The 72,089-nt window shown below is 43.9% G+C and overlaps 1 protein-coding gene and 2 long non-coding RNA genes across 3 annotated transcripts; 1 reads left to right on the top strand and 2 right to left on the bottom strand.

The window, feature by feature from the left end:
- The first annotated feature begins 20,404 nt into the window (after positions 1–20,404).
- Positions 20,405–22,862, top strand: LOC125519764. The gene is made up of 2 exons (XR_007288311.1): positions 20,405–21,063; positions 22,540–22,862. It is a non-coding gene; the product is annotated as an uncharacterized LOC125519764 (long non-coding RNA).
- Positions 22,863–23,165: 303 nt separating this feature from the next.
- LOC125519763 lies at positions 23,166–25,959 on the bottom strand. Its single transcript, XR_007288310.1, has 2 exons — positions 24,753–25,959; positions 23,166–24,017 (listed from the first exon to the last, which is right to left on the bottom strand). It is a non-coding gene; the product is annotated as an uncharacterized LOC125519763 (long non-coding RNA).
- Positions 25,960–42,098: 16,139 nt separating this feature from the next.
- LOC125524551 (WAT1-related protein At5g47470-like) lies at positions 42,099–44,907 on the bottom strand. The gene is made up of 6 exons (XM_048689585.1): positions 44,424–44,907; positions 43,409–43,525; positions 43,071–43,308; positions 42,829–42,990; positions 42,529–42,680; positions 42,099–42,413 (listed from the first exon to the last, which is right to left on the bottom strand). The coding sequence occupies exons 1-6, from the start codon at positions 44,687–44,689 to the stop codon at positions 42,269–42,271; spliced, it is 1,080 nt and encodes a 359-aa protein (XP_048545542.1). The 5' UTR covers positions 44,690–44,907; the 3' UTR covers positions 42,099–42,268.
- Positions 44,908–72,089: the final 27,182 nt, after the last annotated feature.

The following is a 72,089-nucleotide window of genomic DNA, read 5'->3' as shown; positions in this document are numbered from 1 at the left end:
GCTACTCAGAGCATCAGATAGGTGTTAAAGCTTGCATCGACGTAACCTTTACGCTGAACTCTTTATCACCTTCCATAATCGAGAAACATCTTTATTTTCCAAGGAATTTTTGACTATCTATCTAGATCACCTTTGTACCCTCTTGCCAGACAATGTGGCAAGGCACACATCAGGTGCGGTAACTCAGCATGGCATATACCGTATAGAGCCTATTGACAAAAGCATAGGGGACGACCTTCGTCCTTCCTCTTTCTTCTGCCGTGGTTCGATTGTTAAGTCTTAACTTCATACCCTTACAACTCAGGCAAGAACTCCTTCTTTGACTGATCCATCTTGAACACCTTCAAGATCAATGTCAAGGTATGTGCTCATTTGAAAAGTACCATTAAAAGCGATTTTGATCTATCTTATAGATTCTTGATGCTCAATGTTCAAGTAGCTTAATCCAGGCCTTTCCATTGAAAAAACACCTTTCAAATAACCCTGTATGCTTTCTAGAAATTCTATGTCATTTCTAATCACATATGTCAACACAACATCATACTCATCATCAGAATTCTAAGTGCTCCCACTCAACACTTCTTTGGAAATACAAGTTTCCATAAACTTTGTATACAACCCAAAATCTTTTGATCATCTCATCAAAGACAATTCCAACTCCGAGATGCTTACTCCAATCCTTAGAAGGATTGCTGGAGCTTTGCATACTTATTAACATTTTTCAGGATTGAAAAAACCTTCCGGTTGTATCACATACAACCTTTCCTCAAGAAAAACGTCGAGGAAACAATGGTTTTTGACATCCTATCTGCAAGATTTCATAAATAATGCAGTAATCACTAATATAATTCCAACAGACTCTTAGCATCGCTACGAGTGAGAAATTCTCATCGTAGTCAACTCCTTGAACTTGTCGGAAAACATCTTAACGACAAGTCGAGCTTTCTTAATGGTGATACTTACCATCATTGTCCGTCTTTCTTTTAAAATCCATATGTACCTAACAGCCTTACAACCATCAAGTAGTTCTTCCAAAGTCTACACTTTGTTTTCGTATATGGATCCTCTCTCAGATTATATGGCCTTGAGCCATTTTGGAATCCAGGCCCACCATCGCTTCTCCATAGCTCGTAGGTTCATTATTGTCTAGCAACATGACTTCCAAGACAGGATTACGTACCACTCTGAAGTAGTACGCATCCTTGTCATCCCACGAGGTTTGGTAGTGACTTGATCTGAAGTTTCATGATCACTATCATAAGCTTCCACTTCAATTGGTGTAGGTGCCACAGGAACAACTTCCTGTGCCCTGCCACACACTAGTTGAAGAGACGGTTCAACAACCTTATCAAGTCTCCACCATCCTCCCACTCAATTCTTTCGAGAGAAACTTTTCCTCGAGAAAGGACCCGATTCTAGAAACAATCCCTTATTGCTTTCGGATCTGAGACAGGAGGTATACCCAACTGTTTTGGGTGTCCTATGAAGATGCATTTATCCGCTTTGGGTTCGAGCTTATCAGCCTGAAACTTTTTCACATAAGCGTCGCAGCCCCAAACTTTTAAGAAATGACAGCTTAGGTTTCTCTAAACCATAGTTCATACGGTGTCATCTCATCGGAATTACGTGGTGCCCTATTTAAAGTGAATGCGGTTGTCTCTAATGCCTAACCCATAAACTATCGTGGTAATTCGATAAGAGACATCATGGTATGCATCATATCCAATAGGGTGCAGTTATGATGTTCGGACACACCATCACACTATGGTGTTCCAGACTGTATTAGTTGTGAAACAATTTCCACAATGTCTTAATTCTGTGCCAAACTCGTAATTCAGATATTCATCTCTATGATCATATCATAGATATTTTATCCTCTTGTCACGACGATCTTTCAACTTCACCCTGAAATTACTTGAACCTTTCAATAATTCAGACTCGTCATTCATCAAGTAAATATACTCAACATCTACTCAAATCATCTGTGAAGTAAGAACATAACGATATCCACTACATGCCTCGGCACTCATTGGACTGCACACATCAAAATGTATTACTTCCAACAAGTTGCTTTCTAGTTCCATTTTACTGAAAACGAGGCTTTCAGTCATCTTGCCCATGTGGTATGATTTGCATGTCTCAAGTGATTCAAAATCAAGTGAGTCCAAACGGTCCATTTGCATGGAGTTTCTTCATGCATATACACCAATAGACATGGTCCGCATGTCTCAAACTTTTCAAAAACGAGTGAGCCCAAAGATCCATCAACATGGAGCTTCTTCATGCGTTTTATACTGATATGACTTACGTGGCAGTGCCACAAGTAGGTGGTACTATCATTACTATCTTTTGGCATGAACGTGTGTATCACTACGATCGAGATTCAATAAACCATTCATTTTAGGTGTAAGACCGTTGAAGGTATTATTCAAATAAATAGAGTAACCATTATTCTCCTTAAATGAATAACCGTATTGCGATAGACATAATCCAATCATGTCTATGTTCAACGCAAACACCAATCTCGATGGTAGAGGGAGCGTACGATATTTGATCAACCTTGGAAATACTTCCAACACATATCGTCATCTCACCTTTAGCTAGTCTCCGTTTACTCCGTAGCTTTTATTTCGAGTTACTAACACTTAGCAACCAAACCGGTATCTAATACCCTGGTGCTACTAGGAGTACTAGTAAAGTACACATTAACACAATGTATATCCAATATACTTCTATCGACTTTGCCAGCCTTCTCATCTACCAAGTATCTAGGGTAATTCTGCTCCAGTGGTTGTTCCCTTTATTACAGAAGCACTTAGTCTCGGGCTTGGGTTCAACTTTGGGTTTCTTCACTAGAACAGCAACTGATTTGTTGTTCCATGAAGTATCCCTTTCTTGCCCTTGCCCTTCTTGAAACTAGTGGTTTCACCAACCATCAACAATTGATTCTCCTTCTTGATTTCTACAAACATCGCGAATATCTCAAGGATCATCATATATGTCCCTGATATATTATAGTTCATCACGAAGCTCTAGCACCTTGGTGGTAATGACTTTGGAGAAACATCACTATCTCATCTGGAAGATCAACTCCCACTCGATTCAAATGATTGTTGTACTCAGACAATCTGAGCACAAGCTCAACAATTGAGCTTTTCTCCCTTAGTTTGTGGGCTAAGAAAATCGTCGGAGGTCTTATACCTCTTGACGTGGGCACGAGCCTGAAATCCCAATTTCAGCCCTCGAAACATCTCATATGTTTCGCGACGTTTCAAAAACGTCTTCGGTGCCTCAATTCTAAACCGTTTAACTGAACTATCACGTAGTTATCAAAATGTGTATGTCAGATGTTCGCAACATCCACAGACGACGTTCGAGGTTCAGCACACTGAGCGGTGCATTAAGGACATAAGCCTTCTATGAAGCAATGAGGACAATCCTCAGTTTACGGACCTAGTCCGCATAATTGCTACTATCAACTTTCAACTAAATTTTCTCTAGGAACATATCTAAACAGTAGAACTAAAGCGCGAGCTTCGACATAATTTGCGAAGACCTTTTGACTATGTTCAGGATAATTAAGTTCATCTTATGAACTCCCACTCAGATAGACATCCCTCTAGTCATCTAAGTGATTACATGATCCGAGTCAACTAGGCCATGTCTGATCATCACGTGAGATGGACTAGTCATCATCGGTGAACATCTTCATGTTGATCGTATCTACCATACGACTCATGCTCGACCTTTCGGTCTCTTGTGTTCCGACGCCATGTCTGTACATGCTAGGCTCGTCAAGTCAACCTAAGTGTTTCGCGTGTGTAAATCTGTCTTACACCCGTTGTATGTGAACGTTAGAATCTATCACACTCGATCATCACGTGGTGCTTTGAAACAACGAACTGTCGCAACGGTGCATAGTTAGGGGGAACACCTTCTTGAAATTATTATGAGGGATCATCTTATTTACTACCGTCGTTCTAAGTAAACAAGATGCAAAAACATGATAAACATCGCATGCAATCAAATAATAGTGACATGATATGGCCAATATCATATAGCTCCTTTGATCTCCATCTTGGGGCTCCATGATCATCTTGTCACCGGCATGACACCATGATCTCCATGATCATGATCTCCATCATCGTGTCTCCATGAAGTTGCTCGCCAACTATTACTTCTACTACTATGGCTACCGGTTAGCAATAAAGTAAAGTAATTACATGGCGTTGTGACATGCAGGTCATACAATTAATAAAGACAACTCCTGTGGCTCCTGCCGGTTGTCATACTCATCGACATGCAAGTCGTGATTCCTATTACAAGAACATGATCAATCTCATACATCACATATCATTCATCACATTCTTCTTGGCCATATCACATCACATAGCATACCCTGCAAAAACAAGTTAGACGTCCTCTAATTGTTGTTTGCATGTTTTACGTGGCTGCTATGGGTTTCTAGCAAGAACGTTTCTTACCTACGCAAAACCACAACGTGATATGCCAATTGCTATTTACCCTTCATAAGGACCCTTTTTATCGAATCCGTTCCGACTAAAGTGGGAGAGACAGAGACCCGCTAGCCACCTTATGCAACTAGTGCATGTCAGTCGGTGGAACCAGTCTCACGTAAGAGTACGTGTAAGGTCGGTCCGGTCCGCTTCATCCCACAATACCGTCGAAACAAGATTGGACTAGTAACGGTAAGCATATTGAACAAAATCAACGCCCACAACTACTTTGTGTTCTACTCGTGCATAGAATCTACGCAATAGACCTAGCTCATGATGCCACTGTTGGGGAACGTAGCAGAAATTCAAAATTTTCTTACGTGTCACCAAGATCTATCTATGGAGAAACCAGCAACGAGGGGAAGGAGAGTGCATCTACATACCCTTGTAGATTGCTAAGCGAAAGCGTTCAAGAGAACAGGGTTGAAGGAGTCGTACTCGTCGTGATCCAAATCACCGGAGATCCTAGTGCCGAACGGACGGCACCTCCGCGTTCAACACACGTACAGCCCGACGACGTCTCCCATGCCTTGATCCAGCAAGGAGAGAGGGAGAGGTTGAGGAAGACTCCATCCAGCAGCAGCACAACGGCGTGGTGATGGTGGAGGAGCGTGGTACTCCAGCAGGGCTTCGCCAAGCACCGCAAGAGACGAGGAGGAAGAGGGGTAGGGCTGCGCCAAGAAGGAGAGGAACTCGTGTGTCTTGCAGCCTCCAATACCTCAAGTATATATAGGGGAAGGGGAGGGGCTGCGCCCCCACCTAGGGTTCCCTCCCTAGGGGTGGCGGCAGCCCCCCAGATCCCATCTGGGTGGCGGCCACAAGGGGGAGAGGGGGAGGCGCACCTGGGGTGGGCCTTAGGGCCCATCTGCCCTAGGGTTTGCCCCCCTTCCCTCTTGGAGGCGGCTTGGGCCTTGGTGGGGGGGCGCACCAGCCCACCTGGGGCTGGTCCCCTCCCACACTTGGCCCATGCAGCCCTCCGGGGCTGGTGGCCCCACTTGGTGGACCCCCGGACCCCTCCGGTGGTCCTGGTACACTACCGGTAAAACCCGAAACTTTTCCTGTGACCAAAACAGGACTTCCCATATATAAATCTTTACCTCCGGACCATTCCGGAACTCCTCGTGACGTTCAGGATCTCATCCGGGACTCCTAACAACATTCGGTAACCACGTATATCTATTCCCTATAACCCTAGCGTCATCGAACCTTAAGTGTGTAGACCCTACGGGTTCGGGAACCATGCAGACATGACCGAGACGTTGTCCGGTCAATAACCAACAGCGGGATCTGGATACCCATGTTGGTTCCTACATGTTCCACGATGATCTCATCAGATGAACCACGATGTCGAGGATTCGATCAATCCCGTATACAATTCCCTTTGTCTATCGGTATTGTACTTGCCCGAGATTCGATCGTCGGTATCCCGATACCTTGTTCAATCTCGTTACACGCAAGTCTCTTTTACTCGTTCCGTAACACATCATCCCGTGATCAACTCCTTGATCACATTGTGCACATTATGATGATGTCCTACCGAGTGGGCCCAGAGATACCTCTCCGTTTACACGGAGTGACAAATCCCAGTCTCGATTCGTGCCAACCCAACAGACACTTTCGGAGATACCTGTAGTGTACCTTTATAGCCACCCAGTTACGTTGTGACGTTTGGCACACCCAAAGCACTCCTACGGTATCCGGGAGTTGCACAATCTCATGGTCTAAGGAAATGATACTTGACATTAGAAAAGCTTTAGCATACGAACTACACGATCTTTGTGCTAGGCTTAGGATTGGGTCTTGTCCATCACATCATTCTCCCAATGATGTGATCCCGTTATCAACGACATCCAATGTCCATGGTCAGGAAACCGTAACCATCTATTGATCAACGAGCTAGTCAACTAGAGGCTTACTAGGGACATGGTGTTGTCTATGTATCCACACATGTATCTGAGTTTCCTATCAATAAAATTCTAGCATGGATAATAAACGATTATCATGAACAAGGAAATATAATAATAACTAATTTATTATTGCCTCTAGGGCATATTTCCAACAACAGTTCCTGTCATCTCTCTAAATAGATATAAGTGAAGCAAGAGAGTTTAATTATTACTACAAAAGATATGCCCACGCTCTAACAAATCTAAGTCAAGCAAAAGAGCATTCTACAAATGGCGGTTGTCTAAGTGAAGAGAAACAGGCAATCCAAACTTCAAATGATATAAGTGAAGCACATGAAGCATTCTATAAAGCCATACTCAAAAGATATAAGTGAAGTGCATAGAGCATTCTATAAATCAACCAAGGACTACCTCATACCAGCATGGTGCATAAAAGATAAATGAAAACTAAATTCAAAAGACGCTCCAAGATTGCACATATCACATGAACGAAACGAATCCGAAAACATACCGATACTTGTTGAAGAAAGAGGGGATGCCTTCCGGGGCATCCCCAAGCTTAGACGCTTGAGTCTCCTTGAATATTTACTTGGGGTGCCTCGGGCATCCCCAAGCTTGAGCTCTTGCCTCTCTTCCTTCTTCTCAAATCGAGACCTTCTCGATCATCGAACACTTCATCCACACAAAACTTCAACAGAAAACTCGGTAAGATCCGTTAGTATAATAAAGCAAATCACTACTCTAAGTACTGTTACAAACCAATTAATATTTTTTTTGCATTGTGTATACTGTAATATAACTTTTTCATGGCTTAATCCACATATATGAATTGATAGTTTCATCAAAACGAGCAAACTATGCATCAAAAATAGAATCTGTCTAAAACAGAACAGTCTGTAATAATATAAACATTCACCATAATTCTAATACTTGAAAAATTCCACAAAATTAGGAAAAATAAAAAATTGTATAGAAAGACAGTGCAAAAAGAATCAGAACCATTTGACGTTCCAGCTAAAAATGTAAAATCGCGCACTACAGACAAAGTTTCTGTCCTGCACCGTACAGACCATCAAGCAAATGTAAACATCCTAAAGGCAAACCTTGGCACATTATTTTTATAATACAATGGAATTGTACAAGGGGATCATTATTTTTGTTGAAAAGTTTCTGTAATCAAGATTCACAAAGTTGTCGAGCATGAACAAACTTCAAGGAGCTCTCCCACTTCAACAATGATTGTCTTTCTCACTTTCACTTTCCTTTTTGAAAAAGTTTTGGGTTCCCCTCTTTATTTTTGTTGTTTTTAAACTATATGAAAGCACTCAACAGAAATAAATGACTCTCTAAAACTTCCGGGTTGTCTCCCTGACAGCGCTTTCTTTAAAGTCATTAAGCTAGGCATATAGTGCTCAAGTAGTGAATCCATCCGGATCCCAAGGTATATCAAGCCAATTTTAATTAACAATGATTTGTAATTTAATAGTGAGCACAGCAGCATATATCATGTAACAACGAAGTCTAATTCTCTTCCTATGCATCGGCATGTCATAAAAGAACAATTCATGCACACATAGTAAAGGCCAATACATAGTATAAACAGTTTCTTGCAATTTTGTTGTATTGGAAACATAAAGAGGCGGAGATGTAGTTCCTCTCTCATAATAATTGCAAATAGGAGCATCAAGCACATGCATATTATATCTATCAAAATCATCATGTGTAATAGTAAAACGCAACCCATCCATATAATCCTTAATAAGGGTAAACTTCTCCGATATAGTGTAGTTTGGAGAATTCAAAAAGATAACAGGACTATCATGCATGGGTGAAATAGCAACAATTTCATGTTTAACATAAGGAACTATAGCAAGTTCATCTCCATAAGCATAATTCATATTGGCATCTTGGCCACAAGCATAGCAAGCTGTTGGAGAACGTTGCAGAAAACAAAAAATTTCCTACTCGTTTCACCAAGATCCATCTAGGAGTTCATCTAGCAACGAGACATCGGATGCATCTACATACCTTTGTAGATCGCGCACGGAAGCGTTCAAAGAACGGTGATGATGTAGTCGAACACGACGTGATCCAAATCACCGATGACCAAGCGCCGAACGGACGGCACCTCCGCGTTCAACACACGTACGGGACGGGAGACGTCTCCTCCTTCTTGATCCAGCAAGGGGGAAGGAGAGGTTGATGAAGATCCAGCAGCACGACGGCGTGGTGGTGGATGCAGGGCGTCACAGTAGCAGGGCTTCGCCTAACTACGAGGGAGAGACGTAACGGGGAGAGAGGGAGGCGCCAAGGCTCAGGTATGAAGTCCTCCCCTCTCCTCAACTATATATAGGGGTGCCAAGGGGGGGGCGCGGCCCTAGTAGATGGATCTACTAGGGGGGGCGGCGGCCAAGGGTGGGGGGCTTGCCCCCCAAGCAAGGGGGCGCCCCCTTGGGTTCCCCAAACCCCTAGCCGCATGGGCCCTTGGGGGGGTGGCGCCCCAGCCCCTATGGGCTGGGTTCCCTCCCACATCAGCCCATGGGGCCCCCCGGGATAGGTGGTCCCACCCGGTGGACCCCCGGGACCCTTCCGGTGGTCCCGGTACAATTACCGATAACCCCGAAACTTGTCCGATGGCCGAAACAGCATTTCCTATATATAATTCTTTACCTTCGGACCATTCCGCAACTCCTCGTGACGTCCGGGATCTCATCCGGGACCCCTTTGGTTTACTACATATTCATATCTCTACAACCCTAGCGTCACCGAACCTTAAGTGTGTAGACCCTACGGGTTCGGGAGACAGCAGACATGACCGAGACGACTCTCCGGTCAATAACCAACAGCGGGATCTGGATATCCATGTTGGCTCCCACATGCTCCACGATGATCTCATCGGATGAACCACGATGTCGAGGATTCAATCAACCCCGTATATAATTCCCTTTGTCAATCGGTACGTTATTTGCCCGAGATTCGATCGTCGGTACCCCAATACATCGTTCAATCTTGTTACCGGCAAGTCACTTTACTCCTACCATAATGCATGATCCCGTGACTAGACACTTGGTCGCTTTGAGCTCATTATGATGATGCATTACCGAGTGGGCCCAGAGATACCTCTCCGTCATACGGAGTGACAAATCCCAGTCTTGATCCGTGTCAACCCAACAGACACTTTCGGAGATACCCGTAGTATACCTTTATAGTCACCCAGTTACGTTGTGACGTTTGGTACACCCAAAGAACTCCTACGGTATCCGGGAGTTACATGATCTCATGGTCTAAGGAAAAGATATTTGACATTGGAAAAACTCTGGCAAACAAACTATACGATCTTGTGCTATGTTTAGGATTGGGTCTTGTCCATCACGTCGTTCTCCTAATGATGTGATCTCGTTATCAATGACATCCAATGTCCATAGTCAGGAAACCATGACTATCTGTTGATCAACGAGCTAGTCAACTAGAGGCTTACTAGGGACACGTTGGTGTCTATGTATTCACACATGTATTACGATTTCCGGATAACACAATTATAGCATGAATAAAAGACAATTATCATGAACAAGGAAATATAATAATAATCCTTTTATTATTGCCTCTAGGGCATATTTCCAACAGTCTCCCACTTGCACTAGAGTCAATAATCTAGTTACATTGTGATGAATCGAACACCCATGGAATTCTGGTGTTGATCATGTTTTGCTCTAGGGAGAGGTTTAGTCAACGGATCTGCTACATTCAGGTCCGTATGTACTTTACAAATATCTATGTCTCCATCTTGAACATTTTCACGAATGGAGTTGAAGCGACGCTTGATGTGCCTGGTCTTCTTGTGAAACCTGGGCTCCTTGCAAGTGCAATAGCTCCAGTGTTGTCACGGAAGAGCTTGATCGGCCCCGACGCATTGGGTATGACTCCTAGGTCGGTGATGAACTCCTTCACCCAAATTGCTTCATGCGCTGCCTCCGAGGCTGCCATGTACTCCGCTTCACATGTAGACCCCGCCACGACGCTTTGCTTGCAACTGCACCAGCATACTGCCCCACCATTCAAAATATACACGTATCCGGTCTGTGACTTAGAGTCATCCAGACCTGTGTCGAAGCTAGCGTCGACATAACCCTTTACGACGAGCTCTTCGTCACCTCCATAAACGAGAAACATTTCCTTAGTCCTTTTCAGGTACTTCAGGATATTCTTGACCGCTGTCCAGTGTTCCTTGCCGGGATTACTTTGGTACCTTCCTACCAAACTTACGGCAAGGTTTACATCAGGTCTGGTACACAGCATAGCATACATGATAGACCCTATGGCCGAGGCATAGGGGACGACACTCATCTCTTCTATATCTTCTGCCGTGGTCGGACATTGAGCTGAGCTCAATTTCACACCTTAACACAGGCAAGAACCCCTTCTTAGACTGTCCATATTGAACTTCTTCAATATCTTATCAAGGTATGTGCTTTGTGAAAGACCTATGAGGCGTCTTGATCTATCTCTATAGATCTTGATGCCTAATATATAAGCAGCTTCTCCAAGGTCCTTCATTGAAAAACTCTTATTCAAGTAGGCCTTGATGCTGTCCAAGAGTTCTATATCATTTCCCATCAAAAGTATGTCATCTACATATAATATGAGAAATGCTACAGAGCTCCCACTCACTTTCTTGTAAACGCAGTCTTCTCCATAAGTCTGCATAAACCCAAACGCTTTAATCATTTCATTAAAGCGAATGTTCCAACTCCGAGATGCTTGCACCAGCCCATAAATCGAGCGTTGGAGCTTGCACACCTTGTCAGCATTCTTAGGATCGACAAAACCTCCGGCTGCATCATATACAATTCTTCTTAAAGGAAACCAATTAAGGAATGCCGATTTTGACGTCCATTTGCCCATATCTCATAAATCAGAATGCGGCAATTGCTAACATGATTCGGAACGGACTTTAGCTTCGCTACGGTGAGAAAGTCTCATCGTAGTCAACCCATTGAACTTGTCGATAACCCTTAGCGACAAGCCGAGCTTTATAGATGGTCACATATTACCATCCGCGTCTGTCTTCTCTTAGATCCATTTAATCTATGGCTCGCCGCTTCAACGGGCAGTTAGTCAGTCCATACTTGTTTTCATACATGGATCCTATCTTGGATTTCATGGCTTTCTAGCCATTTGTCGGAAAATCCGGGCCCGCCATCGCTTCTTCAATAGTTCGCAAGGTTCACGTTGTCTAACAACATGATTTCCAAGACAGGGTTGCCGTACCACTCTGGTGCGGAACGTGTCTTGTGGACCTTCGAATTTCCAGTAGGAGCTTGATCTGAAGTATCTTGATTCATCATTAACTTCCTCTCTAGTCGGTGCAGGCACCTCAGGAACATTTCTGAGCTGCGCCACTTTTCCGGTTCAAGAGTAATACTTCATTCAAGTTCTACTTCTCCACTTACTTCTTTTCGAGAGAAACTCTTTCTCTAGGAAGGACCCATTTCTGGCACAAAGATCTTGCCTTCGGATCTGAGGTAGAAGGTATACCCAAAGTTTCTTTAGGTATCCTATGAAGACGCATTTTTCCGACTTGGGTTCGAGCTTTTCAGGTTGAAGTTTCTTGACATAAGCATCGCATCCCCAAACTTTTTAGAAGCTTAGGTTTCTCCAACCATAATTCATACGGTGTCATCTCAACGGATTTCGACGGAGCCCTATTTAAAGTGAATGCGGCAGTCTCTAAAGCATAGCCCCAAAATGATAGCGGTAAATCGGTAAGAGACATCATAGATCGCACCATATCTAATAGAGTGCGATTACGATGTTCGGACACACCATTACGCTGAGGTGTTACAGGCGGCGTGAGTTGTGAAACTATTCCACATTTTCTTAAGTGTGGTGCCAAATTCGTGACTCAAGTATCTCCTCCCACTGATCTGATCGTAAAACTTGATTTCCTGTCAACGTTGATTTTCAACCTCACTCTGAAATTCCTTGAACTTTCAAAAGTCTCAGACTTGTGTTTTCATAAGTAGACATACCCATATCTACTCAAGTCATCAGTGGGTGAAGAACAATAAACGATAAGCCACCGCGAGCCTCAACACTCATTGGACCGCACACATCAAGTAATGTATGATTTCCATAAGTTGTTGCTCGCTCCATTGTTCCTGAGAACGGAGTCTTGGTCATTTTAACCCATGAGGCATGTTCGCACGTGTCCAAATGATTCATAAATCAAGAGACTCTAAAAGTCCAATCTGCATGGAGCTCCTTCAATGCGTTGACACCTATGTGACCAAGGCGGCAGTGCCACAAAGTATGTGGGACTATCATATCAACCTTACATCTTTTGGATTCACACCTATGAATATGTGTAGCAATTACGCTCGGAGATTCATAAGAATAAAAACCATTCACCAATCGGAGCATGACCATAAACATATCTCTCATATAAATGGAACAACCATTATATTCTCGGAATTTAAATGAAGTAGCCATCTCCGAATTAAACGAGATCGATACAATGTTCATGCTCAAATTGCTGGCACTAAATAACAATTATGAGTTTAAAACTCCCGTAGGTTAAATGTAGAGTAGCGTGCCGACGGCGATCACATCGACCTGGAACCATTCCCGACGCGCATCGTCACCTCGTCCTTTGCCAGTCTCCGCTTATTCCGCAGCTCCTGCTTTGAGTTACAAATGTGAGCAACTGCACCGGTATCAAATACCCAGGAGCTACTACGAGTACTGGTAAGGTACACATCAATTACATGTATATCACATATACCTTTTGTTTTGCCGGCCTTCTTGTCTGCTAAGTATTTAGGGCAGTTCCGCTTCCAGTGACCGCTTCCCTTGCAATAAAAGCACTCAGTCTCGGGCTTGGGTCCATTCTTTGGCTTCTTCCCGGCAGCTTGCTTGCCGGGCGCGGCAACCTCCTTGCCGTCCTTCTTGAAGTTCTTTTTACCCTTGCCTTTCTTGAACTTAGTGGTTTTATTGACCATCAACACTTGATGTTCCTTCTTGACTTCTACCTCCGCTGATTTCAGCATTGAGAACAACTCAGGAATGGTCTTTTGCATCCCCTGCATGTTGAAGTTCATCACAAAGCTCTTGTAGCTTGGTGGAAGCGACTGGAGGATTCTGTCAATGACCGCATCATCGGGAGATTAACTCCCAGCTGAGTCAAGCGGTTATGCAACCCAGACATAGTGAGTATGTGCTCACTGACAGAACTATTTTCCTCCATCTTACAGCTGAAGAACTTATCGGAGACTTCATATCTCTCGATCCGGGCATGAGCTTGAAAAACCATTTTCAGCTCTTCGAACATCTCGTATGCTCCATGTCTCTCAAAACGTCTTTTGGAGCCCCGGCTCTAAGCTGTAAAGCATGCGCACTGAACGAGGGAGTAGTCGTCACACGTGTCTGCCAAGCGTTCATAACGTCTTGGTTCTGTGGGACGGGTGGATCACCTAGCGGTGCTTGTAGGACATAATCTTTCTTGGCAGCTATGAGGATGATCCTCAGGTTCCGGACCCAGTCCGTATAGTTGCTGCCATCGTCTTTCAGCTTGGTTTTCTCTAGGAACGCGTTGAAGTTGAGGACTACGTTGGCCATTTGATCTACAAGACATATTGCAAAGATTTTTAGACTAAGTTCATGATAATTAAGTTCATCTAATCAAATTATTAATGAACTCCCACTTAGATTAGACATCCCTCTAGTCATCTAAGTATTACATGATCCGAGTTAACTAGACCGTGTCCGATCATCACGTGAGACGGACTAGTCAACGTCGGTGAACATCTTCATGTTGATCGTATCTTCTATACGACTCATGCTCGACCTTTTCGTCTTCTGTGTTCGAGGCCATGTCTGTACATGCTAGGGCTCGTCAAGTCAACCTAAGTGTTTCCATGTGTAAATCTGTCTTACACCGTTGTATGTGACGTAAGGATCTATCCAGACACCCGATCAATCACGGGTGCTTCGAAACCACGAACTGTCCGCAACGGTGCACAGTTAGGGGGAACACTCTTGAATTATTATGAGGGATCATCTTATTTACTACCGTCGTTCTAAGTAAACAAGATGCAAAACATGATAAACATCACATGGCAATCAAATAATAATAGTGACATGATATGGCCAATATCACATAGCTCCTTTGATCTCCATCTTGGGGCTCCATGATCATCTTGTCACCGGCTTGACACCATGATCTCCATCATCATGATCTCCATCATCGTGTCTCCATGAAGTTGCTCGCCCAACTATTACTTCTACTACTATGGCTAACGCGTTTAGCAATAAAGTAAAGTAATTTACATGGCGATTCTCGATGACACGCAGGTCATATAAAAGAATAAAGACAACTCCTATGGCTCCTGCCGGTTGTCATACTCATCGACATGCAAGTCGTGATTCCTATTACAATAGCATGAACATCTCATACATCACATATAGATCATTCATCATTCATCACAACTTTGGCCATATCATATCACAAACCACTTGCTGCAAAAACAAGTTAGACGTCCTCTAATTGTTGTTGCAAGTTTTACGTGGCTGAATTAGGGTTCTAGCAAGAACGTCTTCTTACCTACGTTAAAGCCACAACGTGATTTGTCAACTTCTATTTACCCTTCATAAGGACCCTGTTCATCGAATCCGCTCCAACTAAAGTGGGAGAGACAGACACCCGCCAGCCACCTTATGCAACTAGTGCATGTTAGTCGGTGGAACCGGTCTCACGTAAGCGTACGTGTAAGGTTGGTCCGGGCCGCTTCATCCCACAATACCGCTGAAGCAAGATAAGACTAGTAGCGGCAAGAAAGTTGACAAATCTACGCCCACAACAAATTGTGTTCTACTCGCGCAAGAAGAACTACGCATAGACCTAGCTCATGATGCCACTGTTGGGGAACGTTGCAGAAAACAAAAAATTTCTACTCGTTTCACCAAGATCCATCTAGGAGTTCATCTAGCAACGAGACATCGGATGCATCTACATACCTTTGTAGATCGCGCACGGAAGCGTTCAAAGAACGGTGATGATGTAGTCGAACACGACGTGATCCAAATCACCGGAGATCCTAGCACCGAACGGACGGCACCTCCGCGTTCAACACACGTACGGGACGGGAGACGTCTCCTCCTTCTTGATCCAGCAAGGGGAGGAGGAGAGGTTGATGAAGATCCAGCAGCACGACGGCGTTGGTGGTGGATGCAGGGCGTCACAGTAGCAGGGCTTCGCCTATACTACGAGGGAGAGACGTAACGGGGAGAGAGGGAGGCGCCAGGGGCTGGGGTATGAAGTCCCCCCTCTCCCCCACTATATATAGGGTGCCAATGGGGGGGCGCCGGCCCTAGTAGATGGATCTACTAGGGGGGCGGCGGCCTAGGGTGGGGGGCTTGCCCCCCAAGCAAGGGGCGCCCCCTCTAGGGTTTCCCCCCCAACCCTAGCCGCATGGGCCCTTGGGGGGGTGGCGCCCCAGCCCACTATGGGCTGGGTTCCCTCCCCCTTCAGCCCATGGGCCCCCCGGGATAGGTGGCCCCACCCGGTGGACCCCCAGGACCCTTCCGGTGGTCCCGGTACAATACCGGTGACCCCGAAACTTGTCCCGATGGCCGAAACAGCACTTCCTATATATAATTCTTTACCTCCGGACCATTCCGGAACTCCTCGTGACGTCCGGGATCTCATCCGGGACTCCGAACAACATTCGGGTTACTGCATATACATATCTTCACAACCCTAGCGTCACCGAACCTTAAGTGTGTAGACCCTACGGGTTCGGGAGACAAGCAGACATGACCGAGACGACTCTCCGGTCAATAACCAACAGCGGGATCTGGATACCCATGTTGGCTCCCACATGCTCCACGATGATCTCATCGGATGAACCACGATGTCGAGGATTCAATCAACCCCGTATGCAATTCCCTTTGTCAATCGATATGTTACTTGCCCGAGATTCGATCGTCGGTATCCCAATACCTCGTTCAATCTCGTTACCGGCAAGTCACTTTACTCGTACCGTAATGCATGATCCCGTGACCAGACACTTGGTCACTTTGAGCTCATTATGATGATGCATTACCGAGTGGGCCCAGTGATACCTCTCCGTCATACGGAGTGACAAATCCCAGTCTTGATCCATGTCAACCCAACAGACACTTTCGGAGATACCCGTAGTACTACCTTTATAGTCACCCAGTTACGTTGTGACGTTTGGTATACCCAAAGCATTCTTACGGTATCCGGGAGTTACACGATCTCATGGTCTAAGGAAAAGATACTTGACATTGGAAAAACTCTAGCAAACGAACTATACGATCTCATGCTATGTTTAGGATTGGGTCTTGTCCATCACATCATTCTCCTAATGATGTGATCTCGTTATCAATGACATCCAATGTCCATAGTCAGGAAACCATGACTATCTGTTGATCAACGAGCTAGTCAACTAGATGCTTACTAGGGACATGTTGGTGTCTGTTATTCACACATGTATTACGATTTCCGGATAACACAATTATAGCATGAATAAAGACAATTATCATGAACAAGGAAATATAATAATAATGCTTTTATTATTGCCTCTAGGGCATATTTCCAACACAAGCATCATCAAAAAGGATCATAACAATCATCATAGCAATCATCCTTCTGTAAGCACGAAGGGAAATTAAACAATGTATGAGTTGGAGGGTTACTCTCATTAGAAGGTGGGCACGGGTAGCTAATCCGCTCTTCCTCCTTTTGTTCTTCGCTCTCCTCATCATCTTTTTCATCCAATGAGCTCACAGTTTCATCAACTTCTTCTTCCATAGATTCCTGCAAAATATTAGTCTCTTCTTGGACAGCGGAGACTTGCTCCATAAGTGCTTTAATATCGGAATTGTATTCATAATTCTCATAGCAATATTTGAGGATAGCTAAATTTTCAGGTCTATCAACAGCATCATCAAAATCTTCAAACTCTTTAAACATAGATTCAATTTCATAATCACCCATAAAAGCAACAAATTCTTCTATTTATTCCACATCATAGTAATCATATATACCATTAGCATAAGAAGCTAAGGTTTTATTATCATTAAATTTGCATGAAAAGGGAAGGTGTGGAACCTTCATCCCAGAGCAACAAGTATAATCATACCTCAAGCATAGTTGCCTAGTACCACTTTAATATATGAATTTGATCCCATAATAGTTTCCCTTTTTGAGTCAAGCGATAATCCCTAAAGTATTCACGTTGATCCAACGTTACTCCCATTACATAATTGAATGGGGTTTTCTCAGGATTATTAAAGTAGACATAATATCTTTCACATAACCAGCATCGAGGGTTTTAGGAGGTTCCTCATCTCCATGAGCAACAAGTACACCTAATTTTTTTGGTATTTCGTGTTCCATATCCATAAATAAAGATAAAGAACAATTAAGAACAGCAAATAAAAATTACTTAGTGATAAAGCAAACAAGCACACACGAGAATATTCACCCCACACTATTGCTCCCCGGCAACGGCGCTAGAAAAAGGTCTTGATAACCCACAAGTATAGGGGATCAAAATAGTTTTCGATAAGTAAGAGTGTCGAACCCAACGAGGAGCTAAAGGCAGAACAAATATTCCATCAAGTTCTATCGACCACCGATAAAACTCTACGCATGCTTGATGTTCGCTTTACCTAGAACAAGTATGAAACTAGAAGTACTTTGTAGGTGTTGTTGGATAGGTTTGCAAGATAATAAAGATTACGTAAATAAAAAGTAGGGGCTGTTGTAAGTAAAGAATAAATAAAGTAAATATACCGAGTGTGGAAAAGTGATGGTAGGAGTTGGGAAATTGCCCCTTAAGTAATTGACTACTTTACTAGACCGGTAGCAAGTATTATGTGGGAGAGGCCACTGCTAGCATGTCATCCCTGACTTGGAATTCTATGCACTTATGATTGGAACTATTAGCAAGCATCCGCAACTACTAACGTTTTTAAGGTAAAACCCAACCATAGCATTAAGATATATTGGTCCCCCTTCAATCCCGTATGCATCAATTTCTATGCTAGGTTGAAGCTTCTGTCACTCTTGCCCTCCAATACATAGTCCTATCAACATACAACTAACCCTAGGGTGTGATCCACGTGCGCACTCATATGATGGGCACCAAAGGATAGCAACATAAACACAAGCAAATTAAATCAACCATAGCAATTCATCAACCACCGATAGGACAATGAAAATCTACTCAGACATCATAGGATGGCAACACATCATTGGATAATAATATAAAGCATAAAGCACCATGTTCAAGTAGAGGGTACAGCGGGTTGCGGGAGAGTGGACCGTTGTAGATAGAGGGGGGAAGGTGATGGAGATGTTGGTGAAGATGACGGAAGTGTTGGTGAAGATCGCGGTGATGATGATGATGATGATGGCCACGGCAACGTTCCGGCGCCACCGGAAGAGAAGGGGAGAGGGGGCCCCTTCGTCTTCTTCTTCCTTGACCTCCTCCCTAGATGGGAGAAGGGTTTCCCCTCTGGTCCTTGGCCTCCATGGCATGGGAGGGGCGAGAGCCCCTCCGATATTGGATATGTCTCTCTGTCTCTCTCTGTTTCTGCGTTCTGTTCTGCTGCCCTTTTACCGTTTCACATATATATGGAGATCCGTAACTCCGATTGGACCGAAACCTTCTCCATGATTTTTTAACAAAAATTAGCTTTCTTGCGGCCGAAGAAGGGCATCAAACGCCTTACGGATGGACCACGAGGGTCAGGGGCGCGCCCAGGGGGTGGGGCGCGCCCCCTACCTCGTGCCCACCTCAGACACCATTTCGCGTTGATCTTTCTCCCAGGTTTTCCAAATATTCCAAAAATAAGCTTCGTCCGTTTTTATCCCGTTTGGATTCCGTTTGATATGGATATTCTGCGAAACATAAAATATGCAACAGACAGGAACTGGCACTGGGCACTGGATCAATATGTTAGTCCCAAAAATAATATAAAAAGTAGCCAAAAGTATATGAAAGTTGTAGAATATTGGCATGGAACAATCAAAAATTATAGATACGATGGAGACGTATGACTGCTTGCCCGAGGAAATTGGACGAACGTGCCCCTAACCCTTCTCATTCGCGTGACATATGTCACCCACGTACTGAGAGGTGGCGATCGTGCGTGATCGTGGGTGAATAGGATAATATATTGTGGAAAGTGGAACGGTTTGAGCGGCAAAAGCCGAAAATTCAGATAAGATAAGTCTAAAGTTTCGTTCACAAATTCTTCAGCTGACAAGGACACAGTGAAGATCTTGAATGAGTTTCAAATAGAACGCACATGAAGAATTTGTGAATAGACTGGGTTGAGTTTAGCATAAAGGGGGAAGGGTCCGATCACATTCACATAGCAGAAAGAGCAACTTGAAGAAATAGCAATAAGTGAATGTTGTAGAAGACATAAACTCATATATATATATATATATATATATATAGTGTTACTATTCATCACCCAGGGTGCAGAATAAGTTATTCTTCACCCGACGTAATCTTACAATCATTTCATAATTAAATTACGTTTCGAATTCAAATAGTTACATTCGTATTGATTCACTACGTAAAATATGACATAAGAAAATTTAAAAATATAGGTCATAAGACAAGAAAATTTACAGTTTGTGTGTATTTTAGACTATGTTTTTACGTTTGTAATTTTACATAACATAAAATATTTTTTACGGCGATTATATATTTTCTTACGGTCCCTTTTTGCGTCGGAAATAAGACAAAACTTACGGAACGTAAAATTACGGTGCATTCATAGTAAAATAGAGGGGGTGAAGAATAACTATTCCACCAGGGTGACGAATAGCGCGACCCTATATATATATATATATATATATATATATATATATATGTATGTATGTATATGTGGTCGGGCTATTCGTCGTCCCTCAGCCCAGCCGAGCCAAAGCTTGAAATGTAAATTTACCTCACGCATGGCCCTGGCAAGGAAGCGTAAGAAAAGCCTGGACCGCAGAGCTTCTGAGGCAAATTTACCTCGCGCGTCTCTGCTGTCAAAAAAAGGGAAGGGATATCTTTTTTTTGGAAGAAAGCCCACTTTCTATGGGTCGTGGGAGGGGAGGTGCCATATTCCACACCATCTCCACCCCGCCGCCACGACGGTTCCCCATCGCCGAAGGCCAGCAAAACAGGTCACTATATCCCTGCGGTCGTGAACTAGCTCCGGTGGCTTTGTACGAGGAGAAGAGGTCGTCCCGCCGGCGTGATCCAATTCAACGGAAGCGACGCCGCCGCCTCGTCCAAGCGCGACCTCAGCTCCACGCCGGCGCTTGGTCGCTTCCCCGCGCTCTGCAAGCTCGGGGACTGTTTCTCTCCTGTCCCATCCTCACCTCCCCGATTGGAAGGATCTAGAGATTTCACCAGCCGCCCTTGAGTCATTACAATCTACGTAGGTATCATCGACCTCCTCTTCAAGTTTGGTCTCTCCTCCTACTTCATGAGCTCATGTAATGATGTAAATGGGGATTCCTACCTATTTTTTGATAGACTGGAGGATGTTTGTGTCATCAAGAGTGCATCCGAATTTGTTTGCATGAGTTTGACATCAAAACGGGGATGGTAAGTTGTGATGGGGAAAATTACTTGTCAAGGAATCACTCATGTCTGTTGTATTGAGAGGAGCATGAAATTACCATTCTATGTGAAATAAACATTCATATGCTCAGGCTTATAATATCAGAATTTTCTTGGCGTATCCGCCACAATCCTAGGATGGCTGCGACCTCAGCATCGTTTTTCTTCATTGTAGTTTGCGTACTTTCTAGATGCTAATTTTGTTGGCCAAGTTCTTGTACTGTTTCCTGATTCTTATCGAGATACCCATATCCAATTCCAAAAGGAAGGTATTTTTGTCCAACTAGTGTTGTTCTTGATGTTGTTTGAAGCACCTCTCATTCCTTAGTTCAATCTTTTTGTGTTAGGGATCCAGGTGTGGCCTCACTATGTACATATGCTCCCTCAAAACATACATTTTTCTTCCTCTGCAGAATTCCCCTTTTGTGAACTGACTTTAGTTGTATAGCCTGATTGCCTTATCAAAGTCACTGAATTTCTCTTGGCTTTTTTTGGGAAGGTATGGGAGAAATGTTTTGTTCTACGATATATCGTTGTACCACAATACATGATGAGCAGATCTTGCTGCAAAATATATTGTTGAGGTGCCGCTAGTAGCTCAGAGTCATACCTACAGCTAGTAGCTCCTCCAAACATTATTATAATGTTACTACTTAATGTATATTCTGGAGGTGCTGCTAAAATTTCCTACTAGAATAAAATAAATCATTTTTGGGATTCCTATCTATTTAGAATGCATATGTGACTTTCCTACCATATATGTATGGGTTTAAAGTAGATATACTTCATGCTCGAGTTAAAGTAAACACTTCACATACTTCTTGTAGAGTTTACTATTATTTTTTGAGTTTTTTGGGTGCAATCATTGATTTTCACATAAAAATTAGGAAATTACGTTTTCAGGTAGAAATTATATCACAAAAGGCATCCCCAGGCGTGCCATTTTCACAGTTGAAAGAAGATGATAAGCTTCTAGTCGTCAACAAATGTATTGATGAATTTCCACAATTAGTAATGCAAATTAGTGTCGGCTTCAGTTTTCTGGTTTTCTTTTGCAATCTACATCTCCATAGATTGTTTGGGCAATATAGAACTGAAGCACTTGCAGTTTCTGTACAGTTTTGGATATAATATCATTAATAAATATGTTGAGGACTAAAATCTTATCAATCAATTGGATGCTAAATTTTGTAGTTGAGAAATAGCTAACTCTCTCCCTGCAAAATAAAATGTAGTGAAGTAGTTAGCTCTCATATGAGCACGTATTTAGATCTTCTGGCACTGTTATGCATGGATCTAACTAGAAGCTTCATTTGGGTGAAAGACCATTGTCTTGAGATTGAAATTCATGATGATATACTACTTGTTCTATACAGATGAAACAAATCTCTGTGTATACAGGTATTTGGTACTTAATGTATTCCTTATTTCCTTGTTTTCTGGCTGGGCTGCTTTGTTCAGAGTACGATTTTCTGTTTAGCACAACCACAACCACGTGCATCTGCTCGACCTGTTGATGCTTGCCACAAATTCAAAAGCCTGACTGAAGCTGCCAAAGCAAGAAGAAGATAGAAGAATTCTGAATTTTTATGCCATGAACGGAACATCTCATTCAGCTGGACTCTAGTTATTCAGTTCACAAAAGATAGATCTGAATGCAAGCGAAATTTGTAACATGAAGGCAAAGATTTCACCGCCAATTCATTTTCATGATGTATAGCGAATACTTGATTGAGGTGTAATGCATTTGCCTTCTGAATTATTATGTCGATAAAATTGCTCCATGCGAGTGTTTGTCAAAATTCCGTGTAGAAGTAGCACGTCAAGTTTGTTATACTAATTTGTGTGTTTTCAACAGATTATGATAGGCTTGTCACTAATAGTATTGTTGAGTGTATCTGCGAAATCTCATGTTTATTTTTAGGTTTGGGATTCCTGCTCTGCATTTTACTGTTTTGCACATCTGTTATCTACCAGATCATCAAGTCGTTTGTTCAACTCATTAGCTCTAGACAACTCGCAAAACGTTTCCTGATTGTTGTTGCCAAGATATAGTAATTGCTGCAATGGTCATTACACCACATAAAAACTGCTCGAAATAAACTTGGATTTCTTATATAACTAGGTCAGTTTACAATGAACAAAGTTGATGTGAGTTCATAACTAGGTCGGTTTACAACAAATTCAGTACACTGCTTGACAAAGTAGCATCTAAAAATTCAACATCTAAAAACAAAACTATCTTTCTGTAGTAGAACACACTCCAGCCTATCTTGAGATGGGCAATAGTCTGGCCAAGCTGCAGGCATTTGTATAGAGGTTGCAAAATCTCCATCTGGATGACCCTATAGTTTCTTCAAAGATGTATTTCTAGTTAGCCTTTACAACCACCTCGTCTAGATGACCCTAGTTTCAACAACGATTAGTGAAAAAGTTCCAGAACTTGGACAACAGTGACATTTACACATATCATTAATGCTCCTCTTGACTTCTCTGTCCTGTTTCTCTGTCAGAGATGCATGGCAAAATGTAAGCAACAAAAACTATAAGATGAAAAGAGGAACAGTAGTTTGAAAGGTACTCCTCATGCTCCCATCAGCCACGAACTAAATAGAAATGACCATGAACTAAATAAACACTTCTCTATGGCAGTGGTAAAAAAAGCCCCAAGGAAGATGACATTAATCATATTAGAGTTGATGGATCCATTCTTCACTGGATGGTGAAGTGATAGTGATATGGACGCCCAGTAGTTTCAAACAAGAAATCAAAACACAGATATGTGGGTGCTTCAGGTCCCGGAAACCGCCACCCATCTCTGCAAGGACTGCCTCTTCACCTCGTCCGTCTTCTACACAGTGCTCTCCTGGCAGGGTGTCCATTTGAGTCCAAGTCTAGCGGCTACCTTCCCCTCCATTGAAGCCTGGTGGGAATGTCTCCTAAAGTTATCCAGCAAAGACAGTAAGAGGCGTCACAACGCCACGTAAAAATAACATTCGGAACACAACAACCCAGACAGGAAACAAGGCAATAAGGAGTATACAAATTACAAAAATTCCGAGTTGAAAAGAAAAGCAATCAGTAATGTGAAAACTGCAAGTATTCATGTACACATAGATTTCTTTTTATCTGTATAGAACGAGTAGTAGTATCATGAAGAACAACCAGAAGGCAAAATCTTCCAGTTTTCATTAAAATACCCAAGAGGTATATGCACATCAAAAAGAAAGTACATTTTCTTCAAGCTCCTCAACTTCCAAAATTTTCTAAATACACGTTCATATGAGAGCTAACAACAACTTTTTATATTTTGCAGGGAGAGAGTTGGCTATTTCCAAGCTAGAAAATTCATCATCCAATTCATTGATAAGCTTCTAGTCCTCAACAAATGAATTGATAAGCTTCCACTGCATACTCAAACATGGATAATAAATGTATCTCTGGATCAACTAAACCTGTAGGCTAGAACAACGTGCTAACACACAATAGTATAAGAAACTTGCGTAGATACAATTGCTATATTTTAGAAAGGGCTAGTTTATTGTTGTTGTATAAAATACTTGAGCTTTATATAATTTTCTTGTTTCCGGATCAATCTCCAGGTTTTTTCATAGCAGAGGCATATATAACATTTCCACGTTATGCACAGGAAAGGAGTGTTATGGCTGTCTTACATGCAATATTCATCAGTAAAGGAGGAACCGTGATCCACTTCAACAAATCAAATTGGACATCTGCTCAGCGCCGCAATGATTTGCCCTCCAAAAACTAATCAGCAAAAATATTGATTGTATTAACAACAATTAGCTTCTTTACATGTTGAGCAGTAGCTGCACACATTGGGGAGAGCTCTCTTAGTCAGGATCTCGACTTCGTGAGGATGCCGAGGCGAGCTCTTGGACAGGTACATAAGACACCTCCACATCCCATAATCCCATTGGTATTAATTAGTCAGAAAATTAATCAAACAACTATCTGCTCTGAGCAACTTGCCCAAAACAGAACGGTCTATGTCTAAGACGGCAAGTGAAAAAGATACCAACTGTTCAATGCCGTCAGATATTTCACATTTCAATCATAGTGCAAAATGCATCAGGCTATGAACAAAACAATACACGATTTGTAACAACAAGTCAGAGGCAACCAATTGCCAGAAGATTGTTACTTCCAAACAGAGAAGAGACTACATAACAATGATTAGAGTGGGACTTCAGACTCCGTGTTTAAATAGAGATCTATATCCAATTAGGGATTTGGGGCAAAAGAAATACAGGGCATCAACCCCATCCATAGAGGAGGCGTTGAAGAGATCTGTACTGAACTCACCAACACGTACTGGAGCAAGCAACCGTGGCAGCCGGCCGGAGGATGGAACGAAGCGGTCACGGTCGATCCAGTGCCGCCGCGAGCACTGCTCATAGTGCCGCCGCCAGCACCACCTGAACTGCCGCTGCAGCCAGCCGGCCACCACAAACCATGCTTCCCAACATCTAGGCCACGACGCGCTCACCACGCCGCCGTGGCCGCCAAGCACCAGGCCGTCGCGCACCCGTGGTCAACCGCCCACCCTCAGGGACGCCCAGCCTATCCGTCGACCACCACGCCATCATTCCCGCTGCCCACTCACTAAGCCGCCGACCACGACGCCGCAAGCCAGCTAACGCAAGCGAGTCGCCGCCGAAAACCGCAGGGATTGAACTTGGAACGGAGGATGCATAGGAGTGGGCTAACCCCACGAACAGAAAACAGTTTTTGCGAACTTGAAAGGGGAAAATCTTACCTCGTCACAGAAAAGATTTACCTCGCTCCTCATGATACGGTTGAGGGTCGGCACAGCGCGTGCGGAGGTGGGCTCGAACTGGCGCGGTCGATCGATCAAGGTCACCCTGGGTTACTAATAGACTTTCTATATATTTATATATATATATATATATATAGGAAAATGGGTTAGTACTCCTAGGAGTACATACTTCTAGCCATGTGTCTCTTGTTGAATTTTCCTAGCATCATATCCATTTAAATTTTGATTTAAATAATAATAGTAAAAAGGCTAGGTTGTTGGCGCTCCGATTTTCTAGTCATTTTATTTGCTAATTCAACCACCTCTGAGCTTATCCGTTTCTACACCAGTTGCATCGACATCTAATGGCGGCGGCCGCTCGCACGGCCGCACGGGCCACATCACCGGCTTCCAGAAGAAGGAGATCCCTCGGCAGTGGCCTGCATGGAAGCAGACCAGCGGCGCACTGCTAGGATCAAGTGAGGAAAATGTTTGTCGGCGGCTACTTGCACATCTAGATACGTCGTGATTTTCTTCTGTCTTTGATAGAGGTTCTAGTTTCTTCCCGTGTGAAAACTGACATGATGAAACCCCCAACAGGAGAGCCAACAGACTAGAGAGCAGAGATGATGTGCGGATTTTATCAATATTTCCATCTAATTCTAACAGCTGCGTGTGATAATGGACCGTATGGACTTGTATTCTACAACGGAGCTACACAAGCGATGTCGGCCGTCGACGCCCCACGGCTCAAAGCATGATGAAGCAGCAAGGGCAGGAGAGCCGCAGCATCTGCCGTGATGGTAGCACGTGGCCACAACTCCCATAGTGCGCAGCTCCTCTGAATGGACGTCAGATCAGAGATGCTACTACAAATATAATTCATGAGTTGATTGCTTGTTACTTCATGCATCTTCAACTGATGGCGTTTCTTGAAGCATTTGTCTCCTAATTATTTTGTCTACATGTACGGAAGATGCAGAGTGAAGTACTAATCTATGATTATTTGTTTGCTACGTAACTATGCTCCTGATCTAAATACTAAAGTTGTATACGTTGTATCAACTCACCTGATCTAAAATATTGTACTGCTACTTTGTGCTTTCTAAAATATGTTGTATGTACTCCCTTGTTTTCTAACAAATGTAGTATATACTCCTTTGTTTTCTATCAAATGTAGTATATAGTTGCCTTGGAGCATATATTCTGATGAAGTATATACTTATTTTCATTACAGGCAATTCATGCTGCTTCCGAAGGAAAAAAACAGTATATACTTCCTCTTTGGAACTTAAACAGTATATAGTCCATAAAAATTAAGCAGTATATACCCTGTAAACGCAATACACAATCCTTCAAATAAAAAGTATATTCTCCAGAAAAAACAGTATATACCACCCATAAAAAGCCTTGGCGTACTTCTTAAAATTAAAGTATGTACTCAAAGAAAAAATCAGTATGTACTCCTTAAAACAACGCAGTATATATTCCTTGGAATCCGTATATGCTTCTTTAAAAAGCAGTATATACCCCATAAAAATATATAGTCTTTTTCAAACTTCTGTGTGATAAGCGTCTTTATGGATATACTACTCCATTTCATCCAACAAAGTAGACATCATGCATTATACTACCAGTAAATTATATCCCGATTCGTGATTAATAATTAAATAGTACTGCACACACGCTCCCATGATTCTAGTCAAGTAGTTCCATGCATGGCTGCATGCACGCATGGTCACATAACCAATTTAGTTGCATCCAAGCGGTTAGTTTGCTACCGGATTGGATCAACCCAAAAGTATCCGTTAAGAGGTGGGAGTATGTACTCTTGGGAGTACAGAAAAGGTGTTTTATATATATTGCCAATGAAGAACAACAATGAAAAGAGTGAAGACATTGCAAGGTTGAAGAAAAAGAACAATTGATGAATTTCAAAAATGAGGAAAAACTTAAATTGAAGATTTTCAACTTTTGATGGTGGCGTGACCCACCGTATAAGAATGATCATTTCAGACACTGCGTACAATTGTCGTAGGGTTCTGAAAATCAAATTCTTCGTTAATTTCTTCACACTTAGAGTGTTAGTATTCATTGATTGAAGAAAAACGTTTCTTCGTGTGTTGCACATCTAAGTCATCAATTTTGCATAAGTGTTAGGATGTGTGTCCTTTTCATAGGACATTCGAAGATTCTAGGATATTTAGCTCACACCTCAACTTGCTAAATCTTTTCTCATCCAAGCGCTTTGTGAAGATATCAGCTAGTTGTTCTTCAGTCTTCACATGCTAAACAGAGATGTCGCCCTTCAACACATGATCACGAAGAAAATGATGACGAATCTGAATGTGCTTTGTCTTCGAGTGCCGAACGGGGTTATGAGCAATCTTGATGGCACTCTCATTGTCACAGTAGAGAGGCACATTCTTCATGTTGACGCCGTAGTCCTTGAGGGTTTGCTTCATCCATAGCAATTGAGCACATCAAGAAGCAGCAGCAATGTACTCAGCTTCAGCAATAGACAGTGATACGCAGTTCTGTTTCTTCAAGGACCAACAGACCAAGGATCGTCCGAGGAAATGGCATGTGCCTGATGTTGACTTGCGGTCCACACGATCACCATCATAGTCAGAGTCTGAATATCCAATGAGATCAAAAGCCGAGCCCTTGGGATACCATAATCCAAGTGTCGGTGTGTGAGCTAGATATCGAAGAATATACTTCACAGCCTTATGGTGTGATTCCTTCGGTGTAGCTTGAAATGGGACACACATGCAAACAATAAGCATAATATCTGCCCTAGATGCACATAAATATAATAAAGAACCAATCATGGAGCGGTATACCTTTTGATCGAAGTCAATAGCATTTTCATCAGTGCATAGATGGCCATTTGGGGGCATAGGGATTTTGACTCCTTTGCAATCTTGCATGCCGAATTTCCTCAGTACATCCTTGAGGTATTTCTCCTGAGATATGAATATGCCATTGCGCTATTGACGGATTTGAAGACCTAAGAAGAATTTCAATTCTCCCATCATAGACATTTTATATTCTTGACTCATCATATAGGCAAATTCATCAATGTAACGTTGGTCAGTACAGCCAAAAATGATATCATCAACATAAATTTGGCATACAAACACTTCACCATCATAAGATTTAGTGAAAAGAATTGGGTCAAGTGAACCGGGTTTGAAGCCTTTCTTCATGAGGAATTCCTTCAAAGTATCATACCACGCTCGAGGGCCTGCTTGAGGCCATAGAGGGCCTTATTGAGTCTGAAGACTTTGTTAGGATGCTTTGGATCTTCAAAACCTGGGGGTTGAGCAACATGTACTTCTTCCTCAAGCTTACCATTGAGGAATGCACTTTTCACATCCATTGATATAAGATGATATCACGATGGTTAACATAAGCAAGTAATATGCGAATAGCCTCAAGTCTAGCAACAGGTGCAGAAGTTTCATAGAAATCAATTCCTTCAACCTATGTGTAGCCTTGAGCTACAAGTCGTGCCTTATTCCTCACCACAAGGCCATTTTCATCTTGCTTGTTGCGGTAGATCCACTTTGTGCCAATGATATTGTGCTTGCGAGGATCTGGACGTTTGACCAGTTCCCAGACGTTGTTGAGCTCGAACTGATGTAATTCCTCTTGCATAGCTTGAATCCACTCGGGCTCCAAAAATGCTTCATCTACCTTAGTGGGCTCTGTGATAGAGATGAAAGCAAAGTGCCCACAAAAGTTAGATAAATGTGAAGCTTTTGAGCATGTGAGAGGACCTGGTGCATTGATGTCGCTGATGATTTTCTCAATCTGCACTTCATTTGCAACACGAGGATGGGCTGGTTGTCGTTGAGGAAGTTGATCAGCATTTTCTTCAGCACCATTTTCCTCAGGTGCATTAGCATGACGTTTTTCACATTCTGGAATGACTTCTTCAGCATATTCTTCGGTAGGAATGACATCCTCTGTAGCCTTGAACTTGACGGATTCCTCGGGTGATTTTTCATCTAGCACAGGAGGTAGGTGCTCTCTTTGCAAGCCATTAGTTTCATCGAATCGCACATCTACAGTTTCAACAACCTTGTGGTGAACGTTGTTAAAGACTCTATAGGTCTGCGAGTCCTTTCCGTAACCAAGCATAAAACCTTCATGTGCTTTCGGTGCAAATTTAGAATTGTGATGAGAATCTCTAATCCGACATTTAGCACCGAAGACTTTGAAATAACTCACATTGGGTTTCTTGTCAGTGAGGAGTTCATATGCAGTCTTCTTGAAGAATTTGTGAAGATATACCCTGTTGATGATGTGGCACGTAGTATCAATTACCTCAGGCCAGAAGCGAGGAGGCGTCGTGTACTCATCAAGCATAGTGCGGGCCATCTCAACAAGAGTCCTGTTCTTGCGCTCCACGACGCCATTTTGCTGAGGAGTATAAGGAGAAGATAACTCATGAGTAATACCAAGTTCATCAAGATAATCATCAAGACCAGTATTTTTGAATCCAGTTCCATTGTCACTTATGATGTGCTTGATCTTCACATCAAAGTTGGTTGAAGCCCTCGAGGAAAATCGTTTGAAGACTTCCTGCACTTCAGTTTTGTAAGTGATGATATGCACCCATGTATAATGAGAATAATCATCAACAATGAAAGCCATATAAAGATGCAGCATTAGTAAACGTGGCATAGTGAGTAGGGCCAAAGAGATCCATGTGAAGCAATTCAAATGGACGAGTGGTAGTCATGATGGTCTTCGCTGGATGTCTGGCCTTGGTCATCTTTCTGGCTTCACAAGCTCCACACAAATGGTCCTTGAGGAATTTGACACCCTCGATGCCAATGACATGCTTCTTCTTCGCCAGCGTGTGCAAGTTCCTCATCCCAGCATGACCAAGTCGTCGATGGCATAGCCAGCCTTCTGAAGCTTTTGCAAGTAGACATGTAGCAGGTTGTGGTCCTGTAAAGAAATCAACAATATACAAATCTCCTCTCCTAAAGCCTTCGAAGACTTTGGAATTGTCAGCTTCCATGATCACAACACAACAATACTTCCCAAAGACAACAACCATATCAAGATCACAAAGCATTGAGACAGACATGAGGTTGAACCCTGAGGACTCGACAAGCATGACTTTGTCCATGTGTCGATCCTTTGAGATTGCAACCTTACCTAGACCCAATACCTTGCTTTTGCCTTTGTCAGCGTAGGTGATATGATTCAGATGTGATGGAGATAAAGCAGAGTCCATCAATAAGCTCATGTCACCAGTCATGTGATTTGTACATCCACTGTCGAGGACCCACTCAATGGCTTTGGGTTGATCATCCTGTAGATGAATTAGTGTAGCTTACGAACTCATATACTTCATCAGTGAAGAATATGACATCAAATTCATCAGATCAATTCCGTCAAGAAAGAGAACAGGTAGAGTAGTATGAGGACGTGAGAAATGAAAATTCATTTCTTCATGATTAGCTTGCGTCCTTTCAAGCATATTTAGGTCTCCAGCAAATTCTTCAGATGTTTAAGTTCGTCTGGAGACCTGACCCTGCATAAGAGATTAGTTCTTTTTCTTCACCACCCACATCTGAAAGGGTGGCAAAGAGTTCATCATTCTGCGAGCTCCATAAGATAACGGTGGCATTGAAGCCATTCCACTTCGTTTCACATAAGAGGAGTTAGGGTAAGCATATGAATAAGCAGAGAAATTCTTTGATGACTTATGAACATAATGGTTAGAAGAATAATGCTCATATTCATAGCCCTTAAATCTTCCCTGTGAAACAGAAGGGTTAGCATGATGATGTTCATATGAGGACTTTGATCCTTTTGAGGAATTTGATCCACGTGAGGAATTTGGTCCGTATGAGGACTTGGATCCATATGAAGAATTTGGTCCATATGAAGAATTTGATATGGGGTTCCTATTCTTCACAGGTGGTGTCATGATGACATTCACCTGAAGATTTTCAAGGCACCTTTTGGGAACCCAGATTTTCTTCATAGGGGAACCGTTCCTGAAGTTAGTGCCAACATATCTAGAAAATACTTCACCATTCTGATTTTTGAACAGTTTATAGTTAGAGTCAAATGATTCATCAGAAGAATATGAAGATTCACATGTAAAGCCAGATAAAGTAGATCGATCCACTGAAGGCCCCTTTGCAGCAACCCATGATGTTTTGGGATACTGCTCAGGTTTCCAGTAGGACCCATCCGCATTGAGTTTCCTCTCAAAGGCAATACCCTCTTTCCTAGGGTTCCTATTGAGGATTTGCTTCTTAAGCACATCACAAAGAGCATGATGCCCTTTAAGGCTTTTGTACATGCCTGCCACATACAATTCCTTCAGCCTTGCATGGTCAGTGATACTAGCAGCATCCTCGGATGAGGAATTAGTGATAGCAGAGACCGTTGAAGAATTTGCAGCAATAGAAGCATTTGAACATTCAGGTGAAGAATTAGCAGTTTCACATTCAATGCATTTCAAACATGGAGGAATAAATTCTTCCTGAGTAGCGTTGATTTGTTGAGCAAGTAATGAATCACGCTCCTTCTGAAGATCTTCATAACTCACTCTTAACTGCTCAAGATCTTGCTTTCTTTGAAGAAATTCATAAGAAAGCTTCTCATGATCATATAAGAGAGTGTTATGATGACTCTAAAGATTGTCAAACTTGGACTGAAGTCTCTGAAGATTTTTAGTCAAAATTTTCGTGCGATCCATTTCCTCCCCCAACATATCATCGCTTTTATCTAGCATGTTTTGAACTTTTTCAAGAGCCTTTTGCAGTTTCACAGCAATCTTAGCAAGTTTAGAATAGCTAGGTTTGAGGTTTTCATGAGATTCATCCTCACTTGATTCAGAGGAGGGATATTTGAGTACCTTTGAACCTTTGCCATGAAGCAATAGGTGGGAGCGTAGTCATCATCCCCGTCGTCAGTACTGTTGGTGAGGTCCTTTTTCTCAGAGTTGAAGATGGACTTGCTGACGAACGCGGTAGCGAGGGCCAGGCTCCCCACACCAGACTCTGACTCCTCGGATTCCTCCTCTTCCTCATTTTCGTCAGATTCAGCCTCAGAGTCCATTTCCTCGCCAATGAATGTCCGATCCTTCTTGGAGCTGCTCTTCTTGTGAGATGAAGACCTTGAAGTTTTTGATGAAGAGGACTTTGAAGATTTCTTCTTCTTATTTGAATCATCAAAACTGTAGTCCTTGTACTTCTTCTTCTTTGATTCCTTTTCCCACTGAGGACAATCGTGAATGTAGTGACCGGGTTTCTTGCATTTGTGACGGAGTCTCTTCTTGTAATCACGGGATGAGGAATCTGATCTTAAGTCATCACTTATTGAGGATTTTCCAAAACGACCACGTCTTGAGAACTTTTGGAATTTCCTCACGAGCATTGCTAGCTCCTGGCTCAGTTCTTCAGGATCTCCAAGGCTGCTACCAGAATCTTCACCTTCAGATTGATACACTGCCTTGGCCTTCAGAGCTCGTGATCTGCCATAGCTTGGTCCATAGAGATCTCTCTTCTCAGCAAGCTGGAACTCATGAGTGTTTAGCCTCTCGAGGATATCAATGGGATCAAGTGACGTATAGTCTCCACATTCTTGTATCATCAATGTCAGAGTATCAAATGAGGAATCAAGCGATCTCAGCAATTTCTTCACCACCTCATGGTCGGTGATGTCAGTGGCACCAAGTGCTTGAAGCTCATTTGAGATGTCAGTGAGGCGATCGAAGGTTTGCTGAACATTTTCATTGTCGAGTCTTTTGAAGCGGTTGAAGAGATTGCGAAGAACGTCAACTCGAGAGTCACGCTGTGTTGAGACTCCTTCATTTACCTTGGACAACCTGTCCCAGATAAGCTTTGCTGTCTCCAAGCACTCACTCTGCCATACTGCCCTTTGCTCAGATGACCACATATGATGTTCTTTGCTTGAGAGTCGAGTTGCTTGAATCTCTTCACATCAGTAGCATTGATGGTAGGAGTGACAGAGGGAACGCCATTTTCCACAACATACCAGAGATCGTTGTCAATTGCCTCAAGATGCATGCGCATCTTATTCTTCCAGTAGGGGTAGTCCATCCCATCGAAGGTAGGACACCCAGCAGAAACCTTGATCATACATGCGGTCGACATAACTAAAACTCCAGGCGGTTAAGCCAAAATCACACAGAACAAGGGAGTACCTTGCTCTGATACCAATTGAAAGTGCGTTAAGTCGACTAAAGGTGATTTTTATGAATTCTTCACTTAGGAATTTTAGGGTGAGGAAATTCCTAAGAGAATAACTACTTGCAGCGGAATAAGTACTCAGATGCAAACATAACAGAACATAAGCATGGTCATCATTATGAAATGAATACAAGCACAGAGTACAAAAAGCATAAACACAGGATAAACAGGATGAAGACAAACTGACTGGAGAAATTGAACTGGGGAAATTGAGAAAGTCTTCAGTCAAAGTCTTCGAACAGATATGAACAAGCAAACAACACGGTAATGAGGAAGTGGAAGAGTTGAGGAAATAGAACCAGTAGTCTGGTTGGAGCGGCTAGGTATTTATACCTGAGGACACACAGTCCCGGACACACAGTCCTCACCGTATTCTCCTTGAACTAAGGTCACACAGACCTTGTCCAATCACTCATGGTAAGTCTTTAGGTGACTTCCAAACCTTCACAAACTCGGTCACTCGGCGATCCACAATTTCCTATTGGATGCTCTAGATCATGACGCCTAACCGTCCGGAAGACGCACAGTCTTCAAAGGTAACAAGCGTCGGATCCACGCATGATCAATTTCTTCAGTGACGCTCAATCACTTTGGGTTTGTAGGTGTTTGGGTTTGGGTTTTCCTCACTTGATGATTTTCGATCAAAGTCCTCAGAGGATGGGATGCTCTCAAATGACAAGTGTCAGTTTCTCTTGGAGCAGCCAACCAGCTAGTGGTTGTAGGGGCGGCTATTTATAGCCTAGGGAGCAGCCCGACATGCTAAGACATAAATGCCCTTCAATGATATGACCGTTAGATGGGTAGATATTTTGGGACAGGGACGCGTAGCACAGCAACGGGTGGAAATTTGACTATCAAATTCCTCATGGCTATCATGTTCCTCACTTGTAGGTAATCCGCACTGGCGAATTCCTAACTCCTCAGTCAGAAAAAATTCCTCAGATACCAAAAGAACTTCATCTCTGTCACTGAAGAAATTGACTGAACTGTATGAGATTTCCAATGGCTTCACTTGAAGGGATTGGTAGGTGTAGGATTTTGAGTTGAGCATCACTTGGAAACTTTTCCTTAGTATTTCCTCGACCCCCTTTAACAGTACGGTGTTTCCTATGACTCAAGAAAGACAAAAAAGAAACTACGAAAACAAAAGTCTTCACGCTTCATGTTCCTCGAATGAATACCGTGTCTTCATGGTCACACCAATTTCTTCACTTTCAAAGTCTTGAGAAAGCCTTCAGAAATCCAAAGTCTTCAATCGAAGAACTTCATTTTTAGGGGTCGACTTTCTCGGTAAATATCAATCTCCTCATAGACTTATAGACCTGTGTACACTCACAAACGCATCAGTCCCTTAACATATAAGTCTTCAATACATCAAAATCACTAAGGGGCACTAGATGCACTTACACATATCTCTCAACCCGAGCATCTTGAAATATCAAACTCATCATAGACTTATAGACCTGTGTACACTCACAAACACATCAGTCCCTTAACATATAAGTCTTCAATACATCAAAATCACTAAGGGGCACTAGATGCACTTACACATATCTCTCAACCCGAGCATCTTGAAATATTAACTTCAACTCTTGGAACATATCAAAAATAGGGGAGCTTATATTGCGAGCTATTGATCTACAACATAGATATGCAAAAAATATCAAGACTAAGTTCACGATAAATTTAAGTTCAATTAATCAAATTACTTAAGAACTCTCGCTTAAATAAACATCCCTCAAGTTATCTAAGTGATACATGATCCAAATCAACTAACCCATGTCTGATCATGACATGAGATGGGGTAGTCATCAATGGTGAACATCTCTATGTTGATCATATCTACTATATGACTCATGTTCGACCTTTCAGTCTCCAGTGTTCCGAGAACATGTTTGTACATGCTAGGCTCGTCAAGTTTAACCCAAGTATTTTGCATGTGAAAAATTGTCTTACACTCATTGTATGTGAACGTCGAGTATATCACACTCGATCACCACGTGGTGTTTCGAAACGATGAACTGTAGCAACGGTGTATACTCAGGGAGAACACTTTTATATAGAAATTAAGTGAAGGGATCATCTTATAATGCCATCGCTGTTCTACGCAAAATAAGATGCATAAAGGATAAACATCACGTGCAATCAAAAATGTGCCATGATATGGCTATCATCATCTTTGTGCTTTTGATCTCCATCTCCAAAGCATCCTCAACATCTCCATTGTCACCGGCTCGACACCTTGATCTCCATCATAGCGTCGTTGCGTCGAGGTCGTCACGCCAACTGTTGCGACTACAACCATCGCTAACACATAGTGATAAAGTATAGAAATTACATGGCGCTTGCACTTCATACAATAAAGAGACAACCCTAAGGCTCCTACCGGTTGTTGATATTACAGAACATGATCATCTCATACATCAACATATATCACACCATATATTGACCATATCACATCACAACATGCCCTGCAAAAACAAGTTCGACGTCCTCTACTTTGTTCTTGCAAGTTTTACTTGGCTGCTACGAGCTTCTAGCAAGAACCGTTCTTACCTACGCATAAAACCACAACGGCGATTCATCAAGTTTGATGTTTTAACCTTCTTCAAGGACCGGCCATAGACAAATTCGATTCAACTAAAGTTGGAGAAACAGACACCCGCCACCCACCTTTATGCAAAACTAGTTGCATGTCAGTCAGTGAAACCGGACTCATGTGCATGGACATGTAAGGTTGTTCCAGGCCGCTTCTTCGCACAATACCGCCAAATCAAAATAAGACGTTGGTGGTAAGCAGTATGACTATCACCGTCCACAACTCTTTGTGTTCTACTCATGCATGTCATCTACGCATAGACCTGGCTTTGATGCCACTGTTGGGAATCGTTACATGGAAAACAAAAAAAATTCTACACACATGCAATGATCTATCCATGGAGATGCATAGCAACGAGGGAAGAGTGTGTCTACATACCCTCGTAGACTGTAATCGGAAGCATTTTTCAACGCGGTTGATGTAGTCAAACTTTTTCGCGCTTCAACCGATCAAGTACTGAACGCACGACACCTCCACGTTCTGCACACGTTCAGCTCGGTGATGTCCCTCGCCTTCTTGATCCAGCAAGACATTGAGGTAGTACATGAGTTCCGTCAGCATGACGGCGTGGTGATGGTGATGGTGAAGTGATCCTCGCAGGGCTTCACCTAAGCACTACGAGAATATGACTAGGGGTGTAAAGGGTGGAGGGGGCGCCGCACACGGCTAAACAAATTGTCTGTTCTATGCTAGGGCACCCCCCCACACATATATATAGGTGGGAGGGAGAGGGGAGGCTGCCAGGAGGCGCCCCAAGTAGGCCGAATCCTACTTGGGGTCCTCCCAAGTGGCGCACCCCCCTGCCTTATTTGTCGGAGGGGGAAGGAAAGAGGGGGAGGGGGAAGGAAGGGGGCTCCTATTCCCTTTCTTTCCTTTCCTCCTTCCCCTTTCCTTCTCCACCTTGTCCGTCCCATATGGGGAGCCCTCGTGGCTGGTGCATTTCCCCTCTTGGCCCATAAGGCCCATATCTTTTGCCCGGGGTGCCCGGAACCCCTTCCGGAGACCCGATAAGTACCCGGTAACCCCCGAAACACTTCTGGCGTCCGAATACTATCGTCCAATATATCAATCTTTACCTCTCGATCATTTCGAGACTCCTCGTCATGTCTGTGATCTTATCCAGGACTCCGAACAACATTCGGTCACCAAATCACATAACTCATATAATATTATATCGTCATGGAACGTTAAGTGTGCGAACCCTACGGGTTCGAGAACTATGTAGACATGACCGAGACACCTCTTTGATCAATAACCAATATTGGAACCTAGATGCGCATATTGGCTCCTACATATTCTACGAAGATCTTTATCGGTCGGACCGTTATGACAATATACGTGATTCCCATTGTACATCGGTATGTTACTTGCTCGAGATTCGATCGTCGGTATATTCATACCTAGTTCAATCTCGTTACTGGCAAGTCTGTTTACTCATTCCGTAATACATCACCTTGTGACTAACTCCTTAGTCATTTTCTTGCAAGCTTATGATGTGTATTACCGAGAGGGCCCAGAGACACCTCTCCGATACTCGGAGTGACAAATCCTAATGTCGATCTATGCCAACTCAACAAACACCATCGGAGATACCTGTAGAGCATCTTTATGATCACCCAGTTACGTTGTGATGTTTGATAGCACACAAGGTATTCCTTTGATATCCGGGAGTTGCATAATCTCATAGTCGAAGGAATATGTATTTGACATGAAGAAAGCAATAGCAATAAAACTAAACGATCATTATGCTAAGCTAACGGATGGGTCTTGTCCATCACATCATTCTCCTAAGGATGTGATCCCGTTATCAAATGACAACACATGTCTATGGTTAGGAAACCTTAACCATCTTTGATCAACGAGCTAGTCTAGTAGAGGATTAGTAGGGACACGGTATTTGTTTATGTATTCACACATGTATTTAGAATTCCGATCAATACAATTCTAGCATGAATAATAAACCTTTATCATGAATAAGGAAATATAAAATAACAACTTTATTATTGCCTCTAGGGCATATTTCCTTCACTTGTGACGAGAAATCCCGTCACCACGTTGACACCTGCAGGCTTAGCAACCAAAGACCAACTTCCATTTTTCAATTAAGCATTATACTCCTCTAACATTTCCTGGTGGTAATTAGGCTTCAATGCTGATTTTTATGAGTGTGGTATGGGAGAAATTTGTGATGTGGGTTCGGTTGTAAGAAAGAGTCGGTGTGGCATATAGTAGACCATGAGTAATGTGAGTAATCATCCAAGATTATTGAGTAATATTGAAATCCAGAAAAGCTTACAACTGGGGAGATCCATAAGTCACAATGAATAAGCTGAAACGGTGCAGTGGTAAAGCTACGAGATTAAGGAAAAGCAAGATGTTGGTCGATGACCTAACTGACAAGCCTCGCACACTGAGGTGTGAGTTCTATTACAATCAGGAAGAAAACCACGAGCTAAATGAGCTAGAGAGGAGCTTCTATGGTGTCCCAAACGATGGTGCGGAAGATGTAGTCGCGGAAAGGACAACACGTCGAGGAAAATCGTTGCTGAGGAATGGGTATAGGTCACAGGTGCTACTAGAGATCATGACGATTTTCCTGGTCCGAAGATCCTTCACAACAAAGCCAAAAGGAAAGAATTCAACCACTACATAATTGTCAATAGTAAACTTCCAAAAAAATAAAATTGGTAACGACAAAAGGAGAAACTAGGGCATCATGAAGGGTGAAATTGTGGGGGTGAAGAGTGGTGGAATCAATGGTGGTGATCAGCATGTGGTGACCATTACCAAAAATTATGCTAGTAGTAGCAAGCTTTAGAGAACAATAGAGCAAGGTTAAATTACCAGGGTTGCCGGTGACGTGGGAGGACGCTCTGGTGTCCATGCACCATTCAAAGTCATGGTTGGGGAAGCCGTGCGCTCATCATGGCGGGCTGGTCCCAAGACTGAGGAGCAGGCTGGTAGGGTCACGGTGGAGCATACGACCCGGAGGAGCCGGCTACATGAGTGAGTATACATGGGTGTGGCTACCGGGGCGAGGCCCGAGGACGCCGGCTGCATTGAGGGGCACCTAGGCACCCTGTGGAGAGGTAAGGGCCATGAAATATGGGGCAAAGTACCCCATGAACGGCTGATGGTGTTGCACGGGACCGCGTCCTTGCGAGTTGCGGCGACCAACGCAGCTAGGGTCACGACCAAGGCCTCGGCTGCGATCACTGTTGGCGATGTTGTCGTTGTTGTTGTTGATGCTGGGGCCTTTGCCATTGCCGTGCCCAGGCTGCCGCAGGATCACCAGCGCGGTCGATCGGCACCACCACTAAGAGAGCCGCTAGTAGTGAGGTTGAGAGTAGAGGTGCTCTCATCCACCGCGCGCTGCGCATGTGACTCCTCCGCGAGAAGCATGCGAGAAAGGACGATGTCGAATGCGGGAGGGGCACGATGTCGTCGAGGATGACATGGATGGTCTCAAGGCACCAGTCGATCCCATGGAGGAGTTACATGGTGAGATTGACATTTGAGGCGGGCTTTTCAATGTCATCAAGCCCGTCAACAAAGCACCTTGAGGCATCGGGCGTACTCGGCGACAAGAAGATCACCTTGATTCAGGTTGCGGTATTGTCGGTTGAGCCGCATGTGCTTTACGCAGTGGTTGGCAAGGAAGTAGTCGTGGAGACGGCGCTAGAGCTGATACACGATGGTGTCTTCCTCCATGGGAAACAGGTCCAGTAGAGAGTCAGCGACCGCAGAGTAGATCCATAGGGCAATATGGACATCAGTGACACACCAGAGATCATCAGGGAAGGCCAGCGGTGCCTGTCAGACGTGGTTGGGGCGTTGTACTTGAGGAGGACAAAGAGAAAGAAAGTGTGCCACTTGTGGTACTTGAGGAGGATGAAGAGAAAGAAAATTCTCCACTTCTGGTAGTTATGCCGGGCGGGGTCAAGTTTGTAGTTGATGTGATCACCCAGAAAATTGCTGCGGCGAGAGGCAGGAGGAGTGGCAACGGCGGCTGATAGGGTGAAGCTGGTGAAGAGGGGCACAAAGAGCCTGAGGAGGGGCATCGAGAGAGGAGGCGCCATGGTTGGCCCACCAGAAAAGTATAGAAGATACCAGAAAGGAGGTTCGAAGAGTTAGGCTAAGAGAGGGATGAAGAGGTGGCCCAGGACATGGACAAAGAGGAGGAAGAGTGTATGGCAGCAGAGAAGGGTTGGCCATGCTCAACCATGGAGGCAACTGATACCAAGCTAGACCAAATAATGATCGAGTCATGTCGATCAAGGAGAGTTACAATGTACTTCCTTTGTCTCATAATATAAGACGTTTTTTGGATCGAGTCGTGTCGATCAAAGAGAGTTACAAGGTACTCCCTTTGTCCCATAATATAAGGCTTTTTTGACACTACACTAATGCTAAAAAACGTCTTACATAATGGGACAAAGGAGTCCTGTATATTTAAGAGAGATAATCAAATGCCCTATACCAAGCTAGACCAAATAATGATCGAGTCATGTCGATCAAGGAGAGTTACAATGTATTTCCTTTGTCTTATAATATAAGACGTTTTTTGAATCGAGTCGTGTCGATCAAAGAGAGTTACAAGGTACTCCCTTTGTCCCATAATATAAGGCTTTTTTGACACTACACTAATGCTAAAAAACGTCTTACATAATGGGACAAAGGAGTCCTGTATATTTAAGAGAGATAATCAAATGCCCTATACCAAGCTAGACCAAATAATGATCGAGTCATGTCGATCAAGGAGAGTTACAATGTATTTCCTTTGTCTTATAATATAAGACGTTTTTTGAATCGAGTCGTGTCGATCAAAGAGAGTTACAAGGTACTCCCTTTGTCCCATAATATAAGGCTTTTTTGACACTACACTAATGCTAAAAAACGTCTTACATAATGGGACAAAGGAGTCCTGTATATTTAAGAGAGATAATCAAATGCCCTATACAAGTGGCATGCAAGGCCTGGTGTCAGTTGAGATCGTGTAAAAAAGGAACAACATCTGGTGACCAGGTAAAATACAACACATGTACATGTTTAATAAATATGTTTGATTTGTTTCTGTCTATTTACATACAACTATTTGTTCCGAGCACATGCAAGCTTTTAAAAACTCGAGGGTTCTAAGAATTTTAGAGTGTAGAATTTTAAAATGGAATCTCTAAAAAGAGATGTACTCCCTTCGTTCGGAATTACTTGTCGTAGAAATGAATGTATCTAGACGTATTTTAGTTTTAGATACAACCATTTCCAAGACAAGTAATTTCGAACGGAGGAAGTATATATTTAGGAGGAAGTATATATTTAGAAAGAAGGGAGTAATATTCAAAGCAAGGCGGCAAGTGTGTCGGAAGGAACGTTGACACTTATAACGAGGTAAAGCGAGAGTACTGGCCTTCGCTCAGCGAGCTGTAAAATAACTTGAGTTTTCCAAAATCCAAACAATATCTCAGCAAAAGAAAGTCAAACAGTAGATAGGATCTGTGTAGATTCCTACGGCGTCTAGCCAGTAGTGGAAGCAAGCGATTTTGATTTTTGCCCAACCCATCACTGCAAGAATGGCCTCTCGATATCAGATTCAGTTGCGTCAGAGTCAGACGGCAGCGCAAGCTCGGCGAACATCTTGTCCTCCCGGTTCTTGGCCCATAGCACCACATAGAGGCCCGCAAACATGAGCGCAATCCCCACCAGGCTGCAACGAAATACGAATATGACAATGCTGATGTCAGTGCACCAAATGCAGCTACGCATTGACATACTGTTCCTTGCGGCGCGGGTGCATGGCCGGCAAAGATGTACGTACGTACCACCCTGTGCCGATCCATTGCCCAAAGAAGATGAAGGAGATGAAGGCCGAGAACGCGGTCTGGAACGGGCTGAACATGGACACCAGGACAGGCCCCTTGCGGCCGATGCTCGACACCTGGAACGTCGTGCACAGGCCGATCACCACACCTCCCTGCACCAGCATTGACACTATTTTCAGTGCAGGTTACAACGACGTCAGTGTCACATACTATTGCTGAGATCATGGGGTCTACGACTTGTACTAAATCAGCCACAATTAATATGGATTGAATCAAAAATGTACTACTACTAGTATGTACCACGAGCACAATTTCAGCGATTATTCTGGGGATGTTGCCTGTAGTGCCCGCGCCGAGCTTGCCGTCCATGATGACCTGGATGATGGCGCTGAAGATCGATCCCATCATGGCGGTGATCACACAGATGGACAGCGGCGCCGGGAACCTCTTGAGGGTTGCAGCCTACATTTGCACATCAGATTCAGCTCTAATTCTAACAAAATGGCACAGTTATGACTAGTGTTTATCTTATCAGCGTGCACCTGCAGGACAGTGTTGCAAGCGAAGACCGTGACTCCAGTGAGCAGGTACACACAGCCAAGGACCCAGTCTCTGTCGATTTTCATGCCAGACAACTCTTGGTCCCTGGGAACGGACTCTGGCACTGTGCCGGGATCCGGATTCTTCAGGAAGCTCACGCACATTGCTCCACTTATGCATACCAACGTACCCAAGATTTTTGCTCTGGTGTACTTGCACTTCCACTCAAATCTCTCAAACCTGCATATATATTAGCAGAGTCTCTAGTTGTTGAGCTACTTGGTCAGTCTGAAAGTTAACAATGTGTTGTTTTTCCCTTATTAAGGATTTGGTTCGGTACCTCAGGCAGGCGGCGATGACGAAGATGAAGCCAGGGCCAAGATTGGGCATGGCCGAGGCGATCGCTGGTGAGGTCCGCTCGACGCCGAGCATCATCAAGACTTGGTATATTGATACCCTACACAAAGAACAAAAAATGTTTTGTTAACCGATTGCCAGCATTTGGTAGTATCTGAATCTTTACACCAATGCATTTGATGAACTATGGACATTATGGACAAGTAACCATCTAGGGGTAAATGTCGATCATCATCATAAATACTTGGTGAAGGCTTACTTGATCCGAGTTAACTGATTAAGAGAACTGCAGATAACTGCAGAACATAATAATATACGAAAATCTTAAGTATTTGAGTGAATTCCACTTTTTACCCCATATTTATACATTTGTGACACTAATTACCCCTTCCAGTGAAAATTCGTCTAGAATACCCTTTTTGAAATCTTTGGACCCTTGTTTTTTGATGCGTGTCCATCAGGTAAGGTGTGAGGTGACGCCCTGTATCCAGAAACATGTAGACGGCCACAAGGAGTGGAAAAGATAGACAAGAAAAGCTTGGACAAGATCGCCAATGATGCCCTCCGATCCTTACAGTTCTTTTTACAAATCAATGACGCAACATGCCGATCCTATCGACCATAAACAAACAAAATGTAAAACTGGGTAAAACCGTGTTAAAAGTCTCCAAAATCTGACATTTCGATAAAAGTTCCGCTAAATAGGGTAATATGTGTCACAAATGTACAACTACAAGGTAAAAATGGAATTCACTCTAAGTATTTTAATACTTTGAAACCTATAACTGTTGGCAAATATAAATCTATCAAAATAAACAGTTAGTACACTACTATATATACAACTTTATTTGAAGCATTTATGATGAAGACTGTCTAGCTATCAATCAAGAGCAGAGATGAACTTCTCGCAAGAAAAAAAAAGCAAAGATGGACTGCAAATGATAAGCTCTTAGTATATATGTGTGGAAGGTTACGATTGATTCACTTTTGTTTCTCACCCTCCAAGGGAGATCATAACGAGCTGGATTATCAACACGGGGCTCCAGCGCTTGGGCCATTTCTTCCTCTCGAGGGCGATGGCGAAGGGGAGAACGACGACGGAGGAGGCGGCGCATGCGACGACGATGATGAAGAGCGACGGGACGCCGGCCACGAGTAGCCGGTTGAGGAACATCATGTAGAGACCGAAGATGCACTGCACCGCCAGCAGCCCGCAGATGGTCAGCACGTCGCCTAAGGAGAAGGACACGCCGCCGCCCAGCATCTTCGTCTACCTGCTCCGCCGGCCGGCAAAGATCAGTCAGCTGCTGCGGTGTACGCAAGCTCAGGAAGATATATGCCGAGGACCTTAGTTATGTGAGAGAGAGAGAGAGAGAGAGAGAGAGAGAGAAAGGTGTGTATATAGCGCTGGTATACATTCTTGCATCTTCGATCGTGCGAAGAAGAAAAAGTCACCGATGGACAAGAGTTGGTTAAAGGCAGATTCTATTCTAGTCTTCCCCGAGTAGCACCAATTCAATATATTGGACTCTCTGAAAATGCTACTAAAATTTACGTAGGATGGAAAGATTTTACTACCGCGATGGAGAAGAAAGACGAGAAGTTGGATTTTGGAGTGTCAGGCTCAATGTCCACCTAGGAAATTGTGCTTCGTACGCGGGTGACACGTCTGAGGGAGGCGGCTCCACCCTGGCGCTGGCCGCCGACGTGTGGATCGTTGCTGCATGCATGGCCGCACGTAGCCAATTGCGTTCGGGACTGCGGGCTGCCGCTCGGTCAGACAGGAAGGCATGGGACCCGGCCGGCCCCTGTACGGGCAGATGGGCGACACGTGTGACGATCAGAGAAGCTGCTACGCGCGGGTCTTCTAGAGCGGATAAGGTCAATGGGCAGAGACCGTCGCCATTCATCGTTTGCCTTGTCCTTTTGGATCTGATTTATTTTTCAACTGCGCCTACGACGCGTTGGCAGAGATATAGGTGGTGTTTGGTTTTCTAATATTAGAACTTTTTCTAGTCTCAATCAAAAAGTTTTTAGTCTCTAAAAAGTTTTTTCATGTTTGTTTCTAGAGACTAAAAAAATCCCTAGTCCCTTTCTAAAGGTTATTAAATGACCATGTTGTCCCTAGTATATAGAAAAATAACAATCACACAACATCATGGAGTGGCGGGTCAATGATGCATGGAGGGGCATTGTTGGAGAAGTCTCAAAAAGACTTTCCTTAAGAGTCTTCTTCATTTAGTCCCAAATATCTAGTTTAGTCCCTAAAAAGTCTCCCCCGTTTGATAAAAAAGTCTTTAAGAAGGATTTTTTCTAGTCCCTATTTAAAAAAGTCCCTGAAAACAAATACCCCATAGTTGTACCTCTTGGAAAGTTCTGTATCAGCTATTAGGCCAACTTCAATGCACCATTTCAAGTGGACGTCTATTTTGTGTGAATTTTATCCGTTCAAGTAGAGCAATGAGACGGTATTAGACTGTTTTTTTTAATACGCTGGCCGTGCATCCAATGCATCTGGTCCGTCACGGCTCGGCTGATGCCCGTATGTATTTTCTTTGGCCACATTTCTCTTATTTCATCAACGACATTTTGAGTACATTCACTAATTCTTCGCTAGGAGAGCAAGACCAAAGAAAACAAAAACTTTCTTCTTCGATTCTAAAGAAGCCGACGTTGCTTCGCATCTAATCTCATCTCTAGTCTCTATTCTACCAACAAGTGCATGAGCATCTATCAAATTTCGTGCTATCAATAGATCGACGTATTCTTCTTCTCAGTACCCAAACTATCCATCATACACACAAAATTGAGTATAAGCAACGAGCTACGAAAATGCGCCGATTCCGGGAGCACAGCCGAATCAAAAGAAGCACATATCCCATTATTTTTGCACTTGAAGGACACACATTCGGGATGTCCCGGCGTGGTAGGAACGCGGCAAATGACCTGTCGCGGGCAGTCGTCGCACTTTATGAGCCGCAACGATGAGCCGACGAGCCGCGCGCTGGGCCAGCGCCGAGCCCGGGCAACGGCCAAGCATGTTTTTGTCGGTGAACCGCCGACGGGATAGGTCGGAGCAGCTAGAGGCGTAGTCAATACCTACATGTAGCGTAGAGGCGTTGCCAGGGCTGTGTGGTCCGGTATCGTGCCAATCCATGGCAAGGCGTAGTCACCCGTGGTCGGATGCGCCAAATCATGCCGCAACAGATCTACCAGTTGGCTGCCGGGGCCGGGCGAGGAAGGCACAAATCCGGCGGTCGGGCTTTGGGCGGTCGGGCTGGACAATGAGGCAGCCAGGAAAATGGGCAGCGATGGCTATGGCGGCGGTGGGTGGTGGGAGAGGGGAGGAGAAGAGAAATGATGTAGGGTGAAACCCTAGATGGCCGATATTTCACGAATGGAGCGGATCACACGATGAACACGAAAAACACAAAGGGGAAAACACGAAGATAAACACAAGAGAATCACTCAAACCAACGAGATTAGGTCACACATATGCTAGATCCTCGAAACACAACAAGATACAAGATGCACGATCAACAAAGAACGATACAAAGGTAACCGGTTCTTCTTTGTGAGGAGGTCTTGAGGTATCTTCCCATGAAGGGGTCTTGAATCCGAGGTGGATCTTCTCCGAAGAGGTAACGGTCCCTCGCAATGGAGTAGATCCGGATGGATGAGCGAAGCTCTATCTCACATATGAGCTAACACAACGCTAACCCTAACTAGGAGGATGAGGGGGTCTATATATAGTGCTAGCCCACGAAGGGGTAAGTGAGAGGGGGGATACATGGGCCCTTGGCCCGTTCTCTGCGCACACGCAGGGGCCGGATGTCCGGGCTGGGGGCCGGATGTTCGATGGCTCACGAAGAGCCGGATGTCTGGGTTGGAGCTGCCCGATTCTTCTGCTCTCTAGATATCGTGCGTGGGATTTCCGGGCATGCGCCGGATGTCTGGGGGGTCGGCCGGATGTCCGGCCGCTGTAGAGTCGCCTGGCGTCTATCTCTATCTGGTCTTCTTCTGGTTGGTGGCGCCGGATGTCCCGGCTCCGCGGCCGCTGTAGCTCCGCGGCGACTCCACTTGAGGCACTTCTTGATCCGCTTCCGTGTGGACTTGTCCTATGCTTCAAACATCTCCATGGTCATCTCCTCAGACCATGACCACACGTAGTGTCTTTGCATTAGGTAGCAACCATGTCTCGCACGAGTGGAAAGGGGAAGCATTTAGGAACGGGTTCACCTTGTGTCCAATGGCGTATGTTTGAGGTCTGGTCGTAGGTCCACTTGGGGCTTGGGGAGTAGACGTAGTGTACATGGGGATGATCGTAGGATGCTCCGCATCATCTCCCCTCCCTTGGGAAATATCCGACCTCGGATCGAAAACCTCATCACCATGGAAACGGTTGTCATGGATGGACTTGTAATTGGACGAAGTGGAAGACATGGCGCAATCCAAGTACTCCAAGGTGTCTCCGGAGTGGTACACATGCAAAAAGAGCAAACACAAATGACACTTTGAAATATAATGGTTAGCGCACACAAGGTGTCCATCATGTAAGAATGAGTCCGTGCGGCAAGATTGTCCGTGGCAAAGCGCATCAAGCTTAGTAAGATGATATAGACTGATATGCAAAGCATTCATGGGAGCAAAAGCATTCATTGTGCACACAAATGTATTGTGAATGTGATCAATGCAACCATTGTGCAAAATGATGTCATAATGGGGCGGTGTATCAAAAACATGAACATGGTAATTGGTGCTCAATGTGAGTATGTGATCATGCAATTGATGGTAGGCAATGCGATCATGATGTATGAATATGCCATCAAGGAATATCACAACAAATTTGCTAAGGAAGTGCACAAGCTCATATATCATGGAAGACAAGGTAATACAAGATGCAACAAGGCAATCATAATGCAAGTCAATCCATGCATAAGATGCAAATTTGTTATGGGTGGTGTTGTACCATAGCTCAATGTCGTGGTAGAAGCGTTGGTCCGGTGGTGCATCCACTAACTTCGGGCGTTCCTCAATGTAAAGGTCCATAGAGCCAATCTCCAATGCCGCTCCTCCGTTCGCGAGATGTATCATGTAGACAACAAGAAGGAAACAACAATGAAAGAACGACCTATCCAATATGCGTATTTGAGGATGGCTCAGAGGGAAGGAGTTCACCTTTAGTAGTTTGTCGAAAATGTTGGTGTCGCACATCATGTACGCCTTCACATAACCAATATGTTCCATGATAGCACCGCCTTGTGAATTCCTCAAAATGAAAGAACATGCCAAACACTCGGAAAAACAAATGAGGTTAGCGGAGGTGCAAAACCTATCATTCGTGTCGTAAGATACCCAACAAGTGTATGCATCATGCTCATCATAAGAAAGGACAACGGAGTATTTCATAGTATGGAGGCATAAGATGTGAGAACAACCAAAGACAATAGGCTCAATCAAACAAGCATGCATCACAAGTAAGGTGTCAAAGTCTCCGATATCAATAAGCATAGTATGGTTGCACTCACTACAAGTGGATATGAGAGAAGCAACTAATGGACAGAAGAGACAATGATCAAGATATATCAAGTGAGAGGCATGAACATATATGTCATCAACCCAAGAAAGCGAGTAAGAATGGAACATGGATGATGCGACAAAGCAAGCAATCATAGTGATCAAGTCAAGCAAGCTAGTAGTGCAAAGATGCAACGTACTAGAGGTACTCATGGCAATCATGTCATGTGTGCAAATAGTGAGCATATATAATGCACATGACATATCACAAGCATGAAAGCAAGATATGAGTAATGTATCATCATTGTATTGGCAAGAAGTCCTATGCAAATAGCAATTGAACAATATGACTCTCCCAACACAAGAATCAACAATAGCATGTGGCACAAGGAAAACATGGTAATGGGAACAAGGATCTCCACCAAGCATGCAAATACACATAGAAGTAGTATAATGGTGGCTCATGGGTAAATGCACACAAGGGTCACAATTGCATGGCAAAGACATAGAAATAGGCATAACATGCAAAGTGAACACGATATAATGGGCATAAGGTGACAAATGGTAAATAGTCCAAAGTCGTGTGAGAGCCAAGTAAAAGGAATGCATGAAGTCATTGCGCAAAGAGAATGGGGGTAAGGATAGTCCACAGGATCCCAAATCATCATTGCTCTCAAGAGCTCGTTTCGTCGACTCTTGGGATTGAGAGGTTGACGGGTATACGTGAGTACCTACACAAAACAAAGCCAAAGGGAAAATTGTGTGTGTGTGGTATATGTACACATCATTCATCATGGCGCGCACGTGCATGTGTTGGTTAGCACAAAATAGCCAATGCTCAAATAAATGAGATGCATGATATAGAAACATGTCATCCATCATGAGAGGTTTGTTGTTATGTATAGCATAATGGAGACTCTAATTGTGTAATGCATCACGAGAAATATGTAGAGCATTGTTATTCATGGAATGCATATGGTGCAAGCAATTATGGGAAGCATTTAAAGGATAGGATGTATCAAAATCTTCTAATATGTATGAGGAAACTATGGGGGTGTCCTCATGAGCATTAGTGGAAACATCACATGGAGAATATTGACAACATCCAAAACAAAGCATATTTGGAACAATGTGATCATGGCATGGCATAGTAGATAAATTGTGCAAATCATGTAAAGGTAGCATAGCAATATCATCACATGAAAAACAAAAGCCAATGACCATCATCTCGTCATCTATGCCATACGTGCAAATATGATTTATTTTAATGGGGCATGCATAGTTACTATGTTGAGATTGAAATGATGCAATATGGGAAATCTCACTCATAGCATATGACAAGTTCAATGGATTGTCAAACATGACGTGACCAATAGAATTTTCACATGATATCCTATGAAGCATAGCATCACAACTAGGTAATTCAACATGCTCATCATCATATTGATCATAAATGGGTGGCATATCAAAGCATGTAGAAGACATAGTATGTTGTGAATCCATAAGGTGATCATCATCATGTAAGCAATCATTTGTAAGATAGTCCACTAGTGGGACAAGTGAAGTACCATCACCTAGGTTACCTTTGGAGCATCGCTCACGTGTTGTAGGTGAGGTGTCGAAGACCAAGTCGTTTTAATCTTCATCTTGATGGAACCATGTGGGGGGGTGCATCATATTCCACCATGGCCATCTGTTTTCCCATTGGAGGGATGGACTCGTCGAGGGTAGGCATGTCGTCATGTAGGAGACCTAGCACCAAAGAAGAAAACACACTTGGAGTAGAGGGTAAGTCGTTAGAAATCATAGTGGCCTCACGTGCCGTGTCAACTACCTCACTCACTAAGTGTTGTGGCTCACTCACTCCCTCTTGGATGATCTCACTCGTATGGTTGTGGAGCCACTCAAATGGCTCTCAACCTCACATAGGATGTGTGGCATGCTCTCAAGTGTGGGGCTGGTGGTGGTCACACTCATCCTCTAATAGGAAATGCACTCCATGTCACATATGGTGGAGTCACTCATATCACTCATGGGGTGGTGGCTCTCCTCACATGGCAATTGGGGCATCTCTTCATATGTGGGTGTCAGAGCGATGTGGGTGCAAATGTCTCGATGCTCAACTCCTATCGCCGCCTTGGTTGAAGGGATAGTCCCATGCTCAACCTCCTCATCCATAATACCTCCAAATATGAATGTCGTAGGATGTGGCAAACCATCACTCTCCTTCGAGATCAAAGATAATGTCTCATGTGCGGTCTCGTAGCTTGACTCGGAGTATGAGTCCAATATTTGCGCTATCTTCATGTTGTTGAAGAGGTTCGCGCTTGTCGTCGTGGTCGAAGGGGGTGGCCCTTGCTCGACCATCTTGTCGTCATCTTGTTGTTGGAGGCGCATATGATGTGGCACCTCGTAGCTCGTCTCCATGACCGAAGGGAAATTCCCATGCTCGGCCATCTTCCTTGAGGGGCTTCCGAAGATGGAAGTGTCGCCCTCGCTTGTGGGTGGTCGCCTTGGACTTGATGAAGTCAATGTAGGCATACTCGTGGGAAGTAGGCGAAGATGTCGTACATCCAAAGGCGAAGATGCCTTGATAACACTTGGCGAAGATGCCGGAGTGGTGGTGGTAGTAGCTGTAGCGTCCTCTTGGTGGTGCTTGTCTCGTGGTCTTCTCTTGTGCTCATGAAGTTTGGCCGTAACTTGATGTAGGGCTTGTTGGCACTTGTAGGTAGGCGCATCTCGAGCATCTTCATGTCGATGGTGTCGTTGTCGTACTTGACCTCGATGGCATTCGTCGTCGTCGTGCACATTATGCTTGGAGGTGACTTGCCCTTCATGACGATGTGGATCATGAATATGATGATGGTCGCCATGTAGATGTGGACGTGGACGACTTGCGCTTGCATATATGATGTTCCGATGTTCCTCTCAAGATGATCTTATATGCAATGTGATATGATGCTATGGCTATTTCTTACAAGATTCTTTGCTCTCTTTCTCTTTTGCTTAAAAGCTTATTCTTTTTATATGGCCTCTTTGCAAAATGCACAAACCAAGATAGCAATTATGTATATGCAGGAACAATCTTGTGACACAAGAGATGATATGATACCAAGATGATACCAATATGATATGGTATGTATGCAATGGAAGGTGTAGACCACTAATGTGCACAAGTAACATTGTTGACAATACTCAAAGGCTAGTCTCGATAGGCAAGTGACGCAAAATGGGCTATGGGTTATCAATGCAATGGAAAGAATATACACTGATGTCGTCGAGGTTACCATCCGTTGCGATGATGAGTGGTGGTGTCCTTGATGTCGAACCATTCCTAGTTAGCCGAAACACCTTAGGAAACGTAAAAACCGCGAACCCAAAATCTCAAAGGAAAATGTCAAATGGTGGTGGCGGAAATGCGGTGGTGGTTGCGGAAGTATTGGTGGAAACCCGGTCAAATGGGTTAAGGTGGAAGGGTATGATGGGCTATACACGGTGTCGGAGTTGAAGGCACGGTCCCTAAGTAGCCGAAACACCTTAGGAGACTCGAATCACGACTCAAACAACCTTAAATGCTAAGGGGAACAAAATGGGTTAGGTTGCGGAAGTCGGTGGTGGTTATGCAGATGATATGGTAGAAGCCCTAGGCAAAGATGCCAAAATTGCAAAAAAATGATGGAGTCAAATGATGATGGTAGTATTCTTGTGGGATGGGGATGTCAATAGCTTCAAAATGAGCTAAAGAACGTTAAAAATGGACTCCGGATGAATTAGTTATGGACAAAACAGCGAAATGAGAAAGGCCGAAGTTACAAGGGCCGTACATCCGGGGTCGGGCCCGGAAATCCGGGACCTGAAGTCCAGAACCGCGCGTAAATTGCGCTCCAGGAGCCGGATGTCCGGGCCTACGGGCCTGATGTCCGAGGCTACGGGCCGGATGTCCGGGCTCCAAATTCTAGGATGAACTCGAGGAACTCGATTTTGGGGGCGGAAATTGATGATTTTGGAGGCAAAATTTGAGAGATTTCATGGATGGAAAGTGGGGAAACTTGGGGGAAAGATAGATCTACTCAAGACACAATGAATCCATGGATCATAATCAACAAAACATCATCACACCAACAAAACACAAAAAAAATTGGGGGGGGGCTATTTGTGTGGTGAATTTTCGAATTTGGGACAAAATCAACAAAACAAGGCTAGAAAACAAAGAGGGGAGGCTCCGAAATCGTGATCAACATGGCTCATGATACCAAGATGATATAGGGTGGAACCCTAGATGGCCGATCTTTCACGAAAGGAGCGGATCCCGCGATGAACACGCAGAACACAAAGGGGAAAACACGAAGGGAAACACAAAAGAATCACTCAAACCAACGAGATTAGGTCACACATATGCTAGATCCTCAAAACACAAAGAGATACAAGATCCACGATCAACAAAGGACGATACAAAGGTAACCGTTCTTGTCCGTGAGGAGGTCTTGAGGGGTCTTCCCATGAAGGGGTCTTGAATCCAAGGTGGATCTTCTCCGAAGAGGTAATGGTCCCTCGCAATGGAGTAGATCCGGATGGATGAGCGAAGCTCTATCTCACGTATGAGCTAACACAATGCTAACCCTAACTAGGAGGAGGAGGGGGTCTATATATAGTGCTAGCCCACGAAGGGGTAAGTGAGAGGGGGATACATGGGCCCTTGGCCCATTCTCTGTGCACAGGCAGGGGCCGGATGTCCGACGGCTCACGAAGAGCCGGATGTCCGGGCCACGGCCGGATGTCTGGGCTGGAGTTGCCCGATTCTTCTGCTCTCTGGATAGCGTGCGCTGGATTTCCGGGCAGGCGCCAGATGTCCGGGGGTTGGCTGGATGTCCGGCTATTGTAGAGTCGCCTGGCGTCAGTCTCCCTCTGGTCTTCTTCTGGTTGGTGGCGCCGGATGTCCGGGCTCCTACTGGATGTCCGGCCACTGTAGCTCCGCGGCGACTCCACTTGAGGCACTTCTTGATCCGCTTCCGTGTGGACTTGTCCTATGCTTCGAGCATCTCCATGGTCGTCTCCTCGGTTCCTGAGCACACGTAGTGTCTTTGCATTAGGTAGCAACCATGTCTCGCACGAGTGGAAAGGGGAAGCATTTAGGAATGGGTTCACCTTGTGTCCAATGTCGTATGTTTGAGGTCTTGTCGTATGTCCACTTGGGGCTTCGGGTGTAGTCGTAGTGTACATGGGGATGATCATAGGATGCTCCGCATCAAGAAAAGTAGGCGTCTGTGTCCCCGATGGGCAGGCCAGGGGAGGACAAGGGCACACGTCCCGCCGATCCGCGCATTTTCGTTTCGAGGCAAACGCAACCTAAATTTAGATCAGGAATGGGTCAAAACCAGACAAAAAAGGAACAATTATCGGTTTGCTCCCGCGCATTGGGCCGCGTTTTGTGTCCATTTAAGGCCTGTTTGGATAGTGCCCACACGAGGCCTACCAAAAGCAAGGCGTCCTAATGTTTTGGCAAGCAAATTCGCCACCAGCCTTTCGCCAGTGCGCGGGCGTAGAATCGCTACACATCTCTGCAAGGCGACCAAAAAAGTTGGTAACGCTCCTAAAAATTGGTTGTGATCCAAAAACCTTCCAATCCATCGGTCAATGGCCAAAAAAATTGGCAGGGCAGCTTTTGGCTTCCATCCAAGAAGGCTCTTAGTCTCAAACGGACGCGGACGAACCATTTTGGGGTCGTGTGTTGGAGTCGACCTTAAGACCGACATTTCGTACCGTGTGAAAATTGTTTGATCGAAAGATGGGACGTGTCGTATTAAAATGAATCATTCTTTTTTTACTCGGAATACTATTTTAAAGGAAGTGACTGACTTCAAGAACATACCAGACAGACACTAGGGGAGGTAGGGCGGTTGCCCGCGTACGGTGGCACATTGGCCAAGCGCAATACCGAGCCGAGAAGTTTTTTAGTGATATACAGAGGAGAGAGGAAAGTGAGAGAGAAGGAAGAATAGAAGGAAGGGAGGAAGGACAAGGGCTTGCTTAAGCTTGTGCAACATGCATTTGGGCACATCATCCACAACAACACCGTAGTAGAGTGGCTCAAGAATGGTATCAGGTGTCTCCTAGATCCATTAGAATGGAAGTGCAAGTGCATTGAAGATCGATCTGAAAAGAAACTAAGTTGCTGTAAGGGCAAAATTATGTCATATGGAGGCAGACTAATTTCATTAATTTGGTGCTCACGAGTATGCTAATGTTTCTCTTGTGCTTCTTTGAGGTACCAGTAGGGGTACAGAAAAGATTGGACTTCTATCGATCATGTTTTTTCTGGCAGAGTGACGAGTTAAAACAGAAATACAGACTTGGTAAATGGGATATTATTTATAGGCCAAAGGACCAAGGTGGTATTGGCATTGAAAGTTTAGAGGTGAAGAACAGGTGCTTACTCAGCAAGTGGTTGTACAACTTATCTGTAGAGACCGATGCCACATGGGCCCAGATTCTGTGTAATAAGTATCTTCATTCTAAGACCTTATCATGGGTGATGGTCAGACCAACCGATTCGCCTTTTTGGAAAGGACTGATGAGAATGAAATCAGCCTTCTTCCACAGGACAAAGTTTATCGTTGGTAATGGTACTTCCACGAGATTCTGGGAGGATACGTGGCTAGGGGAGACACCTCTGTAATATTGTTCAGCGTAGAGATGCTTATGTTGCAACAATATTATAGTACAATCCTCTAAATATTCAATTCAGAAGGATTTTAGCGGGAAATCGTTGGGAAGCTTGGCTACATCTTGTGAGAAGATTGATGGATGTCCACCTTTCTCAATAGCCAGATCAGTTGCACTGGAAACTAACCAAGAATGGAGTGTTTTTAGTAAAATCCATGTATTTGGATATTATCAACTCGGCCTCTATCCCTCAATCTGTGCATATTTGGAAAGTCAAAGTGCCCTTGAGAATCAAAATATTCATGTGGTTTGTTCACAAACAAGTCATTCTCACTAAGGACAATTTGGAAAAACGTAACTGGTCAGGATCTCGAAGATGTAGCTTCTGTGATCATGATGAATCTATCAAACACCTCTTTTGTGACGCCCCCAATTCGACCGTACACTAATCATACACGCAAACGTGTACGATGAAGATCAGGGACTCACGGGAAGATATCACAACACAACTCTACAAATAAAATAAGTCATACAGGCATCATATTACAAGCCAGGGGCCTCGAAGGCTCGAATACAAGAGATTGATCATAGACGAGTCAGCGGAAGCAACAATATCTGAGTACAAACATAAGTTAAACAAGTTTGCCTTAAGAAGGCTAGCACAAACTGGGATACAGATCGAAAGAGGCGCAGGCCTCCTGCCTGGGATCCTCCTAAACTACTCCTGGTCGTCGTCAGCGTGCTGCACGTAGTAGTAGGCACCTCTAGTGTAGTAGGAGTCATCGTCGACGGTGACATCTAGCTCCTGGGGTCCAACGTCTGGTCGCAGCAATCGAGTATAGAAAGGGGGAAAAGAGGGAGCAAAGCAACCGTGAGTACTCATCCAAAGTACTCGCAAGCAAGGAGCTACACTACATATGTATGCATTGGTATCAAATGGAATAATGGTATCATATGTGGACTGAACTGCAGAAAGCCGGAATAAGAGGGGGATAGCTAGTCCTATCGAAGACTACGCTTCTGGCCACCTCCATCTTGCAGCAGAAGAAGAGAGTAGATGGTAAGTTCACCAAGTAGCATCACATAGCATAATCCTAACCGATGATCCTCCCCTCGCCGCCCTGTGAGAGAGCGACCACCGGTTGTATCTGGCACTTGGAAGGGTGTGTTTTATTAAGTATCCAGTTCTAGTTGTCATAAGGTCAAGGTACAACTCCGGGTCATCCTTTTACCGAGGGACACGGCTATTCGAATAGATTAACTTCCCTGTAGGGGTGCACCACATTTCCCAACACACTCAATCCCCTTTGTTCGGACACACTTTCCTGGGTCATGCCCGGCCTCGGAAGATCAACACGTCGCAGCCCTACCTAGGCACAACAGAGAGGTCAACACGCTGGTCTAAACCCTATGGCGCAGGGGTCTGGGCCCATCGCCCATTGCACACCTGCACGTTGCGTACGCGGCCGGAAGCAGAACTAGCCCCCTTAATACAAGAGCAGGCTTACGGTCCAATCCGGCGCGCACCGCTCAGTCGCCGACGTCACGAAGGCTTCGATTGATACCACGATGTCGAGTGCCCATAAATGTCCCCGCGTAGATGGTTAGTGCGTATAGGCCAGTGGCCAGACTCAGATCAAATACCAAGATCTCGTTAAACGTGTTATCTTGAAATAATGGCGAACGCCGACCAGGGCCAGGCCCACCTCTCTCCTAGGTGGTGTCAACCTGCCCTGTCGCTTCGCCACAAAGATCCACAAAGAGGGCTGTTGGGAAAGTATGTCCTTCCAGCCCCCAATTCGTGAATCAACCGCGGGTACTCCTCGAGCCAACCCGACTTTAGTCATCACATGTATCTTGTATAAAGCATATAGTATATACCCGTGATCACCTCCCGAGTGATCACGGCCCGATAGTATAGCATGGCAGACGGACAAGAATGTATGGCCACTGATGATAAACTAGCATCCTATACTAAGCATTAGGATTGCAGGTAAAGGTAACAACAGTAGTAGCAAGGACAGGCTATGCATCAGGATAGGATTAACGGAAAGCAGTAACATGCTACACTACTCTAATGCAAGCAGTATAGAGAAGAGTAGGCGATATCTGGTGATCAAGGGGGGGGCTTGCCTGGTTGCTCTGGCAAGAGAAGAGTTCGTCGTCGATGTAGTCGAACACAGGGGTACCGGCATCGGTCTCAGGGTCTACCGGAAAGAAGTAATGGAGGGGGAACAAAATAAATAACAGAGCAATCAAAGCATAACATGACAAACGCGGTGCTAGATGTGCCCTAACGCGGTAGTATGTGATATCGGCAAAGGGGGGAAACATCATGGAAAGTATCCCCGGTGTTTCGCGTTTTCGGGCAGATGAACCGGAGGGGGAAAGTTGCGTGTTCGATATGCTAGGGATGTGTGATGGACGAACAGGTTGCGTATCCGGATTCGTATCGTCGTTCTGAGCAACTTTCATGTTGAAAATAATTTAATCCAAGTTACGGATTAAAATATATGATTTTCTAAAGATTTACTAATTTCTGGAATTTAATTAATCATTTAATTTAATTCGAAATTGGATTAATGACATCAGCATGATGTCAATGTTGACATCAGCAGTCAACAGGAATTGACTAAGTCAAACTGACATGCGGGTCCCGCATGTCATTGAGTGCCTAATTAATTAACAGTAGTTAATTAGGTTAATTAATCTTAATTAGTTAATTTAGACAAAATTAATTAAGTTAATTATTTAGTTAATTAATTGATTAATTAGTATTTAATTTTATTTATTTATTATTATCTTACTTTTCTTTCTTTTAATAAAAACGTTCTGGGGCCGTGGGCCCCATGTGTCATAGGCCCATAGGGGCATAGCGGGCGAGCGGTTAATGGGCGCTGGGCGAAATGGGGCGGGCGGGCGCCCGATTGGGCTCAGACAATGCGGGCGCCGGCGCCAGGGCGTGAAGGCGGCCGTGGGGATGGGGTTCGTCGGCGGGCGCGCAGGCAAAGGCGTGGCGAGACGACGCGGGAGGAGCAGCACGGGGCGATGCGGCGAGGAGCGGCGGGGCTGCGGCGAGGAGCGCGGGGGCAGGGGCGGGAGGCCGCGCGGGGCAGGGCGCGTCCGCGGGCGGAGCGAAGCGGGATGCGGACGGCGCAGTGGCCGCGAGCAGCAGCAGCGGGGCGGAGCGGCACGGGGAAGTGGCAGAGGCGGGGCCGCAGCGAGCGAGACCGGCAGCGGGGCCGTGGCGCGCGCAAGCGTGTGGCGCAGTCGCGGGCGAGCGTGGGAGGAGCGGCGCAGGGCAGCGCGCACGAGCTTAACGGCCGCGGGAGAGCGCGGGGCCGGCGAGCTCGGGCGGAGGCGGACGCGTGCGGGACGAGGGCGTGCGCCGAGTGATGTGGGAGGAGGGAGAGAGATGGAGGGGCGCTGTCTCACTGTGTGCTATTGGGCGTTCGCGCGTGGGCGGACGGCAGCGGGAGGGGGGAAGACGGCGCGCTGGCGGACGGGAGAGCGCAGCATTCCGGCCAGGTTCTTCGAGCGCGACAAGCGCGCGTCGGCGCGGCTCGATGGGCGACCGCGGGTGGCACCCGGCAGGCCCCTCCCCGATCCAGATGGGTCGCACCGAGGGAGCGCAGTTCAGAGGCCGCGTGGGTCGCGTGCGGGGAGTGTCGCCTGGGTCAGGGTTGACACGTGCCTGGGGAATCTTGCTGGCATTCAATAAATGGAAAGAAGACCAGGCAAATGGGCTAATGGGTTTTTTTAAAATCAACCAATAATGCAATATAGGAGCACTTTTCAATAATTTAATTTAGGTTCTGTCTGGCCTACTAACCCCGCAATATTTAAAGAGAGAAAAGAAGAATAAATGTTTTGGGGATAGTGGTTAACACGGGGGAAAGCTCCGACCTGCCTCCAACAGATAATGCAACAGGTGGCCAACGGCCACCCACAAGCAAAGAAGAACGGGAAATCATTTTTGGTGGTTTCTTTTTTTAATTATTACTATACAGCAGAAGAAAAATAAAACTGGAAGACTGACTATATTTCTTTTTCTACTCCTGTATCTTTTTGTTGCTTTTTTTGATGTCGGTGGTTCTATATCTCATTAATATATATATATATAGTTTTTCTCTTTCTGTTTTGTTTATATATGGTCTTTAATGGTTATAGTTTTATAAAAATACACAAATGGTTCCCGAATTAGTACTACAATATTTACTACTGCCACATAACTTTGGCACCTAAATAAAAATAGTTTCATAATTATTTATTATTTAAAAGTATTTAGATAATAGTTTTTGCTACTATTTTATTACCATTTGAACATTTAAACATTTTATTAAAGTGTGGTTTCCTCACCACAATTAACTTTGCATTACTTGGCACAACCCAGACATTTTAGTTTTAAAGTTTGAAAACTTTTGTTGGTTGCCTTTAATTCAATTTTAAATTTGGATCGGTTTTGAACTAACTCGAGATTAACTATAGTGACAGAGGTGACGTGGCATCATTATCAGGGAATTACTGTAGTCTAATTATCCAGGCGTCACATCTTTCTTGAGTGCCCAATGGCCAAAATTTTATGAAGGTCTGTCCATATAGCGTTTAACATTGCTCCTCCTACTAGCATCTACACGTTATTTGGAACGTGGCTAAATGGAGTTGAGGTAGAAACAGCGAGACACATCCATGTAGGCGTATGTGCTTTATTATAGGCTATACGAAACTGCAGGAACGATTTGGTTTTTAACAGAACAACAAATTTTCATTTCTTGCAGGTTATATTCCAGGCCAATACTCGTTGATCATATCGCTCTCCTCTCTCCTCATCTGTGATGGTTGTCAGACTCGCGCGCAAGCTTTAGTTGGGCTCATACTTTGAAGTCTAGCTAAGTTGGTTTCCGCTGGGAGTATTGCCAGTGAGGCCTAGATGGGCTAGATTCGTCAACCGAGTATATTGCCCATAGATTAGTAAGTCAGTGTCTCAGTTTGGGTAAATGGATAGTGTTTTAGTTTCCTATCTGTATTTCTATATACCTCGTCGAGTTGTGCGATCCCTCCGTTCGCTCTCTAGATTTTTATATGACTCTGTTGTGAGCCAGATGTTTTGTACTTTTTGAGGAAAGCTGTAGACGTTGCTATGCTAACTTTTGCCTGGATTATAATCAAAGTTTTGTCGGTCTATCATGCTCATTTTTCGTGATGCATGAGTAGGGAAGGATAAAACCTCGACCTTTTCTTAAAAGTAAAGCCTATAGTGACACCACATGTTCCTTCCATTGGGCTGTAGCCAAGACAATACGCTTCCAATAACGAAAAATCTCCTAGACCTCGTGAACCCTTACTAGATCCTCGAGAGAGGGAGGGAGAATAACCTACAAACTTAGTCCAGTCTCATGTTGTTAAACGTCGTGTGCACCATGTGATGTCTCGTGCGTTGGCATGGTCTCACCTCTCGGCTGTTGAGAACTAAGGTGTCTGGGTCTCGGTCGAGCCCGGTTCCTGTTCTGTCGAGCTCCTCCGCTTGAGCTCGCTTCAGGGAGGACTGGATAGAAGGTGCGTGGTGGTGCAATACAGTATAGAAAAACAGGTAGGCAACACTTAACGTGAAGCATTAGTTTACATGTTTGTAAATTATGAGGCGCACTTAATGTGCATTTAGTGTACAATAGGTCTCAACGGCTGCTGGTCAGAGCCGCGTACGCACATTACGTGCCTGCAGTCAAATCAAACAAAAGTAAGCGGATGCAGGCGACTACTGGTATATCGACTGTCTCAGGTGATGCGTGATTTATTAAGAACATATTATAGTCTAAGCTCTCCTGCCCTATTCTTAACAATAAAATCATGTGCCACCATACTTTATGATCCTAGATAACACGGGTACGTAAAGAGAGTGGTGCAGGATGTGTCAGTCTGGGGGCCTCGCAGACCCTTTTCTACCAGTTCGTGCACGAAACCTGTACTAAAGGTCCGTCCGTATTAAACCTTGTCACCCAGCTCGGTCTGTTTTTGTCCTTTCCTTCTCTACTACCGTTTTCTTTTCCTCTCCCTTCTCTCTCAGTCCCTCATTGCGAGTTTCTTTCTCGCCTCAAGGTGTGTTTATGTAAATGTAAATGATTTGTAGCGTAGCTCCAAGTCCAGCGAGTGTTTGCATACGAGGGTTACGCAATGAAGCTATTGCTGTCCTCCTATTCAAGATACTTGGTTCATCGGCTAGGGCCGGCCTCTTGTGTCAAAGTTACTTCGTTCATATATTTAGACGCGCGACTTAAATTTTGTGTCTTATGCATAGTAAATCTCGGCGGCGGAGTTATATGTGCGCTAAAGATTTCTTTGAAGTTGGTATTTATCATATCAGTGCATTTGTAGCTTCACATAATAACTCTATCCTTTTTGGAGTCATTAGATGAAATAATGGTATAATTGTAGGATAGCTCAGTGTGTCTTTCTAAGGATTGTCTCCTACGTCCAGTTACTACACGGTTTTACTAGCAAATAATGGCAACGCTAACCAGCCGTAACGCAAAGACAGGAAATGGTATGGCTGGATGATTGCGTCGGCATGTTCCGGTGACCGAACGCCCTGCGCTTGTTTCTTGTCCTGCTCAGTGGATAGTTATCAATAAACCCCCAAGCCACATCCTATGATGTGGTTTTCTGGTCTTGCCATCCCCCTAAATGGGACTAAAAAATCTGGAGGCTAGAGCCATTTCCTATAATTGAGTGACATTTCCTTTTATACCATTACTTTATATAAAATGACATTCCACACGATACATGTTTTGGTGGGTGTGAAGTCTTTGTAGAATGGAAAATGAGAAGTTTATGCACAAATAGTATATTCTTGTATATTATCTTGTACTTCCGTAGCTGTGATGTAATTATTATTCTAGGATATACTGAGCGCGCGCTCTGATCACTCCGTGGCCCGCTGCTCGAGGAGGGGAAAGCTGTGCCCTCGTGGTGAGGCCCTTGCTTGTCCGAGTGTCCATGAAATTCATTGAATGATATCATTCATAGATGACTGGTCTGCTACTCATATGTATACTTTTAACATTTCTGAAGGCTCATTAGCCAACTTCCGCGATCTTCGCTCTCGCGCGTGCAGTAGTTAAATATATAGTCTACGCCTTTCGCGCTAGCCTTTTCCTATCTCGAGGCATTTGCCTCGTATGATCCATCTCTCTCATTAGTGGTATACGTAAGTTATTTCATTAAAAAGTCTTTACTTCGCCTTCATATCTTTGCCTCATCTTCATAGTGTTTTTATGAAGAAAAAATTTCTCGTGAATTTTTAGGTCAACACTCGTCAAAATTAGTAGGAAAGATGTGCATTCGTCCAACATCACATTCTATAGTTAGAGAGATCTGAACGGAAGCGGTCCCCCTCCTCCTCTGCGCCCTCGCTGTCTCTCTCGGCTTACAGTTCTCTGCATATCAGCGATCTAGTAATACTTGACCATATAAATTTGACATGCAAGCTCAAGAACAGGTCACCTATGCAGCACAAATTTGCAATGAATAAAGCACTAGAACAAAAACTAATTGGACCAATGGAGGAGTCACATACCAAGGAACAATCTCCCCAAGCAGTTTTGCGAGAGGTGCTTTGAGCAAGGAGATCAAAATCCATAGCAAAAGTGGCTGGAACTCGTGCTTGAGTTGGTTTTTCGGGTTTGTGTGAGATAGAGGAAGAAGATGGGTGCTGGGATAAGTGGAGGAGGGCCACCGTGGGCCCACGAGGCAGGGGGCGCGCCCTATAGGGGGGCCCACCACCCTCGTGGCCAGGTGGCAGCTCCTCCCGCGGTAATTTTTGCACAGTAAATCCTCAAATATTCCCGAAAAAATCATATTAAATTGGCATGGCATTCTGAGGACTTTTATTTTCGGGATATTTTTATATTGCACGGATAAGTCAGGAAACAGACAGAAAAATACTATTTTTACTTTATTTAATATAAATAACAGAAAGTATAAAGAGGGTACAGAAGTTTGTGCTTCTAGTTTCATCCATCTCATGCTCATCAAAAAGAATCCACTAACAAGGTTGATCAAGTCTTGTTAACAAACTCATTCCGATAATCATGAAACCGGAGAAATTTTCAATAACACTAAGTTACCTCAACGGGGATATGCACATCCCCAATAATAAGAATATCATTTTCTTCTTCAGTGTAGGAAGAATGAAATTCAAACGCTTAAAGTTGATCGATTGGCTATTTTCCATACGAGCGTTGTGATACTATGACTTAGACGTGTGTCTCTCCGGAAGGTGGGTGCCCCTGCTACCGTTTCTAGTTAGTTCATATTAAACATTAGACTATGATCACAGTGGGACATTGCCTTGTTGCAACGGGAAGTAGACATGCGCCGGGCCGTGAGTATTAAGCCGAGGTCTAATTCCAAGCAATATAGACGATGTACTGATTGCTCACTCCTCGCCAGGAGAGGGTGCCGGGACTCCTTTTAGGGGAGGTAGGACTCCCCCCCTTTCTATTGGAATAGGATTCCGTGGATAACGAAGATAACAAGTCTGTTAAATATGGAGGTACCGTGTTCAGACCAGGCGAACAAGAGCACAAGGATGGGTCGATAGCCTCGCGCATGGCCCCTCGTCCTTGTCCAATTCGGCCCATATGAGGCGAGAGGTTGAGTTTATGCGCGCATTCGGTGCAAGATATTTCCCATCCTCTTGCGGCTGCTCTCAGCCCTTTATTCATAGCTCCATTAGTGCGTTCGCACTAATATAGAGAGCGGCATTAAATACACTCTCACCGGCGGGCCAGTCTCCAGATCACATTAAAGTAGTTTTAATATAGTTACCTTCTTTTAATGGAGCAAGATATAGTAGGTACTCGGGGTCTCCAAGTTCTTTGGTATTCCACCCTTAAAAGTATAATTAGCAAGCATGGTGGAAATCTCAGCTTCCGGTATCTTTCTTTTATTAGTAATGATATCCTTCATATATTTAGCATGAAGGATTTGTTTTAGCACATCAGTTAATCACATACGCAAAAAGATAGGCCTAATCATTTCAGCAAAGCGCTCAAAATCCTCATCATCCTTTTTCTTGGATGGTTTTGGAGAAAAGGCATGGGTTTCTGAACCCAAGGTTCCCTTTCTTTACCATGTTTCCTAGCAACAAAGTCTCTTTTATCATAACGTTGATTCTTTGATTGTGGGTTATCAAGATCAACAGCAGGTTCAATTTCTACATCATTATCATTACTAGGTTGAGCATCATCATGAACATCATCATTAATATTTTCTAGGTTCATGTTCATTACCAGATTGTGTTTCAGCATCAGACATAGATATATCATTTGGATTATCAGGTGGTTCAGCAATAGGTTCACTAGAAGTTTGCACAGTTCTATCATTTTTCTTCTTCTTTCTTTTTAGAAGAACTAGGAACATCAATATTATTTCTTTGAGAATCTTGTTGCGTCGATTCTCTTAGGGTGGCCTTCAGGATACAAAGGTTCTGAGTCATTCTACCAGTTCTAGTAGCCACTCTACTAGCATAATCATTTTTCTTTCACTATTCATTTCTATCCAGAGTCACTTCTATTTTGAGCCTTAGAGATACTTGCTGTTATCTGCTTGGATGGTAACCATAGAGCATGTTTGCTAACAAGTTTAGGTGTATCACCTTTCCAAGATTAAGCCTTAACTCATTCAGATTCATAATTTAACGCTTAAGCGGCAAGTCTCTCTTAGCCTCTCATCGATTTCATCATTGTGTCTCCAATGAATATAAGTCATCGAATCCCTCGTATCATGATGCTTTGACAATAAAAATCTATTCCAAAACTCTAATTACGATTGGTGCATGCTCTGCAGACTCGCAGGTTATTTAGGTGGGGACGCTCGCGCTTTATCATTTCTCATAGACCAGAAGGCATATGTGAGCTTTACCAGTAGTATACTCCGTGATATCCGACGAAGTCGGGAATAGACAACATGTCTCTTCAATATCATTACAAGAAAGATTTAATAGTCCTAATGTCTCTCGTTCAACATCGTACCGTCTTGTGCACTGTAGTATGATTTTTAAGCCCATGCTTATTCTTCATATTAGAGACTCAGGTCAATATCTTACAGTCTTCAGTGTGTAATCCTTTTCTTTCATAGATCTCTCTCTCTCGCTCTCGCTCTCTCTCTCGCGCGCCTCTCAAATCACGCGTCTCTTTTTTCGGTTAGTTGGTTTAGGAATAGCACACAAGAATGTTCACTTGCTCGAAGTACATTGACGAGGGATTATAGACTGGTAATCTTCTCATAAGGTGACATCAGATGTTGCTCCCTTTTTTCTGCCGTTTGTTATAGAAGCATAATATATTACAACGTAGATATTCGAACTTATACCTAAGAGGTGTATTTCCGTTGAACAAGAGAACAGCACTCGCTCTATGCCCAATAAGGGATATACGGAAGGTGTGCGGAGTATAGTCCAATTGTCATGTCGATTACTAGAATGCTATCCAACATACATAGTTGATACAGGGTTGATTATAGAGGCATGATCAGTAGGTGCTTAAGTCTAAACCTCTTGGCAAGCCTGTTCCCCATAAGCTTTGTGCGGAGATCTCGTTAGCTTTATATATTTGCAACCATAGTTTGCATATTATTTCCCTCTAAGCTAGTGGGCTGTTTACTTTACGAATGAGCAGGCTAGTCAATATTTAGTAGAGGAAAGTAGTGAACTATATTCCTGGGGACGTGACACCGTCCTCGAGCTATTGACTCTATTTCTCAAGCTACATTCGAAGAGATATATGTGACCATCTCTCCTTAGATCGATCCTTATTTAATGAGGATACTGGGAAAGTATTTTGAGAATAAAGTAACGCGGTCTTCATCTCATCTGAGTACAATAGGGGTCACGAAGTAGTTTCAGGCAATAGTAAGCTATTTCATCCTTATGTATTCATATAGAGCATTGAATATAAGAGAATACAGTATTATGCGGCCTTCATCTATCCGCGCATATAAATTCTCTGCGACATTATCAGATACCGCCACTTGCCTCAATAGCAGGACGCTAAATGGTTAGGAGTTTGGCATGTCGTCGAAATCTCTATCTACATCCGCTAATGCGAGCCTTTAAGGTGAATCAAGTGCAGTTCTGTGTATGGCAGTTCCTTACCTCCCTCGTGAGCTTGAGTTCGAGTGCTTTTGGTGTCTTGCGGATTCTCGTCAGAAGGCTTTTGCTTATCAATAGTGGGTCTGCTCACTCAGTAGATTAACAATCATACGGGGACTATCGATGCTAGATCTTACTGTCTACTGGTCTGCCCACCGTGGACTGAGCCCGATGATTGAGCGTCTTCTTGAATGTCTGGTTCTCTTCTGAATTATCTGGTTCCTTCCGCCCACGGCCACTTGCCCAGTACTTGTCACAACAATTTCATTGGACCCGGTCGAGACGAGCTCAGGTATGACACCTGCGGATCTCCACGAAGATTTTATGGTTGAGAATCTCCCCATCAATACGTCAGGTAGCGGTCCTTCCTGTCTGGCTAACGCGTCTTTTCGAGCCGGTGTTAAATGTGAGCTTCAGTGTCTTAACACAACTTGTATATATGATTCCCACTCAACGGGGGCCAAAGAAGGTACAACTCCTCTAGAGTTATTTGAGTCGGCTAGAGTTGTCATTCATGCCACACCTGGACACTCCTATACTAGTAACTATGCCTGCAGTCACAGTTCGTTCTGTAGCTAAAAAGTTGTATAAATACGATTATTCGGTTTGCGATGTTAGCATCGGTAGCGTGCGAACGAAGTTACGCACGTCAAACGTTAATCTTCTCACGCTGGTGCATTATTTCATATCTCCGAGTTGATATCTCTAACGAGTAAGCTGGCGCGGATCAGTGTAATACATAATTTGAGTCACGAGCTCTTTGTCACCTCCATATACGAGAAACATATCCTTAGTACTTTTCAGGTACTTCAGGATGTTCTTGACCGCTGTCCAGTGATCCACTCCTGGATTACTTTGGTACCTCCCTGCTAGACTTATAGCAAGGCACACATCAGGTCTGGTACACAGCATTGCATACATGATAGAGCCTATGGCTGAAGCATAGGGAACATCTTTCATATTCTCTCTATCTTCTGCAGTGGTCGGGCATTGAGTCCGACTCAACTTCACACCTTGTAACACAGGCAAGAACCCTTTCTTTGCTTGATCCATTTTGAACTTCTTCAAAATCTTGTCAAGGTATGTGCTTTGTGAAAGTCCAATTAAACGTCTTGATCTATCTCTATAGATCTTTATGCCTAATATGTAAGCAGCTTCACCAAGGTTTTTCATTGAAATACTCTTATTCAAGTATCCCTTTATGCTATCCAGAAATTCTATATCATTTCCAATCAGTAATATATCATCCACATATAATATCAGAAATGCTACAGAGCTCCCACTCACTTTCTTGTAAATACAGGCTTCTCCAAAAGTCTGTATAAAACCAAATGCTTTGATCACACTACCAAAGCGTTTATTCCAACTCCGAGAGGCTTGCACCAGTCCATAAATGGATCGCTGGAGCTTGCACACTTTGTTAGCTCCCTTTGGATCGACAAAACCTTTCGGTTGCATCATATACAACTCTTCTTCCAGAAATCCATTCAGGAATGCAGTTTTGACATCCATCTGCCAAATTTCATAATCATAAAATGCGGCAATTGCTAACATGATTCGGACAGACTTAAGCATCGCTACAAGTGAGAAGGTCTCATCGTAGTCAATCCCTTGAACTTGCCGAAACCCTTTTGCGACAAGTCGAGCTTTGTAGACAGTAATATTACCGTCGGTGTCAGTCTTCTTCTTGAAGATCCATTTATTCTCAATTGCTTGCCGATCATCGGGCAAGTCAACCAAAGTCCATACTTTGTTCTCATACATGGATCCCATCTCAGATTTCATGGCTTCAAGCCATTTTGCGGAATCTGGGCTCACCATCGCTTCTTCATAGTTCGTAGGTTCATCATGATCTAGTAGCATGACTTCCAGAACAGGATTACCGTACCACTCTGGCGCGGATCTCACTCTGGTTGATCTACGAGGTTCAGTAGTATCTTGTTCTGAAGTTTCATGATCATCATCATTAGCTTCCTCACTGACTGGTGTAGGTGTCACTGAAATAGTTTTCTGTGATGCACTACTTTCCAATAAGGGAGCAGGTACAGTTACCTCGTCAAGTTCTACTTTCCTCCCACTCACTTCTTTCGAGAGAAACTCCTTCTCCAGAAAGTTTCCGAACTTAGCAACAAAAGTCTTGCCTTCGGATCTGTGATAGAAGGTGTATCCAATAGTCTCCTTTGGATATCCTATGAAGACACACTTCTCCGATTTGGGTTCGAGCTTATCAGGTTGAAGCTTTTTCACATAAGCATCGCAGCCCCAAACTTTCAGAAACGACAACTTTGGTTTCTTGCCAAACCACAGTTCATAAGGCGTCGTCTCAACGGATTTTGATGGTGCCCTATTTAACGTGAATGCGGCCGTCTCTAGAGCGTATCCCCAAAACGATAGCGGTAAATCAGTAAGAGACATCATAGATCGCACCATATCTAGTAAAGTATGATTACGACGTTCGGACACACCATTACGCTGTGGTGTTCCGGGTGGCGTGAGTTGCGAAACTATTCCGCATTGTTTCAAATGTACACCAAACTCGTAACTCAAATATTCTCCTCCACGATCAGATCGTAGAAACTTTATTTTCTTGTTACGATGATTTTCAACTTCACTCTGAAATTCTTTGAACTTTTCAAACGTTTCAGACTTATGTTTCATTAAGTAGATATACCCATATCTGCTTAAGTCATCTGTGAAGGTGAGAAAATAACGATATCTGCCATGAGCCTCAATGTTCATCGAACCACATACATCTGTATGTATGATTTCCAACAAATCTGTTGCTCTCTTCATAGTACCGGAGAACGGTGTTTTAGTCATCTTGCCCATGAGGCACGGTTCGCAAGTACCAAGTGATTCATAATCAAGTGGTTCCAAAAGTCCATCAGTATGGAGTTTCTTCATGCGCTTTACACCGATATGACCTAAACGGCAGTGCCACAAATAAGTTGCACTATCATTATCAACTCTGCATCTTTTGGCTTCAACACTATGAATATGTGTGTCACTACTATCGAGATTCAACAAAAATAGACCACTCTTTAAGGGTGCATGACCATAAAGATATTACTCATATAAATAGAACAACCATTATTCTCAGATTTAAATGAATAACCGTCTCGAATCAAACAAGATCCAGATATAATGTTCATGCTTAACGCTGGCACCAAATAACAATTATTTAGGTCTAATATTAATCCCAAAGGTAGATGTAGAGGTAGCGTGCCGACCGCGATCACATCGACTTTGGAACCGTTTCCCACGCGCATCGTCACCTCGTCCTTAGTCAATCTTCGCTTAATCCGTAGTCCCTGTTTCGAGTTGCAAATATTAGCAACAGAACCAGTATCAAATACCCAGGTGCTACTGCGAGCATTAGTAAGGTACACATCAATAACATGTATATCACATATACCTTTGTTCACCTTGACATCCTTCTTATCCGCCAAATACTTGGGGCAGTTCCGCTTCCAGTGACCAGTCTGCTTGCAGTAGAAGCACTCAGTTTCAGGCTTAGGTCCAGAATTGGGTTTCTTCTCTTGAGCAGCAACTTGCTTGTTGTTCTTCTTGAAGTTCCCCTTCTTCTTCCCTTTGCCCTTTTTCTTGAAACTAGTGGTCTTGTTGACCATCAACACTTGATGCTCCTTTTTGATTTCTACCTCCGTAGCTTTCAGCATTGCGAAGAGCTCGGGAATAGTCTTATTCATCCCTTGCATATTATAGTTCATCACGAAGCTCTTGTAGCTTGGTGGCAGTGATTGGAGAATTCTGTCAATGACGCAATCATCTGGAAGATTAACTCCCATTTGAATCAAGTGATTATTATACCCAGACATTTTGAGTATATGCTGACTGACAGAACTGTTCTCCTCCATTTTGCAGCTATAGAACTTATTGGAGACTTCATATCTCTCAATCTGGGCATTTGCTTGAAATATTAACTTCAACTCCTGGAACATCTCATATGCTCCATGACGTTCAAAACGTCGTTGAAGTCCCGGTTCTAAGCCGTAAAGCATGGCACACTGAACTATCGAGTATCATCAGCTTTGCTTTGCCAGACGTTCACAACATCTGGTGTTGCTCCAGCAGCAGGCCTGGCACCCAGCGGTGCTTCCAGGACGTAATTCTTCTGTGCAGCAATGAGGATAATCCTCAAGTTACGGACCCAGTCCGTGTAATTGCTACCATCATCTTTCAACTTTGCTTTCTCAAGGAACGCATTAAAATTCAACGGAACAACAGCATGGGCCATTTATCTACAATCATACATAAACAAGCAAGATACTATCAGGTACTAAGTTCATGATAAATTTAGGTTCAGTTAATCATATTACTTAAAGAACTCCCACTTAGATACACATCCTTCAATCCTCTAAGTGATTACGTGATCCAAATCAACTAAACCATGTCCGATCATCATGTGAGATGGAGTAGTTTCATTGGTGAACATCACTATGTTGATCATATCTACTATATGATTCACGCTCGACCTTTTGGTCTCCGTGTTCCGAGGCCATATCTGTATATGCTTGGCTCGTCAAGTATAACCTGAGTATTCCGCGTGTGCAACTGTTTTGCACCCGTTGTATTTGAACGTAGAGCCTATCACACCCGATCATCACGTGGTGTCTCAGCACAAAGAACTTTCGCAATGGTGCATACTCAGGGAGAACACTTCTTGATAATTTAGTGAGAGATCATCTTATAATGCTACCGTCAATCAAAGCAAGATAAGATGCATAAAAGATAAACATCACATGCAATCAATATAAGTGATATGATATGGCCATCATCATCTTGTGCTTGTGATCTCCATCTCCGAAGCACCGTCATGATCACCATCTTCACCGACGCAACACCTTGATCTCCATCGTAGCATCATTGTCGTCTAGCCAATCTTATGCTTCCACGACTATCGCTACCGCTTAGTGATAAAGTAAAGCATTACAGCGCGATTGCATTGCATACAATAAAGTGACAACCATATGGCTCCTGCCAGTTGTCGATAACTCGGTTACAAAACATGATCATCTCATACAATAAAATTTAGCATCATGTCTTGACCATATCACATCACAACATGCCCTGCAAAAACAAGTTAGACGTCCTCTACTTTGTTGTTGCATGTTTTACGTGGCTGCTACAGGCTTAAGCTAGAACCAATCTTACCTACGCATCAAAACCACAACAATAGTTTCTCAAGTTGGTGATATTTTAACCTTCGCAAGGACCGGGCGTAGCCACACTCGGTTCAACTAAAATTGGAGAAACTGTCACCCGCAAGCCACCTATGTGCAAAGCATGTCGGGAGAACCGGTCTCGCGTAAGCGTA

This window comes from Triticum urartu, chromosome 7, assembly GCF_003073215.2.
Source record: "Triticum urartu cultivar G1812 chromosome 7, Tu2.1, whole genome shotgun sequence".
Taxonomy (NCBI): domain Eukaryota; kingdom Viridiplantae; phylum Streptophyta; class Magnoliopsida; order Poales; family Poaceae; genus Triticum; species Triticum urartu.
Note: the sequence above shows the minus strand (reverse complement) of the source record. Positions and strands in the feature narration are given on the sequence as shown.

What these genes read in the sequence shown, in the direction of transcription:
- LOC125524551 (XM_048689585.1), bottom strand. Translation starts at nt 44,689, where the DNA reads ATGCTGGGCGGCGGCGTGTCCTTCTCCTTAGGCGACGTGCTGACCATC. An exon ending in TCGCTGAAATTGTGCTCGTG is followed by an intron (nt 42,681 to 42,828) that starts GTACATACTAGT and finishes ATGCTGGTGCAG; the next exon opens with GGAGGTGTGGTGATCGGCCT. An exon ending in CAATGGATCGGCACAGGGTG is followed by an intron (nt 42,414 to 42,528) that starts GTACGTACGTAC and finishes ATTTCGTTGCAG; the next exon opens with CCTGGTGGGGATTGCGCTCA.